This window comes from Bufo gargarizans, chromosome 9 (assembly GCF_014858855.1).
Source record: "Bufo gargarizans isolate SCDJY-AF-19 chromosome 9, ASM1485885v1, whole genome shotgun sequence".
Classification (NCBI taxonomy): domain Eukaryota; kingdom Metazoa; phylum Chordata; class Amphibia; order Anura; family Bufonidae; genus Bufo; species Bufo gargarizans.
Window position 1 is genome coordinate 81,030,522 of NC_058088.1, and position 66,338 is coordinate 81,096,859.

Consider the following 66,338-nt stretch of genomic DNA (forward strand, 5'->3'; position numbering starts at 1 on the left):
GCGTTTAGATATTTAGTTTAGCAAAAAAGTTTAATGACCTAGATGCTGCGTAGGGATTAGATCCATTTTTTACATTACCTGTGCTTTACGGTTTATCCTACGTGTTAAAGGGGTTGCACCACCATTAAATGTTACTTTAAAGGGGTTAGGTCATCATTATCATTTGTGTTGAGCGAATCGACCTTCGGGTCCAAGATCTGAAGACGATTCACTCAAAACTTTGTTTGAATGCTGTATGGAGAGTCGTCTTCAAACAGCATGTAATTACTGTATACGGCATAACGGAACGGAAAAACGGAAAGGAAACACAATGGAAACAAAAATCAGAACAAAGGATCCGTGAAAAACGGACCGCAAAAAACTATAAAAGCCATACGTTCGTGTGAACTAGGCCTTACAGGGAGAGAGCGTCAGCTTACAATAATCTAGCAGCGCAATTAGAGCAATGAACGGGAAGATCTCTGGATCCATGTGAGGTACAAGGCTGGTTCTAGCTTTGTTAGAGATTGTCATGTACTATATGATGTCTGATTAATGAAATCATGGCATAACCCCTTTAAGGGAATAGATACAAGTATAAATATTATCAAAATAAAATCTAAAAATATTGTAAATACATTGCTTCAGGCTCTGTTCACATCTGCATTATAGGAGCAGAACAACAGATTCATTGCATCAGTGTCTCTGCAGAGTGGTGGTGAATGCATTCTGGGAGATCTAGACTTGCTGCGTTACCTATTACGCCTATGCACCCTGCGTATTACAGTGCCAGTAAAATTGCAAGCGATCGGACAATTACAGGTTCAAGTCCCCTAATAGACTTAAAAATAAATTTTATTTCATTTATCATATTAAAAAACAAAACAAAAATAAGTGCATGGTAAAAGCCATTAAAAAATTCCAATGCCAGAATTGCAGTTTTTTTTTTGTTAACTCACCTTCTCCAAAATGTAATTTAAAAAAATCTGTGTGTTCCCTAAAATGATACCAATAAAACCTAGAGCTCACATCACAAAAATGAGCCCTCACACATCCCAGTTGGCAGAAATATATATTATTATATATATATACTCCCCATGAAATCTCTTTGTGTACATCTTATGAAATGTCTAACACTGCATACTACTTATATTGCTATAGTATAATTGTCCCTAATTATGTTATTGAACGATCACTTTAATTGGAAGTGTAGTCCCATTACTAAGAACCCAACGCAGAAGCATCAGGAGACCATGAACCATGGACTGATGTCTGAAGTCTGTGAAGAGTCCCAAATACAGTAGCATGATCACTGGCCATGTGGAGGGTTTGGGACACTCCGGCAGGTGAAGTAACTGAACGGTGACTGGTATGATACAGTTACAGGCTTAGGCCTCATACACACGACTGTTCCGTTTTTTGCGGTCCGCAAACCGCGGATCTGCAAAAAACGGAAGCAACCCGTGTGCCTTCCGCAATTTCCGGAACGGAACGGGCGGCACATTGTAGAAATGCCTATTGTTGTCCGCAAAACGGACAAGAATAGGACATGCTATATTTTTTTAGCGGGGCCACGGAACGGAGCAAACGATGCAGACAGCACACGGAGTGCTGTCCACTTCTTTTTCGGCCCCATTGAAGTGAATGGGAGCCGCAACTTCAGTTATTTGGTCAGTTATTTCCTTCAATCAGGTAGTGGTCAGCTGGCACTCTGTTCAAGATGCGTGGTGCACGTGTCCGAGATCACAATCCCACATATATTAGAAGAAGAGACCGGCACTCACTTAATCTTCTGCAAATTAAATCCTTTTATTCGTCACATATAAGGTGCAATTTTCTGTGATGCGCGTTTCGGCTCCAATACGAGCCTTTCTCAAACAGATATGGCCATGGCCATATCTGTTTGAGAAAGGCTCGTATTGAAGCCGAAACGCTCGTCACAGAAAATTGCACCTTATATGTGACGAATAAAAGGATTTAATTTGCAGAAGATTAAGTGAGTGCCGGTCTCTTCTTCTAAGTTATTTCCATCAGTGATTGAGCCAAAACCAGATGCGGGGCAAAAACACAGAATAGGTGCATATCTTTAAGGCCTCTTTGACAAGGGCGTCGCGGATTTGCTCCGGATGCGCCGCGTTTGCATTGTTGGAAAGCCGTGCGAGTGGGCACGCAATTGCAGTCAGTTTTTCCGATGTTCAGTTTTTTCCACGCGAGTGCAATGCGTTTTGCACGTGCGTGAAAAAAAAACTGAATGTGGTACCCAGACCCGAACCCGGACTTCTTCACTGAAGTTCATGTTTGGGTTAGGTGTTCTATTAATTTTGTTATTTTCCCTTATAACATGGTTATACAAGAAAATAATAGCATTCTTAATACAGAATGCTTACTAAAATGTGGCTTGAGGGGTTAAAAAATAAATAAATATTAACTCACCTCATCCTCTTGTTCGCGCAGCCAGCATCATCTTCTTTCTTCTTCTTTCATGACCTTTGATGACGTAATTGAGCTCACCACGTGGTGAGTGCGGTGACATCAGCGCAGGCCCTGCTGAGATTACGTCATCAAAGGTCCTTTTGCAGGTCCCCAAAGAAGAAGAAGAAAGAAGACGATGCCGGCTGCGCGAACAAGAGGATGAAGTGAGTTCATTTATTTATTTATTTTAACCCCTAAAGCCACATTTTAGTAAGCATTCTGTATTAAGAATGCTATTATTTTCCCTTATAACCATGTTATAAGGGAAAATAATACAGTAAGTTGACTTTTATCAATTTACTTACATCATCTCCTAGCAACCGTGCGTGAAAATTGCACCACATCCGCACTTGCTTGCGGATGCTTGCAATTTTCACGCAGTCCTATTCATTTCTATGGGGCCTGCGTTGCGTGAAAAACGCAGAATATAGAACATGCTGCGATTTTCACGCAACGCACAAGCGATGCGTCAAAATCACCGCTCATCTGAACAGTCCCATTGAAGTGAATAGGTCTGGATTCAGTGCGGGTGCAATGTGTTCACCTCACGCATTGCACCCGCGCGGAATTCTCGCCCGTGTGAAAAGGGCCTAAATTATACCTTTTTGCTGAGAAGGCTTCACTTCTGTAGAGCTGTACTAGATCGCCCTCTTGTGGACACCCAGTTTTACTCTAAAAGGATTTTCTCACTAATTTAATAAAAAGTTTAAAATATCTGGCACAATGCACACAGTTATTTTAACTATATCAGTCCAGGGTAATTTCCACCTTTTTTCTCTTATTACTCACGTTATCTGGACTGAAGGACTTGTCTTCCCTTTCTGAAGGCAGCAACTGCAGCTCCTAACATTAGATAATCAAGCACCTATATCTCCCAAGATGCATTGCAATCAGCTTTTGTTAACCCTTTCCACACGTGGCAATTTTCCATTTTTACATATTCTTTTATCGCTTCCTGCCTTCCCAGAACCATAACTTTTAAAATGTTCTGTTCACATAGCCTTACGAGTAGTGTTGAGCAAACTTGTGTTTTAAGTTCGGCGTCTAAAGTTCGGGTTGGGGTTATCGAAAAGAATCGCGTTATGGATTCTAAATTCCGTTATGGTCTGTGGTAGCAGAATCCATAACGGGATACTTCGATAACCCCAACCCCAAACACAAGTTTGCTCAACACTACTTACAAGGGCTTATTTTTTTGTGGGACAAGTTGTACTTATTAATGCCACTATTTAATATTACATAGGATGTAGTGGGAAGTGGAAAAAAAAATCCAAATGGGGTTGAATTGGATAAAAAAAAAGTGCAATTCTGCAACAGTTTTACGGGGGGTTTACGGCCTTCATTATGCGGTAAAACAGACTTGTGCTCTTCATTCTCCAGGTCAGTACGAATCCAGCAATACCACATATGTATAGTTTTTCTTGCGTTTTAATACTGAGAAAAAAAATCTGTGCCTTACAACTATTGGGTGTCCAAGCTGGACACGTGGTACGAACTGGCGCTCTATGCCTTGGAGGTGCTGGCCTGCCCTGACGCCAGCGTTTTCTCAGAGCGGGTATTTAGTGCTGCTGGGGGCATAATAACTGATAAGCGTATCCGCCTGTCAACTGAAAATGGTTGACTCTTATCAAAATGAACAAGGCCGGGATTGCCCCTGAATTCTCTACTCCACCAGAGGAAAGCGGCTGAACATAAAGGCACTTTAAATGTGGCTTTTATGGTGTATTGAATACACTGCATTCCCATGCACCCCTTCCACCACAAAAAAGGGTATATGGTTCAACCTTCCTTTTCTCGTCCTCCTCCTCCATCATATCAACATGCTTATTAGGCTGCCCTCACTCCTAATGTTTTAGATCAGCGGTTCCGGGGGTCGCCTGAGGCTTCCTATTATGCCCCCGTTCCCGCCCCCCAAGTGAGCCACCGCCGCCGCAGTCAAGCACAGGGAGATGGGCGCTTCCATTGCGCTCATCTCCCTTGTAATCTGCCTGTGCTGCGGCGGTGCAGGGGAGGGAGAGGTGTGTCCCCTCCCCTTCCTCTGATAGGCTGCCGGAGCACTAGGCCGGCAGCCTATCAGAGGCCAGCGCAGGCGGCGCGATGACGTCATCACGCCGCCTGAGCCTTACAGCGCGGGACACAGGCCAGAAGAGGCCTGCATCGCATCGCTGACACTGAGGTAAGTATAAGTGTTTTTTTTTTATTTTATTACAATACTGGCACATGATGATGATGATGATGATGGGGGGGACTTAATACTGGCTGGCACATGATGATAATTGGGGGGCACTTAATACTGGCTGGCACATGATGATGATGATGGGGGGGGACTTAATACTGGCACATGATGATGATGGGGGGACTTAGTACTGGCACATGATGATGATGGGGGGACGGGGACTTAATACTGGCACATGATGATGATGGGGGGACTTAATACTGGCACATGATGATGATGGGGGGGACGACTTTATACTGGCACATGATGATGATGGGCGGGGGGGCTTTATACTGGCACATGATGATGATTGGGGGACGATGACTTTATACTGGCACATGATGATTGGGGGGACATATCAGATATTTACATTACAATTCATAACAGTAGCAAAATTTGTTATGACGTAGCAAGGAAAAAAATGTAATGGTTGGGGGTCACCACAACATGAGGAACTGTATTAAGGGGTCACGGCTTTAGAAAGGATGAGAACCACTGTTTTAGATGGTCAGCTCACCAGCAGACCCTCAACCATAATTTTTTCGATGGTCAGCTCAGCAGCAAGCACTCACTGCTGTTTTCGATGGTCAGCTTAGCAGCAGGCCCTCGCTCCTAATGTTTTTGAGGGTCACCAGCAGGCCATCAATCATAATTTTTCAAGGGTGTGTATGAGGACCTCCTTTATGTGTAATAAAGGGTGTATTGGAGTGTCGGTTCCTTGAAATTTTTGGCAGCCCTTTCACTTAGTGCATAGGCTTTATGAGTGTAGGGGTCCCACTACCTGAACAATCGTACCACAATGTGAATGATGCCCTCCTTTATGTGATATACAGGTTGTATTGGAGTGCCTCTTCCTTGTAATTTTTGGCAGCACTTGCACTTTATATACAAGTAAATATACAGGAAAGAATTGCAGTAAGCCGGATTGGGACTAATGCACACTGGCGCTAAATTTTTAGTTTTTAGTTTGTGACGCCAATTGCAATGTGCGCAGGTTATAGTCTCAGGGCCCTTTAAGGTGTTATTGCTCACGTACCAGGTGAGGAATGCCAGAGGGGGATAATGTCTCTATGTAGTGTCAACTGTGTCTCCTACCTGGGTACGGCTGGACTCCTGGATCCTGGCTCACTTGCAATAAATTTAGTGTTGTTAATAGGAGTAATTGAGGAACTTTGATAGCAGTAAATGAGATCCAAACAGGTAATATGATCCAACTTGTCTTTACTTAATAGCAGCAGAAATCCGTACAAGTTACAGCAATAGTCTTGGGTCCCAGCAGGCATAGGCAATGTATGGCAGGGATCAGTATCTCTTCTGCTTCTATACTATGTGCCTGGAGAATCTGGCAGGTATCTATCTTCTGCTCTGTCTGTCTTCTGCTTAGTATGGGCCTGACTAGCTGAGGAGGAATTTGGCTTCTCCTGGACTCTGGGTATGTACTCACAGCTTGGGTAACAGGGGATGCTTCTTCCTGGAGGCTGGAGGTGGCTGCTTTTCTTGTCAACCAGCTGAGGCTGATGACTCAGGCTAGGAAGAGTGATCTTTGCCTCAGCCGAGGCTCGATCCTGTCTTGGGATCCCTGTTTCTGGGAGCTCCTACTAACACAGCCTTCCCCTAGCCGGGGTGGCTGGTACACTAACTAGAACTTTCTTTCCTCCCCATGAGGCAGGAAGTGGGAACATTCCATACCTCCTCAAAGAGGGGGGAAAGCTAGATTGGAATGTACTATTCCAATCCAGCTATGCTAAACACATTGCTGCCACCTGCTAGTGTAAATGGAGATCACAGCAATTATATGAAACAGGCATAGAAAATGCACATAAAGGAGAATGCAGTGTTAGATTACACAAGATGATAATACATACACACCTAACATATGGTAGCAGGGAGACAGAGTTCAGTGACATACTCTGGGTCGTTACAGAATGTTTCCTAACAATTTGTCCTCTAAAATCTATTTTATCATCGGTTTTGTGCGGATTTTTGTCAGTCTGTAAAAGTGGCGTACTACTCGGACAAGATCGTTCCCAGCAGTGACCTGGGAGTCCAAGATGCATCCAGACATCCTCCCCATGCTATTCCCGAACCAGTTCAGTGGTGTTTCCATCAATTTCTGACCTTTTCCTGTGAAACAGACACCCTTCCCCACTTCAGAGCTGGGGGGTTTCTGGTTTAATGCTCGGGTTTTCCCATTGACTTCCATTGTGCATCCCGGGGTGTTCTACTCGAGCACCCGAGCACTCTGGTGCTCGATCAACACTATTTATATCCCTTTGAACTTCCACCAATAAGGTTTCCACATCCTCACCCACAATTGCCTCTTTCACACTTGTCTTCAGATCACTTCTCACATACAGGCACACATCACAGCCTTTTCTATTGACTAGCTACACTTCGGGCATTTGTGAAAATACATTTTAAATTTCTATTACCTGTAAAGTGAATATCTGGGATTTTTGGGTTACCTTGGTTTATGTTTGTATGTAACAGGTTCTTCTTACCAGCAGTTCTATTTTTTTATCGGTGTATAGTTCTGCCCAGTCTTCTCCCTACTTTCCTCACTAACCCCAGCCCCCACTAAATCCCCACTGTCCACTCCTATATCCCACTCTTTATCTACATTATCCACCCCCTTATTAGTATGACTCCCCCCCCCCCACCCTCCGCCCAGATCCTAGTTTAAAAGCTCCTCGAGCCATCTAACCATTTTTTCCCCCAGGGCAGTTGAACCTGTAACGCCCCCGAGTGGCATTACCATTCTTACGCCCTGCTTCTATCTGCGTATGCTTGTACAATGTCATCCTGTGTATTTATTGCCATGTCCTGCATAATGTGAATCTATATTTCTGATTTTGCAATTGTTAAAGTGTAAGGTGCCTGGTTCACCAGCAGATGGCGGCAATCTTGGCAGAGCTAGTTTGCCTAGGATGGAACCTTCTGTCGATTCTAGCCCCCTCACTAGAGAGGGAGGAGTTCAGCTAGTTAGAGTTTAGTTTAGAGTACCTCCTGCAAAGGGAAGAGTGTGTGCAAGCCAAGAGAGCACACTTTCAGCTCTGCTGGGCATAGAGGCCCAAGCTGCAAGCTTCAGAAGCCAGGAGGAGAAGTTCCCTGGATATTGATAAAGATACAGATCAAGATAAAGACAGAGTCAGACTATCAAGCTAAATACACAGAAAGGAACAGTTTCTATTTAATCTGACAGCACAGCAGAGCTAAAGAGGTTCCGATGTAGCAGAGACATATGTGTTTGCCTGCAAAAACTTATGCCAAAGCTTGCTGGTGACCAAGATAAAGTTGGAAAATTGTTCTCTGATGCAAGTTTATTCAAGTAAAGCTGTTTTCAACGTTAATACAAAATCTGGACTCAATAATTTCTTCAAATCCCTCAACTATTCCCCCTGTTTGCACTGCTTCGGAACGACAATGCCTGGGATTCCAGGATATCCAGGTAGGAGCACTGTGACACGTGAACAGCCACAACACCTAAAGGGACATTATAGGCTACCCTTGCCCCACTCTGGCATTCCTACGCCTGGGTACCACCTATCACCAACAACATCTACTTAGGGGGACTCCGTTCCCCGTTGCTGAAATGCAACTGCATCACGACAAAACTCTTTCACTTTAAGGGACCCCTGGTAGCACCCCGTCTGTTGCACACCCTCCTCATTAGGGTGCAGCCCATCCCTACTGTAGAGCCTGTAACCGACCGAGAAGTCGGCCCAGTTCTCCATGAACCCAAACGCTTCCTTCCTGCACCAGCTTTTGAGCCACTTATTTAACTCTCTAAGTTCCCGTTGTCTCTTTGGTGACGCTTGTGGCACCGGTAGCATTTCTGAAAACACTATCTTGGAGGTCCTGGACTTGAGCTTCTCTCCTAGTTCCCTAAAATTATTTTTAAGGACCTTCCATCTCCCATTGGCTTTGTCATTGGTGCCAATGTGTACCATGACCGCCGGTCTTCCCCAGCCCCACCCAGCAATTTGTCAATCCGATCCGCAATATGCCGAACCCGAGCATCCGGCAGACAACACACCGTTCGGCATTCACGGTCTCGGCGACAGGTGACCCTGTCTGTCCTCCTAATAGAGTCCCCTAGCACCAGCATCTGTCTAACCTTTGCTGCACTCCTTTTCCCATCCTTCCTGCAGCGGTCATCCTCCTGGTTGCTAGGAAAAACACCCTGCTGCAGTGTTGCTGGCCCTGGGATTTCATCCCTAATATCAGTCAAACAGGCATATTTACTAGGGCATTACTAGTATGGGTGTTTTCGTATTCAGCTATGTCCATTATGTCATTTATTTTTATTGTTTATTTTTTATTTTGGGGAAAGAGGGGTATACAGTACAGACCAAAAGTTTGGACACACCTTCTCATTCAAAGAGTTTTCTTTATTTTTATGACTATGAAAATTGTAGATTCACACTGAAGGCATCAAAACTACGAATTAACACATGTGGAATTATATACATAGCAAAAAAGTGTGAAACAACTGAAATATGTCATATTCTAGGTTCTTCAAAGTAGCCAAAGTTCTTCAAAGTAGCTTTGATTACTGCTTTGCACACTCTTGGCATTCTCTTGAGTGTGCAAATATTTAAATTTTTTTACTTTTTGTTAGGTCCCCAAATGGACCACCACTTGCAATCATGAGATTGCGCCATGTACAGAATATTGCAAAATGGTCCATTATTCTATAATGAAATCACTATATCACAGTTCAGTGCTGGCACTTGGGAGCCTCAACTGGGATTAACTAAATGCTCATGCACACGACTGTATGTATTTTGCAGTCCAAAAAAAACACGGATCCGCATAAATATAACGCATGACATCAATGTCATGTCCGTGTTGCATCTATTTGTGTATTTCAAAATCTGCATTATGTCAATTATGTTTGCGGTTTTAGCTGTGGATTTCACCCTTTTCAATGGTAGGCGAGATCTGCGGCAAAACCGCATCAAATTTGCACCAAAAAACGCTGTTAGACATTGCGGATATGCTGGAGAAACACAAATAAATCCACACAATTTCATGAGCATCTTATGTGCATTCACCCGCAGTCATGTGCAGGTGGCTTAAAGGTACCTGCATAAGGTGCAGGTGTGTGCACAGAAAATCTGCCCCAAATCCGCACTATTTATCATGTTTTTGGTGTGGATTTTCCACAGATCTCCCCCTTCCATTGAAAACAGTAAAATCCACACAAGAAACCCACAATTAACATGCTGCAGTATTCTGAAATGACTGTAGTTCTGATCCGCATCAGAGCCACAGTTTTGGCGGCTCGGATGCGGACCCATTCACTTCAATGGGGCCGCAAAAGATCTGGTCCGCAAATTGCAGAACACACACGCGCGGCTTCTGTTTTTTTGCAGATCCGCGGACCGCAAAAAAAACGGAATGGTCGTGTGCATGAGGCCTAAGAAAAAAAAAAAGCTAAGCATCCACAAGATTTGTCTAATCTCATACACTTTGCTGGTGGCGTATTAGGCCTCACGCACACGTACTGCTGGCCATGTGTATCACGCAGCCGTTTTTAGATTTTGCACCCTTGTTCCATTCCAGTGAGTGAACAAGGGTGCAACACCCAGACCGTAGACCTTTTCTTACATTCATTCTCGGCAATTACCGCCATTGCTTGGAAATGAGTAAATCGTGACAATAATTGTCCAAAATGTATGAACCTTCTCGTCAGCACACAAATGGACCGATCCCACATTCATTTGTAGCAAACCTTAAAAGAGTTAACCTACAACCAGCATTTATAACACATCCACCAGATATGTGATTAATGTCGAAGTGCTGCGGGTCCAGACTGTTGGAACTGTTTGAATGGAGCGGTCGTGAATGTCGGGTCAGTGCTCCATTCACTTCTATGGGACTGATGCAGACAACACTCCACCTGTACCATAGAACTGAATGGAGCACTGGACCAGCATGAACACTACAGCTCTATTCAAACGGGGGGAAACCAAGGAGGTCACAGCGGTCGGACCCCCAACGATCCAACATGTATTGCTTATCCTGTGGATAGATGATAAATGCCATTTGAGGGATAACTTGCATCATGCAGATAAGGAAAAAACACAGATTCAATGAATGATTTTTGAAAAACAGTATTTATTAAGCTGCAATTTTATTCTTCTACTGAAAGATCGCCGTAAACTAAATGATCAGAAACCATAACCTACTGAAACAATATCAATGGAAGTGCATTCAGATTGTGTACACAGAAAAATTCCAGAAAGATACAGAATTGCGGCTACAACATATATTGTATTTTCATGACCACAGACAAAATGGATGCACAATTGTTTCCAAGCAAAAAATAAAATAAAATCTATATCTGTCTGAGCGATACCCACAGTCTGAACAGGATATCCAGCGTCTGTACATATAAACATCCTTTATCTATCATTTTAAATTAATTTATTATAAGAATTGCAAAGTGAATGATTATCAATTACAGCAGCCACGAGCCCCAGGAATATTTACAGGCAGCCATTTTTCTTCCCCATATCAACTGGAGTCATATTTAGCCGACAGGTCATTAGCACTGCCAGAACGTAAAGCCGTATAAATACACAGACATGTATCCTGTCCACTAGGAACGGGGGCCATAGATCTAGAGCCGGAGAAGTGTGTCTTAGGCCTTATTCACACAGTGTTTGATCGGTGATTGCGAGCCAGAACCAGGTGTGGGTCTAAACACAGAACAGGTGCAGATCTTTACCTTAGGCCTCATGCACACGACCGTATGTGTCCGCTAAAAAATAAATAAAAATGATGACGTTCCGTATGGCATCCGTTTTTTTTTGTGGATCCATTGTAATAATGCCTATCCTTGTCCACAATCTAGAAAAAAAATAAAAATAGGACATGCACTATTTTTTGGGCGGAGCAACGGAATGGACATACTGATGCGGACAGCACACGGTGTGCTGTCCTTCGTTTTTTTGCAGACCCATTGAAATGAGTCCACATCCTATCTGGAAACAAAAATTGAATGGACACTGAAAAAAATGCGGTCGTGTGCCTGAGGCCTTATAACTTATGTCTGTGGAGGCCCCAATCCTGGTTTTGGCTAACATCACTGATTGAAATCACTGACCGAACACTGATGTGTGAACTAGGCCTCAGGATTTTTGGTGTGGATTTCACACAAAAGACCCACACAGAAGTTCCCCAGTGATTTCAATAGCAGGGAATCCGCATGTTAAAAAAATAAATAAAATTGTGTTTTCTACTTGCGGTTTTTAAGTGTTCTGTCCATTTTTGACACACATTCCGCCTCCCGAATTTCCATTAAAAAAAAATAGGCAAGAATGATGATAAAAAAAAATAAAAAATCTGATGCAGATTCCGTACCCTTAGGGTACATGCACACGGTGCAGATTTGTATGCAGAAAATCCAGACCAAAACCACATATAAATACACAATATTTATTGAAATTTTGGAGCATTTTTTAAATCTTTATGTATTTTTGGTTGCTGATCTTGGTGGAGATTTTCTGTTTATGTTGACAACCCAATTGAAGAAGTTTTTGGGGAAAACCACTATACCTAAAAGGTGCGGAATCACACAAACAATTGGTATGCTGCGGATTTCAAAATTCACATGGCAGGTCAATTTACAATTAAAAAGCAAAGTGTACATGAGATTTATCAAATCTCATCCACTTTGCTGGTCCTGTATTACGATGCGTTTTTTCCGCCACATGTGCAGGTAGCCTAAGTTAGGCTAGTTTCACATTTGCGGCACAGTTCTGCAGCAGAGAACAGCCTACTAGAGTTCTCTGGACCGGCATTGCCGGAATGCCCGCCAGCCCCATTGACTAATGGGTTCCGGAGAAGATCCGGTTGCTACCCGGAAACTATGCCAGGATTCAGCCAGACAACAACTGCTGCTGCATGCAACGGTTTGTCCGGCTGATTGCCGGCATTCTATGCCGATACAGTCTGACGGAGAGTTGTGCCGCAAATGTGAAAGTAGCCTTATCCTTGTCAGAACTGTCTTTGTGAAAAAAAAGGTCATTGATGCCGTTAAAGTACATTGTCGACATTTCATTTTTCCAATTAAATTAAATTAATGGTTGCCCCGGGCAATATGGATCTCAGACTATTTGGATATGATACCGTAGTTGCCCATAGTAAGCTATGAAAATAACGGTTTTCATTTTCTAGCCAGGACTCTCTCATCATAAAGTTTTCCCCATAAAGGCAGAGTCACTTTCTAATGCTGTAAAACCTGTCACTTAATGAAAAGAGAAAAAAAAATAAAAAATGCTGGTGCCATTTGTCATACATGTATGTTTTATATATGTGCACAGTAGCTCATGCCAAGGTACGGTTTACGATGACAGTCTCATTTTTAAGCAAGAGAAAAAAAATATATACTTATTTTTGATGGACACAATTTAGTAGAAAACCCACCAAAACGACTTCTGACAATCTATGCAATTTTAAGCAAAGCCAAGTTCTGACAACCTAGCACTGTAGCAAGAAAAAGTGCTTAAATGGGGGTTTCAGGATTTTAATATTGATGACCTATCCTCAGGATAGGTTATGAATATGACATTAGCGGGGGGTCCGAAACTCGGCACCCCTGCCAATCAGCTGTTTGAAGAGAAGGCTGCACTAGTTGCACTCGTGCCAGTGCTGCTTTACCTGCTCGCCATCGACATCACAGCAGGGAGCAGTGTAATTACAAGACATCCCATTCACTTCTGTGGGACAGCTCGCTCCTATACACTTGAGTGGGACGGCTAGATGGGCCAAATGGTTCTTATCCGTCGACACATTCTATGTTTTCTATGGCTTGTAATAACACCTGTGCACCGCTGCGACGGCGAACAGGTAAACAATGAAGGGAAAGCAGCGCCAGCACAAAGTGCAGCCATCTCACCAGACCGCCACTGATCTGATATTACCTATGCTCAGGATAGGTTATCAATATTAAAATCCTGGAAAACCCTTTAATGCTTATGATAACAGCGAATTCCACATATTTCTTAAGTAGCAGAATATACACAGTAATGATACAGTAACAGTGCCACAGGCCCTTTTAATCACCAGCAGGTTGTACAAAGATGGAGTGCAGAAATATTGGCATATACACATGTACAAGTACAAGCAGGTTGGTAGAAGCTTTCATCTCATCACCGGGTGCGGTTAGCCGCGGAGAGAGTTACAGTGTTCTTCTCAGGTCTGAAGTAGACACGTAGCCATCAGAGTGGTTGAAGGGGGAAAAATAAATAAATAAAAATCACAAAGAATTGAGAAGTTAGGAAAAAAATGGTTAGGGTGGCAATTCTAGTGGAGACTACAAAGTTGTAGTCTGAATAACAGAGAACATGGGAGTAGATTTCAATGTTGGTTGTCCTCTGTCTAGGTGAACCCCATAGTGTTTACCATGATGTACTGAAAATAAACATAATATGGTCACTAACTTTTTACACGACTTTGCATATATCAATAGTACAAGCAACCATAAGAAACTTTGTAATATATCTCATCAGAGAGAAAGGTCTAGTTCTCCTGTTATCAGCTGTTTACCTCACTTCCCCCCTGCTGAATGCTTTTCTCATTGAAATTGACATCAGTCCATACAAGTCTATGGTGAAGTGAGGGGAAAGGAGTGAGCAGGAGCTCAGAGAGACGGAACCAAATCAACATTTCTGTCTTAGCCCAAGTGCTTCATTCGCATACATACAGCTCAGTACTTCTCTGTAATGTCCTTCACAGTCTTGGGGTTGCTTTTGAACCAGAGAAAGTTAGGAAGCAGATTCCACTGCATTTTCTGTGTGCAGTGGGTGGAAGCTAGTCTCTGCTACCATATCTGGGAGAACCGCAAACTAATAATCTAACATACAGGGGAGAAATCTGCTAAAAATGCCAGATACAAGCCATATAATGACCATATTACTCCTTATGTACAGATGCTGTACTACTGATTAATGCAAAATGCGTTGAAAGGTTAGGTACGTGTCCATATTATGGTCCTCAAACAACAAATCCGCAAAATACGGATAGTTTGTGTGCATTTCATATTTTTCTCACTCCAATCAACAGACGGACAAAAATAGGACATTTTCTATCATTTGTGGAATGGAAAAATGGATCTGCAAAAACAAAAACCACTGATGTGTGCATGGCCCCGCTGAGCCTATCCGCAAAAATGCAGATGAAAGATACAGTTGTGTGCATGAAGACTTGCACAGCAATTCCCCCAAAGCCATCAGGGGCTCCCAGCAGTGGGATCTATAGATATACAAGATTGCCATTTTCACTTGCCAGTTTCTGCATAAATACTATGTAGTATAAGGTTATAGTATTGAGTCATATTCCAGATTTTTCTATACAATTGCTAGGGTATCATGCAGGTTCACCATAATAAATTGACAGGCAAAATTGTAATGGCACTTTCAGCTATAATACAATTTTCAGAATATATATATATTTATATAAAAATTGTTTTTTTTTTGTTTTGTTTTTTAACCATGGCCTACTTTCTAGCAATAGATTCAAGTAAGGCCTTTGGCACACGACCATATGTATTTTGCGGTCCGTTTTTCACAGATCAGTTTTTTTCCCGTTCCGTATTTCTGCAAAAACATGCGTATGGCTTCCGTACGCGATACTTTTTTGCGGATCGCAAACGGAAACATATGTTTGTAATTATTACTGTAATGTATGTAAACACATGGGCAAAGTGGGCATGGATCTGCAAAATACGAATGACATACATATGTGTTCCGTATGCATTCCGTATTTTTTTTGCGGACCCATTAACTTGAATAGAGCGATGGAACGTTATTTGCGGACAATAATAGGACAAGTTCTATCATTTAGCGGAACGGATATACGGAATGAATGTGGTCCGTATGCGGAACCAAACGGAAACCGCAAAAACGGAACGAAAAAAATATATATATACGCTCGTGTGCAAGAGACCTAAGAAACAGGAGACAATGCTGCACGGTCGCCTGCAAAAATACATACTGAAGACCCATAACTAGCACTTTGTAATCAAGTATTCAGGACTACAGTCAGGAATAGGATGCACGTTTGGAAATGTGAATGACATATGCATAACTAGTGTTCTAACAAATACACAGAACCACAGGCTCTGCTACTGACAGGTTAGAGAAACCTTGTTGGCTTCTCCGTGTAGAACTGGTTTCAAACCAAAATTTGTCTTTATGTACTTGAAGAATTTACTTTAACTTCAATGTGGCGGTATCACCAAATAAGGGACCAGTGATTGCTGAAATATGATATTTTGTCCACCAAAGACACAAAAATGTCAAATTTTCATAAGGATAACCTCCTAGTGGTTAGTGGTGCTACAAGAGGGCGGGAGATCTACGTTCTGAGATGGTCTCCGATAACGTAGCCTTGTTAAGGCTTATGAAGAACACTGCAAGTTTCACCCTCGTCATATCAATACATCCACGTCGGCTTCGTGCTCTTCTTCGTTCACTTTTAAAGATAGGACTTCTTCGTTTAGAAATAAGCCACTGAGTCTTTCCTTCCGCGCTTGCCTCTGTTCCTTCAGCTGTCTCTTCCGCAAGGCTTTCTGCTGCAGTTTCCTTTGCTTTGACCTTTTCTAAATTGAATAAACCACATTACATTTAGGTAAGGAAAACCACACGTTCTACAAGCTACAAGCACAACGCTTTTTATTCTTCTATCGTCTTAAACATGTACTAAAGGGAAATTCAACCCCAAAAATGTTTAGAAGCACATGTATTGCCTAGTGGTTACACTAAAAGGGGTTGTCCACTTTCCCAACAAATTTCAGAAAGCCCATACACTATTGCCGGGATGGCTAACCTGTGGCCCTCCAGCTGTTGCAAAACTACAACTCCCAGCATGCCTAGACTGCCTACAGTTATCATCCTACAGCAGGGCATGGTCAGAATTGTAGTTTTACAACAGCTGGAGAGCCGCAGGTTGGCCATCCCTGCACTATTATATAATGGCATGGCAAATGATTCATGACTTAGTATTGCCTGTGAAGGTCCCCAGTGTCCATAGGCATCACCTCTAAACAAGACATGGGTGGGATTTATCATAAGGAGAATATTTGACGTCAGTATGCTTGGGTCTGTGTTGGCATACTTTATGCAACATCAATCAAATATCTCATGTTGTTTGATAAATGTGTCCTTTCCTTAAAGGGGTTTCCTGAGATTTTTATACCAATGACCTATGCTCTGGAAAGGTCATCAGTATCTGATCGGTGAGGGTCCAACACCCGCCAATCAGCTGTTCGAGAAGGCAGCAGTTGCGCCACGGCCTTCTCTCTGCTTTTCCTAGGCCGAGTGACAACACGTTCATTGTTCACGCCGCCTAGGAGCAGCTCAGCCCCATTGAAGTGAATGGGGCTGCGCTGCGATACCATGCACAGCCGCTATAAAATGTACGGTGCTGTGCTTGGTGAGCAAGGAGAAGGCCTTCTTAAAACAGCTGATCAGAGGGCGTCCCGCATCTCGTACCCCCACAGGTCATCAGTAGTAAACTCCTGGATAACCCTTTTAAACTTAACACTATTGTCTAGAACAGCTCCTCCAGTTTTCCTACTCCACCCTCCTACTGGAGCGAGATTGAGACTTTAAAAAAAAAAAATAAGTCTCAATGATAAATCTGGAGTGAAACTCATTAACATAGCAAACCACGACCACTTTCCCACCAACATTTGAAAACTGTAGCCTGTGGTGTAAAAATGCAAAGAGACACAAAATTCTTCCACATGTAAGTGCAAAAAGTCATAAAAGCCCTATTTTCCAACTTTTTGAAGCCAGAATTCTGGAGTGAGGGCATAATAAATCTGCCCCGTGGTGACCAAAGGTTCCCAAGGTGGCAGCTGCATCCTCTACGGCATAGGAGCAGATACAGATAACAGAATCTCCTGGATCTGCGCCTGCACTGAATACTTTCAGCGCCTGCAATAGTAGAGGTGGAGACTCTGCCATGTTGAGAACCGATGGACACCACAGAGGACTTGCCTGGGAAAAGGCGAAAAATACTGAAAATCGAGTAAGAGCGTACTTCTAGCAGTGGAGGTGGTTAGGCTCACTGTAAGCTAAAAGGGGACCACCTGCCTCATTTGCTTCCCATAGTTCATTTTTTGCATCCGACTCACTGCTTGGATATAACGTATTACTAAGGCCTCATGAACACAGCGAATCGCGGATCCCAGCTGTGAGAAAGCTGCCAAAAACACCCCATCTACAGAAAAGTCCTATTCTTGCAAAACGGATAATAGGAAATGTTCTAATTTTTGCGGGGGCAGCGGAATGAACTTACATATGTGGACAGCACACAGGTGTGCTGTCCGCATCTTTTGAGATGAACGGCCTTGTGCATGCGGCTACACATTTATTACTTGATGGGTCTGTTATCTCAACGTATAGGCAGGCTTGAGGAGTAAGAAGACTGTCTCAAGACGTCTTACAGAGGTCCCATCACTTCTCTGTCTCTCCATTTATCTGATTCCGAGGCAGACACCGGCAGGGAGGAAGCCAAGGGCTGCAGCAGAATTTGGTTCCTCTGCTTTCCCCAAACTCAAAGAATGGAAAGTGTAGCCTAGTGTATGAAGCCATCAAACTGCATACAGCACTTATGTTTAATGAGATTAGATACTAGATTACCAGAGGCGTTTTAAAAAATTACCATAAGAGTAATGTCTATAACTTACTGTATACCTTTCAAGAGAACATACACTTTACACGTGTACATTTAATGTACAGCCACACATTTACCTTTGAATCCCTAATCCTTTCTGCTGCGCTTGCAGACAGATTGCTGTCACTGTGAGTTCGACTCATGTTTGCACTCGAGTTGGAGGCAGAGTTGCCCCCACTAGAGCCGCTGCTGCTGGCTGTGCTGACCATACTGGCGCTGCTGCTGCTCACGCTGGCTCCGCTCACTCCACTTGTACTAGCCGTGCTGTAACTGGTCCTTTTCCAGTTCTCGCGTGTGGATCGCTGACGTGGACTATGCTCCTTGATATAGCTTCTGACCTGAGAGTTAGAGAAAAAGGAGGCAGGCGTTATTGAAAAGAGAAAATGGACTCCTTGCACACAGAGGAGCATTGTAAGTTGTATGGAAAACGTACAGTCTGGTAACTGGAATGTAATACTGGCATGTAGTGTCTATTCCGCATAACACTGCATGTCCCTGCATAGTAGGCATGACCATTTCAGTGATTCTGGGCCTGCTTCTGTCAGTACTAGGCCCATGCTAAGTTTAGCAGCAACTCCTCCTCCGCCTCTTCAATCCCGCCTAGGTGATCTGCACCCAGACAAACCTGTTTGAGCTTTTCATCAGTTAGGCAGTTCAGTTCAATGATAAACTCGCTGTCCGTAGGGGAAATCTGCGCCGTCGGATCAATGATTTTTATGATGTCAAGCTGTTCCCGAAGTCCCATTTCTGTGCTGACCTTTCGACTTAGGTACTCTATGTATTCCACCTAAAAGGTAAAAGAAAATCATGTAAAATGATTTGTCCAAGTATAAAGCACAACATACAATACCTATCAAGGTATAAAGACTGGTGAACACGTCCACTAAATGGGGTGGCCACTTTGGTCAAGTACAATCAGTTGAGGTGGCATCCTTGTTCCTTGCCAGTTGCTGCTGGATTCCCTAGCATTCAACTGTTGTGGGAGGCAGTCAACATTACTGTCAATGAGGGACATACATACAGGAGGCGCCCCCGCCCGATCCACAACAGGGGTCTGGCAGTCACTGATAGCCAGACCCCTGCTGCATGTGCCGCGGTCAGCGCTGACCGTAGCATGTGCGGGGGATCAAAGCTTCCATCAGATCCCCCTTGCTGCTGTGACGGGGACCCGATGGCAGGGAAGGCAGCCCGATGCCTTCCTTAGGCATCGTGTCTGCCTTCTGGGAGAGCCTGCGAGATCCAGCCCCCTGGATCTCACAGGCAAGCAGGCTGTAAGCGTATTACACTTACAGCCAATGTATCACAATACAGAAGTATTGTGATGCATTGTAAAGGGGATCACACCCCCAAAAGTTGAAGTGTAAAAAAAGTTAAAAATATTGACCAGCTCTATAAAAAAAATATCACATGATCTAACCCCTCAGGTGAACAGTCAAATTTTTTATAAAAACTGTGCTAAACAAAAACTTTTTGTCACCTTACATCAAAGTGCAACACCAAGTGATCAAAAAGGTGTATACTGTATATTGCTTCTAAACTTCTAGTGTGCCCAAAAAATAAAGTGACATTCACAAAATGATCCAAACATGAAGTAGACATATAGGGAATGTAAAGCAATAACTATAATTAGAGGTATTACTATTATACAAGAGAAATTGAAATGTGCTAATTTTTCACAATTTTTGGCAAATTTGGTCTTTTTATAAATAAAAATAAAATATTTTGACTCAAATTTACCACTGTCATGAAGTACAATATGTGACGAGAAAAGAATCTCAGAATAGCTTGGAAAAGTAAAAGTTTGAAAGTTATCAACACAAAGTGACATGTCAGATTTGCAAAAAATGGCCTGGGCAGGAAGGTGAAAAATGGCAGGGTCCTGAAGGGGTTAATACAACCATCTGTTTAGTTCTATGCAACACCAGATAACTGAGTGTCCTCCAATTTACTCGCACTTTTTAATTATTCACACAATCGACATCAGGTGTGCCGAGGAGAGTGCACATATACCATAGATCTAGGCTAGTTCAGCCACCAGTATCCTAAAAGTGTGGATCTAGCCCAAATCAACTGTGATGAAGTCTACTAACATATGCTCTGCGTTCCAGAATGGCACAGATTTACCATTAAAAAGGTCTGGATGGACCGAAATGTTTGTCATCTGTGAAACAAGTTACGTAACATATTTTTGGGACTATAAGATGAGGTTTGGACAGGAGAAAAACCATTTCTTCTTATTAAACCTTCCCTGGTGGTTTACTGAACTGGAGGGGTCAAGATCACTAACTTTGGGGTCTTGCATAGAGGGGGTTAATAGCTTTGGTTAGTTCCCAGTAAGCTTAGTGTATCATCTGCTGACCATTGGAATAAACTGCAGTGGTGCATGTGGCCACCTCATTACATGCACCTATCCAGGTAAATGTGTCTCCTGTCACTGTCCCACCATTATTAGAAATAGATGAATAGTCCAGAGTATGGCCACCTTCACAGACTACTCATCCAGTCCATCAGCACAGCAACATTACCTGCTCATCGTTGGTCATGGCACTCCAAGGGAGCTCATCCAGATTCCTGTTTTTGTTCTTTTTCTTGGAGGGAAGGCAAGGAGAGCTAGGGATGCTGGGAATGACGTCTGATAGCACATCACTGCCGCTTGCAATATCACTTCCGGGCAACTAGAGAGGCATTAAACACATGAGGCAAGTCCATTACAAATGTGATATATCATTTATAACAGATGATGTACAGATATACACCCAAATGGTTCAAGGGGGTACAAGCAGGCAATAAATATCAGATCTCAGTGAGAGGGTCCCCTGACTGACTGGAGCATTGGTGCGCACGTCGTTCCATTGATCCATTCCATAGACTGCAGTGAATCGGATTGTGCACTGCTGCTGCACTCAGCGACCTTCAGGGTGGGTGAGAGTCCCAGCAGTCAGACACCAAGCAATCTGATATTTATCACCTATCCTCAGAATAGGCTGTCAATATCTGATCATAGGGGGTTCTGGCACCCCACATCCCTACCCATCAGCTGTCTCAGAACTACATAGCTCTGTTCATTGTGTAGTGGACGGCGCTGGTTTAACTGCATCGCTGCTCCCATTGAAGTGGATGGGAGGCGAACTGCAATTAGTAGCTCCATCACCTAAACAATGAACGGAGCTGTGTAGTTCCGGCAGAGTCCACAGCTGTTTAGCAGGTGGTGCGGGGTGTCAGTACCCCACCGATCAGATATTGATGACCTATCCTGAGGAAAGGCCATCAATATTAAATAGGTTTTTTAGAAATTTTTATCAGTATATGATTGATGGGGGTCCAACACCCAAGATCCCGGCGGCCTTCTCTCAGCTCACCAAGCGCCGTACATTGTACGATGGCCGTGCTTGGCAGCTCGGCCTCATTCACCTCCATGCGACCGATGAACTTGACATCATATGGCCTAGGCAAAGCTGCGAGAAAGCGGCAGTGTCAAGAGCGCCGGTGCCTTCTCAAAAAACAGATCGGCGGGGATCCCAGGTGTCAGACCCCACCAAAGAGATACTAATGACCTATGCAAAGGATAGATCATCAAATCTCATAAAACACCTTTAAATCTGTAAATTCTGTACTATATTTCTTTTCATAGTATAGTTACAAGTCACACATGAGAAGCACATGAAACCTATATAAAATATTCTATAGTGAATAGACACAAAAAAAATAAATATATATATATATATATATATATATATATTTTTTTTTTTTTTTTTTTTAAAGGGATGGTTTAACAAAATGTCACACTAGCCAGAAAGATCTATTGTTATTATCAAGCTTATTAATTGTATAATGAAAAGTGATGAGTATTGTACAAGGATCCCTGTAAATCTGCTTGTACAAGATGCATTTGACATCACTATACAACCGGCATTAGAAGAAAATTTTAATCTGTCCAAACTCTAACCCTTACCTGCCACTCAAACTCGCTGTCAGACCAGTCCCAGTAAGTGCTGATAGATGAGGAAACATCACTGCAGACGCTTCCCTCCGGAAACAGGTCAAAGGAGGTGAAGTCCTGGTCGTCCAGGAGGGAATAGCAGTCGTCCTGGTCTCCGACAGAGACAGAAGAGAACAATTCCTCACTGCATTCAGAGCTTGCAACGCTGGTGCCACAGGACGTTAGATTCCACCTAGAATTACATTAGAACAAAGGGAATTACCCATTTTTATAGATGTTATTTGGCGTATATATTTCCCAGATTCTGATTAATCCCACTGAAGTCTTAGGAGGCTGAATATGGATCAGTCCCCCGGGCGGTAGGCTTGGAAAACTGTGATTTCTTCAGCTATGTGTGCGCACAAGAGCCGAGTACACCATGGCAAAGTGGGAATGAGTTCAAGAATCTGTACAACTATAAGAAAGATATTAGTAGAGGTCCAGACATGGGGTTAAAGGGCTTTTCACACTAACCAAACCTATCATTATCTACTAGGTGAATGTATGAACACTGGGGTCCAACTGCTGGGACACTGGAGCTCCCGTGTGACCACCACTCCATTCATTTCTATGGGACAGACCGAGACAGTCAAGCCCTGCACACAACAGTCCCACAGAGATGAACAGAGCAGTGATCATAATCACAAGGGTACTTAGGTACCCCCAGTCTGATGGTTGGTGGGGGACCCAGTGGTGGCACACATTTCTCACTTATCTTAATAGGTGATATATGTTAAAGGGGTTATCCAAGACTATAAAAATGTCTCCCATATGCCGGGCCCCTCACAGTGAATATACTTACCTGGCTCCCTGCTCCTGGTTCACCGCCACTGCTTCTCCCCGTGCGTTGAAGACATCCGGTGACAGGGGGATATTTGTGTCGGGGAGCAGCCAATGGCAGGCAGTGACGAGCCTCCGTAGTGTCACCTGCAATGCTAGGGAGGCTCGTCCCCATCCCTGCCTGCTCCCCCCAACACCGGATGTTTTTTCACCCGCTCACGGGGAGAAGCTTCAGCAGCGGTGCGGGGAGCCAGGAAAGTATATCATCGTGAGGGGCCCGGCATATGGGGAACATTTTTATAGTCTTGGATAACCCCTTTAATTGGGAAAACTTTTAAAGTGGACCTGTCACCTCTCCTCACATATGTCTATTAGTAACTACTTCCGTTCACCATGAAATAATTGTGGGTCATCACTTCTTATATATCCATTACGGATGAGCGAATCGACTTCGGATGAAACATCCGAAGTCGATTCACATAAACGCTCTGCATTGCACAAATCACTCCCTGATGAACCATCTAATCATGGTGAAACACATCAGATGGTGCTTGTGGGGAGGAGAGGGAATACTAGACCAGGCCCGAGGGTCCAGCGGCTGGGGTCACTCTTTTAAGGGCGAGTACTCCGACTACAGCCTGTCAGTTTATCCCCACTCTAGTCCAGATGGTGAGGGACAGAAAAACCTGACGAATTGAAGCCGAGATCAGAGAGCACTCCAAGCAAGTTACACCCTACCAAGCTACCCCCACCGCAACCTAACTACCAGATAAATAGGGTCACTTGTCAAGGATCCCCCCTCCCCTGATAAAAGAAATGCGTACAGAAGTTTATTATTATTTGTCTCACTTATTTTAACCAAAAAAAAAAAAAGTATTATTTTTCATTAAAGGGGTTGTCCGGGATCAAGCTTTTTATTTAAAACCAGTTAAATCACTATTAATAGCGGTTTGAAGGTCCCCCCAGATGTTTTTAGGTATTTTTACAGTCCCCCACTGATTGTTTACCTTTCTGTTTATGTGTGCGGTAACTTCCTGCCTCAATGCTTTCTGGGTCCCAGCGCAGCTAAACGCCTCCTTCCTTACTAAGAATGCGCCCAGCTAGACGATGGGAGTGGCTTCGCGCCATGAGGGGGCGTGGCTTAGCGCTTCTGTTGCCGCATAGTTACTGCCCCTCCATGCGCTTGGAATAATTAGAGGCTGATGGTGACGTCACCGGGCTCCTTGTGAAGCGGAAGGAGAGGCTTCGCTATGCAGAAAGGGACCCGATACGTCACTGACTGTGATAGAAACTGCACTTCCGGCTGAAAATTTGTGAAGTGAAAAAGGGCCATCAGAAAATGTCTGGTAAGGGAAGGACAGGCATGAATGTAATATTTAGGGGACCATTGTACATGTAGACCCATGTCCCCCAATCCCGGACAACCCCTTTAAGGCTCACTCAGTTTAGTATAGTTCGCATAAAACTTTGAATACTGTACGGAGCGGGGGGGGGGTCATCTCATTTACACTACATTTTTTGTGGTTTTTGTGTAGAGCGTTAGCCCCCTAGAATAAGGCTACTTTCACATCTACGTTGGCTCTCAAAACCCAGCGCACAACGCCTCCGTTTTGCCCCCATTTATTGTCAATGGGGACAAAACTGAACAGACCGGGACGGAGTGCGCCAGAATGCATTCCGTTCTGGTTTGTTGCGTTCCCATGCCGGACACAAAACCGATGTAAGCACCGTTTTCGTGTTTAACATGGGAAACTGAAGAATCCGGCACCAAAAACCACGCAAGTCATTGGTGCCGGGTCCGGTCTCTTCATTTTAGATATAATACAACAGGATCCGTTCTGAACGGATGCAGCCGATTGTATTATTATTATTATTATTATTATTATAAGTGTTTTGCTGCGGCGCTGAGACCCCATGCCGGATCTAAAAACCAGCGAGCAAAAGCGCAGATGTGAAAGCAGCCTAATGGATACAAGACGTCCCCTTCCGATTTCTGTCCGGTGAGAATTATCATTAAGAAATTTGGATACAAATCAGCAAATACAGCATCTACGTCCTGCCCGGTGTGGATACTGGCAGTTATGTATATGGTTATTAAAGAGGGTTTTCCGAGATTTTGATACTGATGACTTATCCTCCAGACAGATCATCAGTATCTGATCGGTGCAGGTCTGAGTGCGATACTCTGAGTGCGATACCAAGCACAGCCGCTATACAATGTACGGCTCTGTGCTTGGTGAGCTGCGTGAAGGCCGCGGTGCTCATTGTCAAACAGCTGACCATCGGGGTCCTGGGTGTCGGACACCCACCGATCAGACACTGATGACCTATCCTGAGGAAACCAGCTTTAATCACCATATACATAAGTGTCACTATGTATGCCAGTAATCACAACCGCAAATACGCTTTTAGCCCATAATACGGCCAAGACAATAAAAAAAATAAAAAAGGATTGCCCTAAAGGGCTCCACAGCCTTTCCAGTTACCAGTGAGGCCAAGACAAGACATGGATCATATATCTGGAGTGTGGGACCCCACCGGCCTGTCCTTGCTGGATCTGGAGCCGTGACCCGCAGCCTCAGGGACCAGGCTGCAGGTGACCGCAGATTAGATGGACATTAACAACTGCCCACTATGAAGACACTTTCTAATGGCATCTGAGTATCAGATCGGTAACTCGGCAATCGCTTATGTGTCCTGGGGAAACAGCCCACCGCAGCCATGGACAGGTAAGTCCATCCACGTTAAGTGCTGTACTATGAGGGCGCGGCCACCTACCTGTTGGAGTGGAATCGGTGGAGGGGATCGGTGCGGTGGCAGGAGGAAAGCTGACAGCCGAAGTCACTGACGTCTAGGCAGCCCTCCTCACTGATGCTGCCCCGCTGGGAGAGGAGCGGGAAGGGCTCGTCCGGGGCCAGGAACTTCTCGTACAGGCCTTCGGACATGATGCAGGTCGCTAGGTTCAGGCGGCGGAGCCCTATGTGTCACCGCTCCCCCATACCACAAGCGCCACCGCGAACGACCGAGCAGAACCGAAGCCGCCAGCTGTCGCAGCCTGTTCCCGGAATTAGGCCCTTCTTCTTCTACTACTACAGGATGTGCTCTCCAAAAGTCCAGCGCCACCTACAGGGAAGGAGAGCAATAACAGCGATACTTCCCATTCGTACACGTGACGCGGTGTGCAGAGCGCCGCAGCGCCTCACCGTGCAGCCTGCTCAGCTGAGCGCCCTCTACAGCAGTGGAGGATAATGGCAGGGAGACTGCCAGCTGTATACGGACATCCGGAGAAATAATGGCGGTGATTGTACCTTGCTGATCACTGCAAATCATATTATGTTTGTATTCTATGAGAACTTATTAAAGGGGATGTTTGGTTTAAATAAGGCATATTTAAGTACTATACGGAGGGGGGTGGGGTTGGCAAGGGCATAGGCGCCAACAAGCCGCTAGCCTTTGCCAGGGTATTTAGATCTAGGGCTAGAGCAGTCAACTGAATCTGTCCGGGGTGAAGGAAAACTTGGCTACACCTCTGGGCCATTCTGCCCTTCCCAGCCGCCCTGCAAATTTTTCTGCATCTTAGACAACCCCTTTAATATTTCATTTACCATATGCCCTGGCATATCCATTAAACGGACCCACCTCCGTCCCCCCAAAAAATATTGTGCAGTATGCATTTTTTACACACTGCGGGTCAATTACTATGACTCCCCACACCAATTATTGGTGTAAAAAAGTCACCTGGCCCAATTTTGCAACTTTTTGAATGCTTGTGTGCCTAAACTTAAACCCATATGGCGTATTTACACTGCCCCCGACACTCGGCAGTGGTGGGGGCATTAGCCCCAGCAAATCAACTAACATCTATTCCAGATTCCTGACATAAATGACTAGTAGATGTGAGCAGAGGATGCGCCTAATTTATGACGAGAGCTGCATCTTCCAGTAGCACAGGGAATATCAGAGTAAACTAAAAACCAACCAAGTGGAATATTGTATCAAAAAATATCATTTATTATAAATATAAAAATGGAGAACAACGGGATGTTGTAATACAGTACACGGAGAAGCACAGGGTAAGTACATTCAAAAGGAGCACCATGGAACTGTACAGGATAATGTGCAGTAAGATACGGTCAAAAAGTAGGGCAAAAGCTAAGGCTCTGGGAACCCAAAGGGATATCACATATATAGTAGTCACCCCAATAGGGGTATGGTACACACGGCACCACAGACAATAGGTGAACCCAAATTCGTAGCTGACATACCCTGATAGTATAGGCGTCACTGTCAGTCTAATATAATAGTTGGATAATAACTAGGCTAGAGAAATACAATTAGTTGGCGCCTGAGTGTATGGGATCTGGTAAGAACACATACAGGGGAACCCCACATTAAGTCTAACACATGCTAATGCGGACCGTACCTGAAGACATGGTGGCAATTGGAATGACAGACCCTGGGCGCGGGACCTCGACGCGCGTTTCACCTCACGGCTTCGTCAGAGCCTGGTGTAAAATGCCGCCCTTTGATATATGTCCCCCATTGCCTCTACATGAAATAGAGCAGTCTGCAGCGCTACACCATACAGCTAACAGAACAGAAACCCTACTGGATGACTGCGAACAGAGGCCAAAAGGGTGCTCTTTGGGTGTCCATTGGTGAATGGTTTCTATAGGTCCAGTTATCAGATGTACCGAGACCTTTTCTGGTGTATACAATAAATGGACTATTAAAGGCTATGTACACCTTTGGTGACAATTTTTTTAATTACTGTATTGTACTCATTTTGAGCTAAAATCATGTTTTTCATTGGTCTTTATTAAAAATGATGAGCCATTTTCCCTGTATTGCTTTGAGTTTATCTACTAGCAGGATCTGTATTTTCTCTCTGTTCAGTCAGGCAGGGAGCTGACGGGCTCCTGATCTCTGATCTTATAAACACTCATTAAAGCTCAATCCTTATCTTACTGATGAGAATGTGGCTTAAATAAGTGTTTATGATCTCTTAGTAGTTTAGAGATAAGGTTTATTAGATCAGCGGTCCCCAACTGCCGGGCCGCGGCCCAGGACCGGGCCGTGAAAGATTGTTGGCCAAGCCACGGCGATCAGGGCCGTCTTTATCGCGGTACTAATGAAGCGCTTCCATTATGGAAGCACTTCATTAGTACAGGAGGACCAGGAAGCAGTGAAGGATCTGCACTCACCGCTTCCTTGTTCTCGGCTATCGACTGTGCAGGGCTGCGCACAGCGTGAGGTCACACTGTGCACCGCGATACACAGCAGGAAGAAGAGGATCGCAATGGTGACCAGGAACAGGAAAGGTAAGTGTTTTTTTTTTTTGCGCTGACATGGGGGGCTGACACATATTGCTGACATGGGGGCTCATGGCTGACATAAGGGCTGGGGGCTGGCATGGGAGGCATAAGGGCTGGGGGCTAACATATGGCTGATGGCTGACATAAGGGGCTGATGGTTGACACAAGGGCTGGGGGCTGACATGGGGGCTTATGGCTGACATAAGGGCTGGGGGCTGACATGGTAGCTTATGGCTGACATGGGGGCTTGAGGCTTACATGGGGGGCTGGGGGCTAACATAAGGGGCTGACGACTGACATGGGGGCTTGAGGCTGACATAAGGGGCTGATGGCTGACACAAGGGCTCGGGGCTGACATGTGGGGGCTTATGGCTGACATAAGGGCTGGGGGCTGACATAAGGGGCTGATGGCTGATATAAGGGCTGATGGCTGACATGGGGGCTGATAAATGGCTAAAGGTTGGAGGTCTGATCTGAGGTCTGATTAACATTGGGGGTCTGATTGCTGGTCTGACCTGAGGTGTAATGAAAAATATTTTTTTCTTATTGTTCTACTCTAAAACCTAGGTGCATCTTATAGGGCGAAAAATACGGTACAGTGCAGCAGAGACCATAGTCAGTTTATATAGTGTTATATATTTTAATATGCACCTTGTGCTTTGTTATGCGCGAGTCAGTCAGCGCCAACTAGCACCCCTAAGCCCCGCCCCAGACACCCCCCCACCCCCACCCGGTCCCTGGGAAAATTGTCTTGCATGAAACTGGTCCTTGGTGCAAAAAAGATTGGGGACCACTGTAGATGACCGACACAAAGTAAAAAGTACCAGCCACACAGTTAGAATCTGTCATCACAAAATTCTTTATGTAGCTGGCTGACATTAGCGATGTGCTAATGTCAGCAGTACATAACTGTGTAACTTTATCTGCCTACATGCCGCCGTTCACCCCAAAAAAAATAACTTTTAAAATATGCAAATGAGCCTCTAGGTGCTATTGTGGCGTTGCTGCAGCACCTAGAGGCTCCGTCTCCTCACCGTTCGGCACGCCCATTTTGCTTTGATGGACATCTCTGCTCTGTGCCCTGAAAGTAAAATCCCGCGCCTGCGCCGTCCCGTTTAGTATTCAGCGCAGGCGCAGTGAGTGAAGGACGCTCACCTGCTGCCGGCTTCTTCACTGCGCCTGCTTCGAATACGTCACAGAGCTCCCCGGAAGTGAAGACAGCAGGCGAGCGTCCTTCACAAATGGGAGACAGGCCTGACTTGTCAGAAGACAGCTGTGACAGCCATGAGTATTTTACGGGCACATTTTTGCGTCTTTATTACGTCCTAAAGTTTTGCAAGAACCACTGGTCTGACTAAACTGCCACACTTTTTTAGGATGGAAGGTAAAGGGGTTGTGTCACTTCAGCAAATGGCATTTGTTGTGCAGACCAAGGGTCAGTCACGTGTTCAGGTAAATGACAGCGGTCAGCGCACAGTTCAAAACTCTACCAGGATCCCAAAAACGGAGTGTCCTAGGCCCTTTATTTATACCCCTTCCGAGGGTGTAACCTCTTAAAGCACGGGTGTCAAACACAAGGCCCGCGGGCCGAATCCGGCCCGCCAGACCTCGTCATGTGGCCCGCGTAGCCGCCGCCGGCCTTCACCTTTTATTATAACATTTCCTGCAGGCAGCCCCCGCTCCTCCCGGCTCCTGTATCGGGTGTATCAGCTGTGAGGGAGGAGGGGCTGGGGGCCGGCATCTGCTTTTATAATGACAGCGGGGCCCGTGCAGTGACTATTCTACTACACGGGCCCCGCTCACTGTATAATCGTATCTCTAATAGTTAATGGTCACCGTATGTATATAATCGCATAAGGAGCGCTGTGTATTACCGGTACTTACAACTACAAGCACTCGCCGAGAGGAGGGAGGAGGCAGGAGGCAGGCCGGGAGGACAGGCGCTGGCAGTGTGAGTCATACGTCACGCGCCTGCGCCGCCCACTTTATGAATGAAGCAGGCGGCGTGGGCGCATAACGTATGACTCACGCTGCCAGCGCCTGTCCTCCCGGCCTGCCTCCTCCCTCCTCTCGGCGAGCGCTTGTAGTTGTAAGTACCGGTAATACACCGCGCTCCTTATGCGATTATAGACATACGGTGACAATTAACTATTAGAGATACGATTATACAGTGAGCGGGGCCCGTGTAGTAGAATAGTCACTGCACGGGCCCCGCTGTCATTATAAAAGCAGATGCCGGCCCCTAGCCCGTGTATTGAGGGTCATTCACTACTACAGGGACACTTATGGAGGGGATCTGTGGATGACACATTGCATAAGATGCTATATACAGTATGTGTCATCCACAGATCCCCCCCATAACTGTCATACACAGATCCCCCATAAGTGTCACCCACAGATCCCCCATAAGTGTCACCCACAGATCCCCCATAAGTGTCACCCACAGATCCCCCATAAGTGTCACCCACAGATCCCCCATAACAGTGCGTCACTCACAGATCCCCCATAACAGTGCGTCACCCACAGATCCCCCATAACAGTGCCATCCACAGATCCCCCATAACAGTGCCATCCACAGACCACAATTAGTTCAAAACCCACCAAAAGCACACCTTTTGGTTAAAAATATTTTTTTTCTTATTTTCCTCCTCAAAAACCTAGGTGCGTCTTATGGGCCGGTGCGTCTTATAGGGCGAAAAATACGGTAACCCTTACAGTTCTGGAATGTGTTGGATAACACTGACAGCATTATGTCAGTGTTATCCAACACATTCCAGAACTGTAAGGCCTCTTTCACACGGGCGTCAGTTTTTTTGCCCGGATAAGAGCCGGGTGCAGTGCGGGAAAATGCGCGATTTTCCCGCGCGAGTGCAAAACATTGTCATGCGTTGCACTCGCGTGAGAAAAATCGCGCATGTTTGGTACCCAAACCCGAACTTCTTCATAGAAGTTCGGGCTTGGGATTGATGTTCTGAAGATTGTATTATTTTCCCTTATAACATGGTTATAAGGGAAAATAATAGCATTCTGACTACAGAATGCATAGTAAAACAGCGCTAGAGGGGTTAAAAAAATAAAAAAAAATAATTAAACTCACCTGAGGCTACTTTCACACTAGCGTTCGTCGGTCCGCTCGTGAGCTCCGTTTGAAGGAGCTCACGAGCGGACCCAAACGCCTCCGTCCAGCCCTGACGCAGTCTGAATGGAGCGGATCCGCTCAGACTGCATCAGTCTGGCGGCGTTCAGCCTCCGCTCCGCTCGCCTCCGCACGGACAGGCGGACAGCTGAACGCTGCTTGCAGCGTTCGGGTGTCCGCCTGGCCGTGCGGAGGCGTGCGGATCCGTTCAGACTTACAATGTAAGTCAATGGGAACGGATCCGCTTGAAGATGTCACCATATGGCTCAATCTTCAAGCGGATCCGTCCCCCATTGACTTTACATTGAAAGTTTGAACGGATCCTCGCAGGCTACTTGCGCACTTGCGAATTTTTTTTAAGTTATTAATGCAGACGGATCCGTACTGAACGGAGCCTCCGTCTGCATTAATATGATCGGATCCGTTCAGAACGGATCCGATCAAGCGCAAGTGTGAAAGTAGCCTTAGTCCACTTGCTCGCGAAGCTGGCATCTCCTTGTGTCTCCGCTGCTGATGAACAGGACCTGGGGTGAGCTGCTCCATTAAATACAGGTTAAGGACCTTCGATGACGTCAATCCGGTCATCACATGGTACGTCACATGATCTTTTACCATGGTGATTCACCATGGTAAAAGACCATGTGATGACCGGAGTGACGTCATCGAAGGTCCTTAAGCTCTATTTAATGGAGCAGCTCACCCCAAGTCCTGTTCATCAGCAGCGGAGACACAAGGAGATGCCAGCTTCGCGAGCAAGTAGACTAAGGTGAGTTAAATTATTTTTTTATTTTTTTAACCCCTCTAGCGCTGTTTTACTATGCATTCTGTATTCAGAATGCTATTATTTTCCCTTATAACCATGTTATAAGGGAAAATAATAATGATCCGGGTCTCCATCCCGATGGTCTCCTAGCAACCATGCGTGCAAATCGCACGGCATCCGTACTTGCTTGCGGATGCCATCCGATTTTCACACACCCCATTCACTTCTATGGGGCCTGCGTCACGTCAAAATCGGACAATATAGAGCATGCTGCGATTTCAACTGAACGCACAAGTGATGCGTTAAAAACATCGCTCATGTGCACAGCCCCATAGAAATGAATGGGTCAGGATTTAGTGCGGGTGCCATACGTTCGCCGCACGGATTGCACCCGCACGGAAAACTCGCCCGTGTGAAAGGGGCCTGAGGGTTACATAGCATCATAAATCAGTATAATGCTATGTGACCCCAGTCAGCGCTTGCAGGTCAAGCTTTCAGAGCTAGTTATTACTTCCATTATTACAAAAAAACAGTAATAATTGAATGCAGTGACAATAATTTATGATAATAAAGAGTGGACACATAGTCCTACAGATACAACCGGCCCTTTGAGGGTAACCAAACTGCTGATGCGGCCCCCGATGAATTTGAGTTTGACACCCCTGTCTTAAAGTATTGACATGATTGGTTTACAAATATTTCAACAATAACTTCTGATTGGTCAGAACTGAGTCCATCTATTGATTGTATCTGTAAAGAATAAATCAAGGCAACTGGACGTACTGTAGATTTCTTGAAAACGTTTCACTCGTTCTTCCAACGAGCTTTCTCAATTCTGAAACGAGTGAAACGTTTTCAAGAAATCTACAGTAAGTCCAGTTGCCTTGATTTATTCTTTACAGATATATACCATGACCTGGATAAAGGAGAACCTTCACAGACATCTATTGATTGGTTACTATTTTATGAGCTTTCTATATTCTACTAACGGGTTAATTGCTAAGACTGTGGTTTTTTTTCTTACAAAATGCATACTTGGTTATTAGCACGTACACACGGCTGATCTTATCTTAACACACAGATGCCAACATTGCTACTATCCATCGCCGTTTTCTCGTTGCGCACACAGAAATTAAAACACTAAAAGTCTCTTTATGATATTAAAGTCCCAGGAAACGGATTACTTCTTTAACACATTTATTATGTAAAGAAAGTTAATACAAGGCACTTACTAATGTATTGTAATTGTCCATATTGTCTCCTTTGCTTCATTTTTCCATCACATTATACACTGCTTACAGGGGTTATTATGGCCATCTATAATCCTGGCACGATAGCATTGAAAAAATGAATCCAGCCTGGAAATAGGGTGGCCACTGGCATCACCCAAGAAAGCCGGACCTCACCGGCCACGCCCCCAAATCGATAAACCACGCCTGCCTCCATGAAGCCACACCCTAATCGCCGCTGGGAAAAAAAACGGGGGGAGGGGAGGGAAGAAGTTTCCGAGGGGAAAGTGAGCTGGGGGTAGTCGGGGTGTTTCTCTCCCCCTCAGTCAGCCACAGGGAGCCATGTCTGCGGCTCTAGTGACTGACTGGGGGTGAGATTGGGGGTCAGTTGCTGCAGCTCACACTCAGACAGCGCAGTGCTGCTGTCTGAGCGTGAGCTTCTGAAAGGGTGGACATCCCTGTGTCAGACGGAGGACATGGAGCCTGAAAACCGGACTGGAAAGGAGGCAATATGGACAATCACAATACATTAGTAAGTGCCTTGTAGTAACTTTCTCTACATGACAAATGCCATTTGCTGACGTGACACAACCCCTTCAATCCTGTATATCCTTCTAGTATTTACCAGTTGCTACAATTAAAATAATTTTCCTGTGAGCTGTGTGCTCCATGGAAGCCTCATTATGATTTAATGAAGACCCTGCCCAGCGTAATGAATTATATTCACAAAGCTCAGTATAACAATCCCACTGCTATGTCCCCAGATAGGAATTCTACCTGCCATAATCCCGTTGGCCTCCAGATGGCGCTGACATCGACAAACGTCTCTGTCAGCGCCGTCAGCGGTCACGTGAATACTTCTTTAACACGTGACAGGGAACAGGGAGGCTGCCAGCTGGAGGATGACTTCTGTCAGGACCGTCCACCCGTATCCGTCCTCCTCCGTCCTCAGTAATGACCGGACCGGCTACCTGGGGGCCCGGACTCCCCCGGAGGTGGAGGGCATGGCGAAACATCTCAAGGACTTGGACAAGGATGTCTTTAGGAAGATTCTGAAGGGTGAGTGATGCCTCCTGCCAGTCCCAGCACGCTGATGCCTCCTGCCAGTCCCAGCACGCTGATGCCCCCTGCCAGTCCCAGCACGCTGATGCCCCTGCCAGTCCCAGCACGCTGATGCCCCCTGCCAGTCCCAGCACGCTGATGCCCCTGCCAGTCCCAGCACGCTGGTGCCCCCTGCCAGTCCCAGCACGCTGGTGCCCCCTGCCAGTCCCAGCACGCTGGTGCCCCCTGCCAGTCCCAGCACGCTGGTGCCCCCTGCCAGTCCCAGGAAGCTGGTGCCCCCTGCCAGTCCCAGGAAGCTGGTGCCCCCTGCCAGTCCCAGGAAGCTGGTGCCCCCTGCCAGTCCCAGGACGCTGGTGCCCCCTGCCAGTCCCAGGACGCTGGTGCCCCCTGCCAGTCCCAGGACGCTGGTGCCCCCTGCCAGTCCCAGGACGCTGGTGCCCCCTGCCAGTCCCAGGACGCTGGTGCCCCCTGCCAGTCCCAGGACGCTGGTGCCCCCTGCCAGTCCCAGGACGCTGGTGCCCCCTGCCAGTCCCAGGACGCTGGTGCCCCCTGCCAGTCCCAGGACGCTGGTGCCCCCTGCCAGTCCCAGGACGCTGGTGCCCCCTGCCAGTCCCAGGACGCTGGTGCCCCCTGCCAGTCCCAGGACGCTGGTGCCCCCTGCCAGTCCCAGGACGCTGGTGCCCCCTGCCAGTCCCAGGACGCTGGTGCCCCCTGCCAGTCCCAGCACGCTGGTGGAATTTTCCAAGGCATGTAGCGCCACTTTGACCCAACAAGCGATTCATAGAATTTAGCAATATTTGGCTGTGAAAATGAAAAATAGTCAATGGGGACGGAGCGGCGGCACGGCGAAATAGCCGCAGGACGGATCCGACATGGTGAACAGCCTGTCGGATCCGTCCTGCCGCAAGTGTGAAAGTAGCCTTACTCTCCATTCAGAATGCATGGGGATAAAACTGCGGTATAGAGCCCCTGTGACGGAACTCTATGCCGGAAAAGAAAAACGCTAGTGTGAAAGTACCCTAATAGAGTAAATTAGCCCCACAATTTGTTATCCGTTTTCTCCTGAATATGGCAACAGTTCACATGTGGTTGTGAACTGCTGTATGCTCACACTGTAAAGTGCAGTGTACAAATCAGAAGAAGAGCTATACATAAGAAAAGGTTCTTCTTCTCCACTGTCAGTCAGACTCTGAGGCTAGTATGGCATAAGCCTCCTCGGCACTGTGTAACTTTAACAACTAATACGAACTTGGAAAGTACATTACTTTTTTTTTTTATTAATTTTTTTTAAATTTTTACTAATAGATTAGATAGACTAACATTTATCTTAAAAATAGAGCGCTAACCCTCATGAATTCCTAATACTAAGATAAGGACCCGAACACGCTTTCTCCCCAATATGCTAAATAAGCCCCAATTTTTATTTTATTTTTTATTCAGAAAAAAAAAAGTGCTCCAAAAGCAGTGGAGAAATTTGTCACTGCTGGCAAAATCTGTGACAATGACTGGTCACAGATAGAAGATAGAGGTTCGAAGGTATGGGGGGGTTTGAAACGCAGAGTATTTATAATCGGAGACGAGTACTGAGGTCCCCCAATAATAGCTTTTTTCCTTCTAAAACTAGAGCTCTAACCCTGATCAATTACTAACTAACCCTAATAAATTCCCCATAAGCTTTCTGACAGGTTACTGACTGGAACAAGTCATTGATATGGATGACAGGGACTGGGGGGTTTATTGAAGGCTAATTGGGGGTGCTGATGTACTATCACTATTGGTAAATCCCTGACAGAACACAGTGACTGGTCATATACTGTAGTAGGGACAAATGAAAGGTGATGGGCAGTGTTCCCTCTAAGCTGCGCGGGTGGGCGGCCGCGCAGCAATTATTGTGGCCCCGCTCACAATTTTATAATGCCCGCTCACTCAGCCTAGTTCGCTAACGCTGCTGGCAAAATGCCAGCTCTTGTCGTCACTCGTCAGACTTATGTGCGTGACAGCGCCGACGTCCTCCTTGTAGTCTTGTGCGGCTCAGCACAGCGGGGCGCCGCCTACATAACGTCAGTCGTCACTGTGTTCTTTAACGTCAGACGTCACACACACACCGCTGTTCGCGCACTTATTGGCGCTGCAGGATTCGTGGGAGAAGGAAGGGAACTCTGAGGAGCGTGGGCACAGAGTTCGCTGAGGTAGTGGCCGTGTCTGGTCTGAAAGAAATTGAAAGACTGTGCTGGGCTGGCGGCGCTGCTGTTGCTGTGTGCTGTGGCAGGGCCGGGGGTGAAAAGGGGAGAAAAATACCTTATAAAAAAGTCTGATAAATACCAGTGTGAATGAAGGACTGTTAAAAGGGGTTAATAACTACTGAAGGCCCTTCACAGTAGTTATTAACCCCTTTAAGCAGTCCCCCAGTCACAGTATTTATTAACCACTTCAGCAGTCCCCCATTCACAGTATTTATTAACCACTTCAGCAGTCCCCCATTCACAGTATTTATTAACCACTTCAGCAGTCCCCCATTCACAGTATTTATTAACCCCTTTCACTAGTCCCCTCTTCAGTGAAGGGGGGACTGCTGAAGGGGTTAATAAATACTGTGAATACGGGACTGCTGAAGTGGTTAATAAATACTGTGAATGGGGGACTGCTGAAGTGGTTAATAAATACTGTGACTGGGGGACTGCTTAAAGGGGTTAATAACTACTTTGAAGGGCCTTCAGTAGTTATTAACCCCTTTTAACAGTCCTTCATTCACACTGGTATTTATCAGACTTTTTTTATAATGTATTTTTCTCCCCTTTTCACCCCGGCCCTGCCACAGCCCACAGCAACAGCAGCGCCGCCAGCCCAGCACAGTCTTTCTTTTTCCCCCCTTTAGGTGTTTAGGTGTTAGAGCAATCTAATTAAAGTTCTATTTTAACACCTAAAGAGAAAGGAAAAAAATAAAACCTACTGTTTCTCTAGATGACCTTATGTTGATAGTAGTGTTAATAGAGTCTCAATGATTTGTAAAAATAGTGTAGATGCTTTTATAGACCCTTGGGACTCTATTACCACTACTATCAACATAAGGTCATCTAGAGAAACAGCAGCTTTTTAAAATTATTTTTTTCCTTTAGGTGTTTAGGTATTAGAGCAATAAAATGAAAGTTATGTTTTAACATAAGGGTCAGAAACTGGGTTTTGTTTAGCCTCTTGGTTATTAGTTTTTCTATGTAAGTTCTCTGGATCAAAGATTTTTTTTGAGTGACGTTATTAAATGTATTCCTTCTGAAAATAAGAGGGGTATGGATGAAGCAATGACACACGGCCTAGTGTAATAGCTGTGTAGTTGATGGCAGGCTCCCTTTTAAAGGGTTTTCCGGGAGTTCAGTATTGTCCCATCTTCAGGATGTGATTGTGGGGTCCGACACCCAGCACCCCTCGCCAAACAGCTGTTTGAAGAGGCAGAGGCGTTTCTATATACGCTCCAGCTTCCTCACAGCTTATCCAGCACAGCTCCATACCTTGTATAGCAGTTCAGGTCCATTCACTGGAATGGGAAAGAGCTGCAAATAGTCCATGTGACCAATGAGTGTGACATCACTGGCCAAGGAAGAGTTCATAGTGCAGGCTGGAGCGCCATGGCCTCTTCAAACAGCTGATCATTGGGGGTGTTGGGAATCGGACCCCCACAATCAATATTGATAACCCATCTTGTGGATAGGCAGTTAGTATTAAACTCCCGGAAAACCCCTTTAATAACATATTATGTACTCACATAGATATTGTTCCTCTCCGGCTCCTTTTCTGGAGGGGGCAGCCTGGCACTGGCGAATTAGGTCACCAGCTGTGCCCACCTCCTCCATTTGTTTTCAGGCCACTGGAGGGAAGTGCCAGTCTGACATCACCATGGCTGCCTCAGGAATACATGTCAGTGCTCTATAAACCTGCTGATCATCAGTCTGGTCAGCGTCTTGGAAGAGGTCTCCATGACCGCTCCTCGTTCCTTTATGCATCTCGGTGGCTCTTGATTTGGGTAATGGAGTGGCATAGTGGCAGGACATAAAATTGATGCTCTGCTTCTTTCTTCTAGCTGTGGTGGGTGCTCTTGAGGGCAAAGACAGCTCCGAATCTGTGAAGGCCATACAGGAAACGACCTTGGTATCCGAAGAGCTGCTCAGTTTTGTCATCTCTGGCTCATATACACTCCTACGTGTGGCCTTCAGACTCTCGGCTCTTAAACAGGAGGTGAGGACAGATTACTTATGTACTGTGTTCCCTATCCACAGGACAGAGGAGACTTTTCTGATGGTGGTCTGAGCACTGGGACCTATGTTGTGCCGTGTGAATGGAGCGGCAGTCAAGCATGCATGCTGCACAGTACAGCGTGCCTATCTTCGGCATGTGTATGTGCGCCTCTCCATTTAAACAAGGGCACACAAGCCCCCATTGTACTGATCGGCAGGCGTCCAGCCGGCGCAATCCCTTTGAGCAGACACTTATCCCTTATCCTAATAGGGGATAAGTAGTTGTAATGGGACAACCCCTTTAATGACTGAATCTACATTGGAACTTGCAATCCCCAATGCACTTTTTAAAGGGGTTTTCCGAGATTTAAATATTGATGACCTATCCTCTGGATAGTAGAAACAATTGTGCAGGAGCAGCACTCAACAGCCCCGCACCAGACCACAACAGCCCCGCACCAGATCCAATCAGCCAGAGAATAGGTGAAAATCAAACAGCGGTGGCAGCATCTCCCATCATTCCATCTTTATTAGGACTTCACAGCATACAAAAAATCTGCAAAATCGACAACGTTTCGGCTGTACAACAGCCTTTGTCAAGCATGCTTGACAAAGGCTGTTGTACAGCCGAAACGTTGCTGATTTTGCTGATTTTTTTTTGTATGCTGTGAGGTCCTAATAAAGATGGAATGATGGGAGATGCTGCCTCTGCTGTTTGATTTTCACCTATTCTCTCGATAGGTCATCAGTATCTGATCAGTGGGGGTCCGATATCCTGGACCCACGCCCATCAGCTGTTTCAGAAGGCACTGGCGCTCCCGTAAGTGCCACGGCCTTCTCTCAGCTTACCAAGCACAGTGCCATACATTGTACGAGAAGGCCCCTGCGCTGCTGCAAGCGCCTCTGCATTCTTGAACAGCTGATCGTCAGGTGTCCCATGTGTCGAACTCCCACCGATCAGATACTCTGTTATTAATCTCTGTCTTGTCTCATTTATAGGTTTTTAAAGAAGATTTGAAGGAGCTCAGGTACGTCTCTCTGTGTGATCTGTCATGGGTGCAGTTCCCATTCACGGGTGCTAGAGATTGAGCTCTTCTTGGCTGACCAGTCAGGATCGGATGGCTGTAACTGTAGTAGATCCTCTTTATAGTTGAAAAGTTGCTGCCTTCTGGCTCCTACTCCAAAACTGGTCTGGAAGGGTGTATTTATAATTGCCACTCGATGCAGTGAACATACAGATTGTGCATAGCCCAGATTTTGTCTACTACATAGTGAATGGCAGATCCGAAGGATTACTTGAAGGGAATCTTTCGACTAGGGCATCTGTTAAAGAGGTCTGTTGTGGTGACCAATTAGCTCAGTCTGTATTATTCACTGTTTGCTCATTCGGATCCTAAGTAAGGGTAGGTTCACATTTGCATTTGATAGATCTGACAGGCAGTTCCAGCAGTAACCCTGGGTTCACACCAGAGCGTTTTATAGCGCGTTCCTACGCGCTGTAAAACGCTTAACAAGGAGAAACCAATGATTCCCTATGTGCATGGTCCTCACCTGGGCGTTTTACAGCGCGTACGATCGCGCTGTAAAACGCCCGACGCCCCAAGAAGTACATGAGCTTCTTTGGGGCGTCTTGTCGCGCGTTCCCGTACATAGACTTTTGGGAACGCGCGACAATGGGCGTTCGCTTGTCTCTGTATGCGTGATTGCAAACGCCGGTACAATCGCGCATACAGAGCGCTCCATCGCGAACGCTCAGGTGTGAACCCAGGGTTACAGCTTGCCAGAGTTTACCAGATCCAGGCTAGCCAGATACTGCTGTTCAACACCGGACCCTATTGACTATAGTGGGATCTGGCAGCTTTCCGGCAAAATGCTGGGTTTCAGCCGCACAAAAACAAATGGATTCCATTAAAGCCAATGGCGTCCAGAGGTAAACGGCAGTATCCAGTGAAAATCCGGTAGGCTGTTCTCTGCCGTAACAGCCTGCGGCATCCGTTAAATGGAAATGTGAACCTACCCTTACACATATAGTGTATGTATATATTGAACTATTGGGGAAATTTATGAAAGGGGTTCTGCAGTATTTAACATTTCTCTAGAATAGGACATTAATATCAGATCAGTTGTGGTCTGACACCCCATACCACCACTAATCAGCTGTTCAAGAATAGATTTGGCTCCAGGAACAGGTTCTGAAACTACAGACCTCTGCCCATTGTGTAGATGGATCATGTTAATACAGTGCTTCTCCCAATCAGCGCTACAGCTCTGTCCACTACACAATGAATGGAGCTGTGTAGTTCTGGACCTACTCCTGAAAGCTGACCGGCTGGGGTGCGGGCTGTCCGAATCCTGCTGATCTGATATATCGATGACCTATCCTGAGGATAATCTATTGTTAAATCTTAGAGAACTTCCTTCAAGACTAACGTATTTTCTTTGTGTTGTAGAATTCCAGATGATTTTATAGAGGACTATGCTAATATCGTATATGGAAACAGGTCAGTGTCCTCCTATGTGAGTATGTACATATCATATCACTATATATTAGAATTATTGAAAATGAATCTTCATTTCATTCATTTCTACAAATGACCACACAGCTGCATTATACAGTACCGGAAAATGTAGAAATAATATGTGGAAAACTTAAAGGGGTTGTCCGGGCTTTTACGATTGGTGACCTATCCTCAGGATAGGTCTTCTATATCAAATCGGCAGTGGTCCGACTCCCAGCACCTGTATTAGGAGACGGCGTGCGCAGTGCGCACCGAACGTCTCCCTTCTCTTTTCCTGCTCTGCTGCTGCTTTGCCATAGACATAGAAGCAGGAAGAGAGAGACTGGAGACGGCACGTGCACACAGCGCGTGCCGTCTCCTCATACACCTGATTGGCACCCCCGCCGATCAGAAATTGCTGACCTATCCTGAGTGTAGATTATCAATATTAAAAGCCCGGACAACCTCTTTAATGTGAATTTGCTGAGATTGACGAAAGTATAAACCACTAGTGGTGCTTGGTCAATGATCACAAAACCAGGGTGGTGCACCCTTTATTTGGGGTTCAGTGGAGTATAGATTGAGGCAGGGTCACATTAATATTGAGTGGTATCTCCCCTTGCTGCGATATAGGCTGACACTCGGGCATGATAACGTCGTACAGATGCTGAATATCCTCCTGTGGTATGTCAGTCCAAGCTTTTATACAATGGACCTGCAGTTCAGCCAAGGCGGTTGTTGGCTGCAATGCATGGGAGATCCATCGCCACATCCAGCCCCAGACATTCTCAATGGGGCAGAGATCTGGCTATCAGGGTGGCCAGTCACTCTTTTATGTGACTGTGGGCAGAAAGGGGAGTTGGAGCCCAAATTTTATGTGTAATCTTATTTTATTCATTTTTTGATTTCATAAGCAAATGACTCATTACATCGCAGACATTGATATAAGTAATATGGACATAGTCCAACACAGGGACACGCAGGACCCTCGAAAAACAGTTGAAATATCACAGACATATTAACCTTTAGTGGGACTCGAACATCCCAGTCATAACAGGGAACCCCAATCAAGGAGGGCTATCATTATGGAGGCGAGTAAGCTTTATTATGAACCCTCGAATGCCCAAGTGAGCACGCTGAGTGAGTAATCCTAAACAGAGGATCCTACATCACAGTAAACATAAAAGACACAAAAGGAAAGAGGAATAGGAAGAGGGGAGGGATACTAAGGAGAGGGTACATATGTCAAGAACCCTGCTGAGGAAAAATTCGGGAACACACCAGATCTCCAAATCTCTGAGAGTCTCGAAAGAGAGTTAGAGAGTTGTATCTGTTCTGGTAAATACCGCTTCTCTCCTGACTGTCGGCTATCAACTCTTCCATCCTAAGAATATGTTTCAATTCCTTGGCCCTCTCAGACAATGTAGGGGGGGCAGTGGTTTTCCAGTGCCTTGGAATCGCCATGCGCGCCGCTGCTAAGAAGAGACGTAGTGCCCCTTTCTTAACTTGTGAGATAGAGCCCGGAATGAGAGACAGCAGTGTAACCTGAGTATTAGATATTGACTGGTTCGAATAGCTGGTATAAATATCCAAAACCTTCTCCCAGAAAGGCTTTATCAGCTGGCAGTCCCACCAGATATGCAACATAGAACCTTGCTCTCGTTCACACCGCCAGCAATATGATCGGGAACATCTGGTGTAGAGTAGTAGGACAATAGTACCACCTAGAGACAATTTTATCATTCTCTTCTTTAATTTGAGATGCCATGGACATCCCATGGGAGAGTGTACAAATCTTCTCTACTTCATCCGCTGAGAAGGTAATTTGCAGGTCCCTTTCCCATTTTGCGAAGAAGGGGGCTCTGTCTTCATTCTGAATTTGTAGCAAAACCTGATACATGGATGATATTGTACCGCGACCATCAGTGAAGGCCAGGTAAAGTTTGTCAAAGTCTGTCAACTGACCTATCGCTCCACCAAGGGAACGTGTGACCCATGAAAGACCTGACTTGAGCGTACCCCAACTATGAAACTTGTGAGAAAGCTACGTTCTGTCTGAGGCTCTCGATGGAGGATAAAAGCCCCGAGGTGACTAAATCCTTAACCCTCAGGATACCATCCCCTACGGTTTTATTAAGAAAAGCGGCGGGTCGAAGGCCCGGTGAAAATGCCGGATTGCCATGCAATGGGGTCATGGGACCCGGCCTAGCTGACACTTGTGACATGGAGATCCACTTATCCCAAATAGATAGAGCATGCCTTACCAGGTATGGCCATTCTTCAGAGGCCGGCCGTTTATCCAATTCAAGCCAGGGCAGCGCTTGAAGAGGCAGGGGAGACAAAGACTGCTCCAAACTTACCCACAACTTCTGAGCACCCTTATGAAGCCAGTCCCGAATTCTGGTTAGCACCGAAGCGCTATGATAGATTAACATGTCTGGGAGGCCAAAACCGCCCAAGAATTTCTGTTTAGTCAGGACTTGTCTCCGTAGTCTGGGTTTACTAGCTTGCCATATGAACTTGTTCAGCCCTTTCTGAAGCTCTTGGAAGTACGACCGCGGGGAGCCCAAATTTTAAACACAGAATTAGTAAGTAACTTGTTTTTTGCCAACATAAGCATATCTGTATAGTTTTATGTGAATGCACCAACCTTATGGTTTGCTCTCCCTGTAGACGACCACTACTTGAAGAAGCCGCTTTGAAACAAAGCATTAGATTGCCAACAGTGGAGGATATGAGATGGAGAGTTGATGTTGCGATTTCCACCAGGTAATAATGTATTTAGACTATGCATTATATTATAGCATTATTTAGAAGTCGTGGCCAAAAGTTTTGAGAATTACATAAATATTGGAAATTGGAAAAGTTGCTGATTTAAGTTTTTATAATAGCAATTTGCATATACTCCAGAATGTTATGAAGAGATGAAGAGTGATCAGATGAATTGCATAGTCCTTCTTTGCCATGAAAATTAACTTAATCCCCAAAAAAACTTTCCACTGCATTTCATTGCTGTCATTAACCGCCTCCGGACCGCCTAACGCAGATGTGCGGTCCGGAGGCGGCAGCCCTGCGCACGACGACGCATATACGCGTCATCTCGCGAGGGCCGGGATTTCCTGTGAACGCGCGCACACAGGCGCGCGCGCTCACAGGAACGGAAGGTAAGCGAGTGGATCTCCAGCCCGCCAGCGGCGATCGCTCGCTGGCAGGCTGGAGATCCGAATTTTTTAACCCCTAACAGGTATATTAGACGCTGTTTTGATAACAGCGTCTAATATACCTCCTACCTGGTCCTCTGGTGGTCCCTTTTGTTAGGATCGACCACCAGAGGACTCAGGTAGCTCAGTACAGTCGCACCAAACACCACACTACACTACACCCCCCCCCCCCCGTCACTTAATAACCCCTTATAAACCCATGATCACCCCATATAAACTCCCTGATCACCCCCTGTCATTGATCACCCCCCTGTAAGGCTCCATTCAGACGTCCGCATGATTTTTACGGATCCATGGATACATGGATCGGATCCGCAAAACACATGCGGACGTCTGAATGGAGCCTTACAGGGGGTGATCAATGACAGGCGGGTGATCACCCATATACACTCCCTGATCACCCCCTGTCATTGATAACCCCCCTGTAAGGCTCCATTCAGACGTCCGCATGTGTTTTGTGGATCCGATCCATGTATCCATGGATCCGTAAAAATCATGCGGACGTCTGAATGGAGCCTTACAGGGGGGGTGATCAGTGACAGGGGGGTGATCACCCTGATCACCCCCTGTCATTGATAACCCCCCTGTAAGGCTCCATTCAGACGTCCGCATGTGTTTTGTGGATCCGATCCATGGATCCGTAAAAATCATGCGGACGTCTGAATGGAGCCTTACAGGGGGGGTGATCAGTGACAGGGGGTGATCACCCTGATCACCCCCTGTCATTGATAACCCCCCTGTAAGGCTCCATTCAGACGTCCGTCCGCATGTGTTTTGCGGATCCGATCCATGTATCCATGGATCCGTAAAAATCATGCGGACGTCTGAATGGAGCCTTACAGGGGGGGTGATCAGTGACAGGGGGGTGATCACTCTGATCACCCCCTGTCATTGATAACCCCCCTGTAAGGCTCCATTCAGACGTCCGCATGTGTTTTGCATGTGTTTTGCGGATCCGTCTGAATGGAGCCTTACCAGGGGGGTGATCAATGACAGGGGGGTGATCAGGGAGTCTATATGGGTGATCACCCCCCTGTCATTGATCACCCCCCTGTAAGGCTCCATTCAGACATTTTTTTTTGGTACAAGTTAGCGGAAATTTTTTGTTTGTTTTTGTTTTTTCTTACTAAGTGTCATATTCTACTAACTTGTGTCAAAAAATAAAATCTCACATGGACGCACCATACCCCTCACGGAATCCAAATGCGTAAACATTTTTAGACATTTATATTCCAGACTTCTTCTCACGCTTTAGGGCCCCTAAAAAGCCAGGGCAGTATAAATACCCCACATGTGACCCCATTTCGGAAAGAAGACACCCCAAGGTATTCCGTGAGGGGCATATTGAGTCCATGAAAGATTGAAATTTTTGTCCTAATTTAGCGGAAAGTGAGACTTTGTGAGAAAAAAACAAAAAAAAATCAATATCCGCTAACTTATGCAAAAAAAATAAAAATTCTAGGAACTCGCCATGCCCCTCATTGAATACCTTGGGGTGTCTTCTTTCCAAAGTGGGGTCACATGTGGGGTATTTATACTGCCCTGGCTTTTTAGGGGCCCGAAAGTGTGAGAAGAAGTCTGGGATCCAAATGTCTAAAAATGCCCTCCTAAAAGGAATTTGGGCCCCTTTGCGCATCTAGGCTGCAAAAAAGTGTCACACATCTGGTATCGCCGTACTCAGGAGAAGTTGGGGAATGTGTTTTGGGGTGTCATTTTACATATACCCATGCTGGGTGAGAAAAATATCTTGGTCAAATGCCAACTTTGTATAAATAAAATGGGAAAAGTTATCTTTTGCCAAGATATTTTTCTCACCCAGCATGGGTATATGTAAAATGACACCCCAAAACACATTCCCCAACTTCTCCTGAGTACGGCGATACCAGATGTGTGACACTTTTTTGCAGCCAAGGTGGGCAAAGGGGCACATATTCCAAAGTGCACCTTTCGGATTTCGCAGGCCATTTTTTACACATTTTGATTGCAAGGTACTTCTTACACATTTGGGCCCCTAAATTGCCAGGGCAGTATAACTACGCCACAAGTGACCCCATTTTGGAAAGAAGACACCCCAAGGTATTCCGTGAGGAGCACGGCGAGTTCCTAGAATTTTTTATTTTTTGTCACAAGTTAGCGGAAAATGATGATTTTTCTTTTTTTTTCTTTTTTCCTTACAAAGTCTCATATTCCACTAACTTGCGACAAAAAATAAAAAATTCTAGGAACTCGCCATGCCCCTCACGGAATACCTTGGGGTGTCTTCTTTCCAAAATGGGGTCACTTGTGGGGTAGTTATACTGCCCTGGCAATTTAGGGGCCCAAATGTGTAAGAAGTACCTTGCAATCAAAATGTGTAAAAAATGGCCTGCGAAATCCGAAAGGTGCACTTTGGAATATGTGCCCCTTTGCCCACCTTGGCTACAAAAAAGTGTCACACATGTGGTATCGCCGTACTCAGGAGAAGTTGGGCAATGTGTTTTGGGGTGTCATTTTACATATACCCATGCTGGGTGAGAAAAATATCTTGGTCAAATGCCAACTTTGTATAAAAAAATTGGAAAAGTTGTCTTTTGCCAAGATATTTATCTCACCCAGCATGGGTATATGTAAAATGACACCCCAAAACACATTCCCCAACTTCTCCTGAGTACGGCGATACCAGATGTGTGATACTTTTTTGCAGCCAAGGTGGGCAAAGGGGCACATATTCCAAAGTGCACCTTTCGGATTTCGCAGGCCATTTTTTACACATTTCGATTGCAAAGTTCTTCTCACACATTTGGGCCCCTAAATTGCCAGGGCAGTATAACTACCCCACAAGTGACCCCATTTTGGAAAGAAGACACCCCAAGGTATTCCGTGAGGGGCATGGTGAGTTCCTAGAATTTTTTGTCGCAAGTTAGTGGAATATGAGACTTTGTAAGAAAAAAAGAAAAATAAAAAATCATCATCATTTTCCGCTAACTTGTGACAAAAAATAAAAAGTTCTATGAACTCACTATGCCCATCAGCGAATACCTTAGGGTGTCTACTTTCCGAAATGGGGTCATTTGTGGGGTTTTTCTACTGTCTGGACATTGTAGAACCTCAGGAATCATGACAAATGCTCAGAAAGTCAGAGCTGCTTCAAAAAGCGGAAATTCACATTTTTGTACCATAGTTTGTAAACGCTATAACTTTTACCCAAACCATTTTTTTTTTTTTGCCCAAACATTTTTTTTTTATCAAAGACATGTAGAACTATAAATTTAGCGAAAAATTTATATATGGATGTCGTTTTTTTTGCAAAATTTTACAGCTGAAAGTGAAAAATGTCATTTTTTTGCAAAAAAATCGTTACATTTCAATTAATAACAAAAAAAGTAAAAATGTCAGCAGCAATAAAATACCACCAAATGAAAGCTCCATTAGTGAGAAGAAAAGGAGGTAAAATTCATTTGGGTGGTAAGTTGCATGACCGAGCGATAAACGGTGAAAGGAGTGTAGTGCCGAAGTGTAAAAAGTGCTCTGGTCATGAAGGGGGTTTCAGCTAGCGGGGCTGAAGTGGTTAAAGGACCTGCTGAGATCATTTCAGTAATCGTCTTGTTAACTCAGGTGAGAATGTTGACGAGCACAAGGCTGGAGATCATTATGTCAGCCTGATTGGGTTAAAATGGCAGACTTGACCTGTTAAAAGGAGGGTGATGCTTTAAATCATTGTTCTTCCATTGTTAACCATGGTGACCTGCAAAGAAACGCGTGCAGCCATCATTGCGTTGCATAAAAATGGCTTCACAGGCAAGGATATTGTGGCTACTAAGATTGCACCTCAATCAACAATTTATAGGATCATCAAGAACTTCAAGGAAAGAGGTTCAATTCTTGTTAAGAAGGCTTCAGGACATCCAAGAAAGTCCAGCAAGCACTAGGATCGTCTCCTAAAGAGGATTCAGCTGCGGGATCGGAGTGCCACCAGTGCAAAGCTTGCTCAGGAATGGCAGCACGCAGGTGTGAGCGCATCTGCACGCACAGTGAGGCGAAGACTTTTGGAAGATGGCCTGGTGTCAAGAAGGGCAGCAAAGAAGCCACTTCTCTCCTAAAAAAAACATCAGGGACAGATTGATCTTCTGCAGAAAAAATGGTGAATGGACTACTGAGGACTGGGGCAAAGTCATATTCTCCGATGAAGCCTCTTTCCGATTGTTTGGGGCATCAGGAAAAAGACTTGTCCGGAAAAGAAAAGGTGAGCGCTACCATTAGTCCTGTGTCATGCCAACAGTAAAGCATCCTGAGACCATTCATGTGTGGGGTTGCTTCTCATCCAAGGGAGTGGGCTCACTCACAATTCTGCCCAAAACACAGCCATGAAAACAATGCATTTTCCAGCACGATGGAGCACCGTGCCATAAGGCAAAAGTGATAACTAAGTGGCTCGGGGACCAAAACGTTGACATTTTGGGTCTATGGCCTGGAAACTCCCCAGATCTTAATCCCATTGAGAACTTTGTGGTCAATCCTCAAGAGGCGGGTGGATAAACAAAAACCCACTAATTCTGACAAACTCCAAGAAGTGATTATGAAAGAATGGGTTGCTATCAGTTAGGAATTGGCCCTGAAGTTGATTGAGAGCATGCCCAGTCGAATTGCAGAGGTCTTGAAAAAGAAGGGCCAACACTGCAAATACTGACTCTTTGCATAAATGTCCTGTAATTGTCGATAAAAGCCTTTGAAACGTATGAAGTGCGTGTAATTATATTTCACTACATCACAGAAACAACTGAAACAAAGATCTAAAAGCAGTTTAGCAGCAAACTTTGTGAAAACTAATATTTGTGTTATTCTCAAAACGTTTGACCACGACTGTACATACTGAAGAACGTCATTGCTGGTATAGAGTAGATGCCGTACCTGGTGCTGACAGAACTTAAAGAGGTAATCCCATCTTGGACATTAGGGACATATCGCTAGGATACGCCCCCCAATGTTTGATAGGTGCAGGTCCCACTTCTGGGGCCTGCACCGTTACTTTGAACGGACCCAACAGCCAGTTATTGGCAATATATTTAACGTCCGCCTGAAGTTTATTTCAATCCAGTCGTCGTCCGAAGCTTTACTACCAGCGCACAGGCAGTTGACTTCCTCCTATGTGTCATTGTGAAATTGGTTTGTGTGACTGTATTATAAATTATTAAAATGTTGTCTTCTTTAAAATAAATAAAAATATATATATATGTTTTTGTTGTTTTTGCATCAAGTGTTTAAACAGTTTTTAAAATTATGTTAAAAATGTCCAATATTCTCAGCTCTCTTTCTCGGGCGCTGCAGCCGTCCATTCTAATGCAGATGAAGCTTTCTAATGGAGAGTCCCATCGTTTTGAAGTAAGTTTTTTGTTTTTTAATAAAATTCCTCTATGTGATTTTTGGATTATGGGTATGGAAACTTCCTGCCGGTTATATTTGTTATTTTGTTTTATAGAATTATTTTTATTAGCTAGGTCATGGTGACGACCTGGTCATGAAAAGAAACTGAAGAAATAATTTACTTTGTCACTACAGTCGCAAAAATGTTAATAAGAATTAATTACCCCCCCCCCCCCCCCCCATAAAAAGAGCATCCCCTCATGCAGAATTGTTTCCAAAACCCACAAAAAGTAATATCCCAACTTTAATATGTGCAGCCCTGCTCTTATCCATTCTTATACTTCACAGAAAAACTTTAGTGCAAGGATTCTTTGAGTGCAAGATTAGGGAGAGAGACCAGATCAACCCATATATATGCCTTTGGGGCATTTTGCTTGGTTGGTTTGTGTTTATTATTATTATTATTATACTTTTTTTTTTTTTTTTTTTTTTTTTTTTACTGAATCGGTTGTATTATGGGATAAAAATAAATTTGCCATTGCAAGTTTGCTCAGTTTTTTTTACAGCATTTTTTTTGTGGTACGTGGACAGATCTTATATGCTGGCCGTAAGAAATTATAACCTAACAGTTTTTTTAAATTGCAGCATATTCTGGGATTAACAGTTTTCAGACATATTCCAATAGACTTCTGTATATGAAAAAAATGCATGAAAAACAAGTGATTAACCCTTTCATGACCAAGGGTCATTGATGCACCAGTGTCCAGGTCAAAATTTACAAATCTGAAATGCGTCACTTTATGTGGTAATAGCTTTGGAACACTTTTACTTATCCACGCCATTCTGAGATTGTTTTCTCGTGACACATTGTACTTCATGATAGTCATATATTTAAGTCAATATATTTCACCTTTATTTATGAAAAAATCCAAAATGTACCCAAAATTTTGAAAAATTCAGTTTCCAAATTTCTATTTCTCTGCTTCTAAAACAGAAAGTTATACCTAATAAAATATTTACTACTTAACATTCCTCATATGTATACTTTATGTTGGCATCATTTTGGAAATGTCATTTTATTTTTTTAGGACGTTAGAAGGCTTAGAAGTTTAGAAGCAATTCTTAAAATTTTTAAGAAAATTGCCAAAACCCACTTTTTAAGGACCAGTTCAGGTCTGAAGTCACTTTGTGGGGCCTACATAGTGGATACCCCCATAAATGACCCCACTGTAGAAACTACACCCTCAAGTTACTCAAAACTGATTTTACAAATTTTGTTAACCCATTAGGTGTTCCACAAGAATTAAAGGAAAATGGAGATGAAATTTCTACATTTCACTTTTTGGGCAGATTTTCCATGTTATAGCATTTTATTTCTTTTACACATTGAGGGTTAACAGCCAAACAAAACTCTATTTATTACCCTGATTCCACGGTTTACAGAAACACCCCACATGTGGTCGTAAACTGCTGTACGGGCACATGGCAGGGCGCAGAAGGAAAGGAATGCCATACGGTTTTTGGAAGGCAGATTTTGCTGGATTGGTTTTCTGAACGCCATATGTTTTTTATTTTTCTGCCGATCGTCTTGTGCAGGGGCTAGTTTTTTATTGGTACCATTTTGGGGTACATAGGATTTTTTGATCATTCATTATTACACTTTACAGGGCAAGGTGACCAAAAAATTGGCTGTTTTGGAACAGTTTTCATTTATTTATTTTTACAGCGTTCATCTGAGGAGTTAAGTCATGTGATAGTTTTATAGAGCAGATCGTTACGGACGTGGCAATACCTAATATGTTGATACTGCAATGGTCAATGAGACCTAGAATCCCTTTAGGGGTCTCTAACTGATATTAAAATTATATCTTTATTAGTTAATTTTAAAACAGTTGAAAAATCACACAAAATAAAGAGGGAAAAAACTTTAAAATTATCAGTATATAGTGACGTGTGGGATGGTTCCTGTTGCGGTTACTACCACAACCACTTTTTATTCCTAAATGTCTGTGAAAGGCATAGGGAATATTTATTCCAATTGGAGTTGTGTTTTTCAATTCACAGTTGCTCTGTGAGGGTCCCTTGGTTGATTTGTCTCATCCACCTTTATTCCCTTGGGGTGGTATTCACACTAATGTTGTGATCCTATTGATGCGTTATGGTGTTCTCTCATACTGAGCTACACCATCTAAATAGTGTGAGCGTCAACCTGCAGGAAGCCTCCACTGTCTGTCCCCTGTACAGAGGGTTACAATTCTGGTGACAGTGTTGCTGCCCCTTAGAGGTTGCCACTATTTGTATCAACTGCAGGTCGGCCCTCAACTCACTAAACTTGATCCCTAATCTGGCTATGCTGGATCCTCTATTACTATTGATAGAGGTCTGGATGGCTCTGTCAATACCTAATGCCTCACTCTGTCACACTCCAAATCCTATGCTGCTATTAAAGCGTACACTAGACTATTCCTCACTGCCACTGAGACTGTCTAAAATATAACGGCAATATAGTGTAAAAGATATAATTGTAATATCAGTTAGAGACCCCCTAAAGAGATTCTAGGTCTCATTGACCATTGCAGTATCAATATATTAATATCCCGAGGGTCTCTAAAAGAGACTTTGTATATTACAATACCTTATATGTATACTTTTTCTTATTTTAGTTTTACACAATAATAGCATTTCTGAAACCAAAAAAATGATGTTTTAGTGTCTCCATAGTCTGAAAGCCATAGCTTTTTTATTTTTTGGGCGATTGTCTTAAATAGGGTATCATTTTTTTTGTGGGATGAGGTGACGGTTTGATTGGTACTATGTTGGGGGTCATAAGCCTTTTTGATCGCTTGGTGTTGCACTTTTTGTGATGTAAGGTGACAAAAATAGGTTTTTGGAACAGTGTTTTTATGTTTTGTTTTTATGGTGTTTATCGGACGGGGTCTATCATGTGATATATTTAACCACCTCCGGACCGCCTAACGCAGATGTGCGGTCCGGAGGTGGCGGCCCTGCGCAGAGTCACGCATATATGCGTCATCTCGCGAGGGCCGGGATTTCCTGTGAACGCGCGCACACAGGCGCGCGCGCTCACAGGAACGGAAGGTAAGCGAGTGGATCTCCAGCCTGCCAGCGGCGATCCGAATTTTTTAACCCCTAACAGGTATATTAGATGCTGTTTTCATAACAGCGTCTAATATACCTCCTACCTGGTCCTCTGGTGGTCCCTTTTGTTAGGATCGACCACCAGAGGACTCAGGTAGGTCAGTACAGTCGCACCAAACACCACACTACACTACACCCCCCCACCCCCCGTCACTTATTAACCCCTTATAAACCCCTGATCACCCATGATCACCCCATATAAACTCCCTGATCACCGCCCTGTCATTGATCACCGCCCTGTCAGGCTCCGTTCAGACGTCCGTATGATTTTTACGGATCCACGGATACATGGATCGGATCCACAAAACGCATACGGACGTCTAAATGGAGCCTTACAGGGGGGTGATCAACGACAGGCGGGTGATCACCCATATACACTCCCTGATCACCCCCTGTCATTGATCACCCCCCTGTCATTGATCACCCCCCTGTAAGGCTCCATTCACACGTCCGCATGATTTTTACAGATCCATGGATCGGATCCGCAAAACACATGCGGACGTCTGAATGGAGCCTTACAGGGGGTGATCAATGACAGGCGGGTGATCACCCATATACACTCCCTGATCACCCCCCTGTCATTGATCACCCCCCTGTAAGGCTCCATTCAGACGTCCGCATGTGTTTTGTGGATCCGATCCATGGATCCGTAAAAAATCATGCGGATGTCTGAATGGAGCCTTACAGGGGGGTGATCACCCTGATCACCCCCTGTCATTGATAACCACCCTGTAAGGCTCCATTCAGACGTCCGCATGTGTTTTGTGGATCCGATCCATGTATCCATGGATCCGTAAAAATCATGCGGATGTCTGAATGGAGCCTTACAGGGGGGGGTGATCAGTGACAGGGGGGTGATCACCCTTATCACCCCCTGTCATTGATAACCCCCCTGTAAGGCTCCATTCAGACGTCCGCATGTGTTTTGCGGATCCGATCCATGGATCCGTAAAAATTATACGGACGTCTGAATGAAGCCTTACCAGGGGGGTGATCAATGACAGGGGGGTGATCCGGGAGTCTATATGGGTGATTACCCCCCTGTCATTGATCACCCCCCCTGTAAGGCTCCATTCAGACATTTTTTTGGCACAAGTTAGCGGAAATTTTTTGTTTGTTTTTGTTTTTTCTTACTAACTCTCATATTCTACTAACTTGTGTCAAAAAATAAAATCTCACATGAACTCACCATACCCCTCACGGAATCCAAATGCGTAAACATTTTTAGACATTTATATTCCAGACTTCTTCTCACGCTTTAGGGCCCCTAAAAAGCCAGGGCAGTATAAATACCCCACATGTGACCCCATTTCGGAAAGAAGACACCGCAAGGTATTCGCTGAGGGGCATATTGAGTCCATGAAAGATTGAAATTTTTGTCCTAAGTTAGCGGAAAGTGAGACTTTGTGAGAAAAAAACAAAAAAAATCAATTTCCGCTAACTTATGCAAAAAATTTAAAATTTCTAGGAACTCGCCAGGCCCCTCATTGAATACCTTGGGGTGTCTTCTTTCCAAAGTGGGGTCACATGTGGGGTATTTATACTGCCCTGGCTTTTTAGGGGCCCGAAAGTGTGAGAAGAAGTCTGGGATCCAAATGTCTAAAAATGCCCTCCTAAAAGGAATTTGGGCCCCTTTGCGCATCTACGCTGCAAAAAAGTGTCACACATCTGGTATCGCCGTACTCAGGAGAAGTTGGGGAATGTGTTTTGGGGTGTCATTTTACATATACCCATGCTGGGTGAGAAAAATATCTTGGTCAAATGCCAACTTTGTATAAAAAAATGGGAAAAGTTGTCTTTTGCCAAGATATTTCTCTCACCCAGCATGGGTATATGTAAAATGACACCCCAAAACACATTCCCCAACTTCTCCTGAGTACGGCGATACCAGATGTGTCACACTTTTTTGCTGCCAAGGTGGGCAAAGGGGCACATATTCCAAAGTGCACCTTTTGGATTTCACCGGTCATTTTTTACACATTTTGATTGCAAAGTTCTTCTCACACATTTGGGCCCCTAAATTGCCTGGGCACATTTTGATTAATAACAAAAAAAGTAAAAATGTCAGCAGCAATAAAATACCACCAAATGAAAGCTCCATTAGTGAGAAGAAAAGGAGGTAAAATTCATTTGGGTGGTAAGTTGCATGACCGAGCGATAAACGGTGAAAGGAGTGTAGTGCCGAAGTGTAAAAAGTGCTCTGGTCATGAAGGGGGTTTCACCTAGCGGGGCTGAAGTGGTTAAAGAGACGGTTGTTACGGACGCGGTACAAAGTATAATACTATTAGATGCCCTGTAGGTGGCAACAGCGGACGCTTTTGAGGGAGGCTGGGGCAGGAGGGGCGGGGAGAATGAATGGGGCGGACCGTATCAGGGGCAGCCCGGGCAGACTACATGAATATGGATGGGACGGGGGAACTGCACTGCATCAGGGGCAGGCACGGACAGGGGGGTGTTGGAGGCGCACAGATCGGGGAGGCACAGAGATACTACCTGATTTCAGGCTCTGATCTGCAGAGCGCAGATCAGAGCCTGAAACCGGCATTTTTTTCACTGCCGCGATCCGATTGGTTAGTCTGCACAGACTAACCAATCGGATCCATTGCCGGCAAGGGACCACTCTGGACCCTTGCCGGCATTACTGCACTGTATGCTGTCCGTGACAGCACCAGGGCAGGGGCAGAAGCTTTAATCCAAGCGCTTTGCAGCGCTTGGATTAAAGAGCTGGTTTTACGTTTATAGACGTGATAGCTGCACGGGGTATGTAGAGGAAGAAAACTATTTTATAACTACTGAACGGTAAATATGTGAAATTTACATTTTATTAGGTAATTATTGATGATGAATTGGTCTAAAATATAAGTTATATTTATGGTAACCGGAATACCCCTTTAAATCCCAGGCCTATTTTTGCTAATCTGACGTGTCACTTTACGTGGTAATAACTGGAACGCTTTTACTCATCCAAGCCATTCTGAGAATGTTTTCTCGTGACACATTGTACTTCATGTTAGTGGTAAATTTGAGTCAATATATTTTACCTTTTTATTTATAAAAAAATAAATCCTAAATGTACCAAATTTAAATTTTTCTGCTTTTTAACCACCTCAGCTCCCCTAGCTTAAACCCCCTTAATGACCAGACCACTTTTTTCAATTCTGCACTACACTACTTTCACGGTTTATTGTTTGGTCATACAACTTACCACCCAAATTAATTTTACCTCCTTTTCTTCTCACTAATAGAGCTTTCATTTGGTGGTATTTCATTGCTGCTGACATTTTTACTTTTTTTGATATTAATCGAAATTTACCGAAATGTTTGCAAAATAATGACATTTTTCACTTTTGGTTGTAATTTTTATTTTTTTTAAACTACATTTCTATATACATTTTTCTCAAAATTTATTGTTCTACATGTCTTTGATAAAAAAAATGCAATAAGTGTATATTTATTGGTTTGCGCAAAAGTTATAGGGTTTACAAACTATGGTACAAAAATTTGAATTTCCGCATTTTGAAGCAGCTCTGACTTTCTGAGCACCTGTCATGTTTCCTGAGGTTCTACAATGCCCAGACAGTAGAAACACCCCACAAATGACCCCATTTAGGAAAGTAGACACCCTAAGGTATTCGCTGATGGGCATAGTGAGTTCATAGAACTTTTTATTTTTTGTCACAAGTTAACCGGAAAATGATGATTTTTTTTATTTATTTTTTTCTTACAAAGTCTCATATTCCACTAACTTGTGACAAAAAATAAAAACTTCCATGAACTCACTATGCCTATCACAAAATACCTTGGGGTGTCTTCTTTCCAAAATGGGGTCACTTGTGGGGTATTTATACTGCCCTGGCATTTTAGGGGCCCTAATGCGTGAGAAGTAGTTTGAAATCCAAATGTGTCAAAAATTCCCTGTGAAATCCTAAAGGTGCTCTTTAGAATTTTGGCCCCTTTGCCCACCTTGGCTGCAAAAAAGTGTCACACATGTGGTATCGCCGTACTCAGAAGAAGTAGGGCAATTTGTTTTGGGGTGTATTTTTACATATACCCATGCTGGGTGAGAGAAATGGCTCTCTAAAAGTCAACTTTTCCAATTTTTTTATACAAAGTTGTCATTTTATAGAGATATTTCTCTCACCCAGCATGGGTATATGTAAAAAGACACCCCAAAACACATTGCACAACTTCTCCTGAGTCCGGCGATACCACATGTGTGACAGTTTTTTGCAGACTAGGTGCGCAAAGGAGCCCAAATTCCATTGCCAGGGCAGTATAAATACCCCACATGTGACCCCATTTTGGAAAGAAGACACCCCAAGGTATTCCGTGAGGGGCATGGCGAGTTCCTAGAATATTTTTTATTTATTTTTTGGCACAAGTTAGCGGAAAATGATTTTGTAAGAATCATAAATTATAAGAAAAAATAATAATAATCATTTTCCGCTAACTTGTGCCCAAAAAAAATAATATTCTAGGAGCTCGCCATGCCCCTCACGGAATACCTTGGGGTGTCTTCTTTCCAAAATCGGGTCACATGTGGGATATACTGCCCTGGCATTTTAGAAGTCTGGAATATAAATGTCTAAAAATTTTTACGCATTTGGATTCCGTGAGGGTATGGTGAGTTCATGTGAGATTTTATTTTTTGTCACAAGTTAGTGGAATATGAGACTTTGTAAGAAAAAAATAATAAAAAATCTATTTCCGCAAACTTGTGCCCCAAAAAAAAATTATTCTATGAACTCCCCATGCCCCTCAAAAGTGATCTTTTTATAGCGTCGCAGCGATTTTTACGGTGTTTTTGCAGTGATCAGAAAAAAAAATTATGTCACTGCGGTGTGGCGGACTGAACGCAAGTGTGCGCACAAGATCAGGCCTGATCGGGCGAACACTGCGTTTTTTGTAGAGCCTATAGAACATGCCCTATTCTTGTCCGCAATTGCGGACAAGAAAAGGCATTTTCTATATAGTTCTGGCAATATGCGGATCCACAAAATGCGGAAAGCACATTGCCGCTGTCCGTGTTTTTCAGATCCGCACTGTCCGTGTTTTGCGGATCCGTGGATCCACAAAACACATACGGACGTCTGAATGGAGCCTTACAGGGGGGTGATCAATGACAAGGGGGTGATCAGGGAGTCTATATGGGTGATCACCCCCCTGTAAGGCTCCATTCAGACGTCCGTATGTGTTTTGCAGATCCGTGGATCCACGGATCCGCAAAACACATACGGACGTCTGAATGGAGCCTGACAGGGGGGTGATCAGGGAGTCTATATGGGGTGATCAGGGGTTAATAAGGGGTTAATAAGTGACAAGGGGGGGTGTAGTGTAGTGGTTTTCCGTGCTACTTACAGAGCTGCCTGTTTCCTCTGGTGGTCGATCCAAGCAAAAGAGACCACCAGAGGACCAGGTAGCAGGTATATCAGACGCTGTTATCAAAACAGCGTCTGATATACCTTTCAAGGGTTAAAAAAATCGCATCTACAACCTGCCAGCGAACGATCGCTGCTGGCAGGCTATAGATGCACTTGTTTACCTTCCAATCCTGTGAACGCGCGCGCCTGTGTGCGCGCGTTCAAAGGAAATCTCGCGTCCGCGAGATGACTCGTATATGCGTCCAGGAGGAATGAATTGACCACCTCCGGAACGCAATCCTGCGTTAGGCGGTCAAGGCAGGTAGTGATACCTCACAAAATACTTATTACTTTCCATTTGCCATATGTCTACTTTATGTTGGCATCATTTTGAAAATGACCTTTTATTTTTTTAGGACATTAGAAGGATTAGAATTTTTGAAGCAATTATTAAGATTTTTTTTAAAATTTCCAAAACCCATTGGTGACGAGAAAATGGTTTTGGCAGTTTATATTTTTTTTATGGCCTTCACCTGACTGGGTGGTTCATGTGATATTTTTTTAGAGCCGGTTGTTACGGACACAGCGATACCCAATATGTCTGGTTTTTGGGTTTTTTTTCCTATTTTTTACACTTTTATACATCTTTATTATGGGAAAGGTTTTTTTTTTCTACTTGATACTTTTTCAAAAAGTGTTTTTCATAATAAAAACTTTTTTTTTTTTGTTCCACTGTGGGACTTCAACTTTTGGGGGTCTGATCCCCTCTACAATGCATTACAATACATAGTGTATTGGGGTCTGGGTCTCACAGGCTTTCATAGAACCTGTGTTAGGCATCGGGCTGCCGTTCCTGGGACCCAATGTAGAGGGAGCCCCTACCCTCCGCAATCCCTGTGTATACTGTAGTCAGTGCTGTGTCAGTGTTAATAGGACAGCCAGACCCCTGCTGCTGATCGAGCGGGCGTCGCTCCTGCATCCTCCCGATTAGAGCACTGCACATGTATGGCGCTGGGATCCTATGGGTTAAAGCTCTTTTTTTTTTTTTAAGACAAAAACAGCAGCATCAAAAATATAGGAGGCTGGTGTAAAGGGAAAATTGGCTTAGTTGCCCATAGTAACCAATCAGATTCCGCTTTTTATTTTCCAGAGCTCCTTTTGAGCTAGTTTTCTAAGGCACCAGTTTTGATAAACCTTCCCCGTAGTGTGGCAGCACCCAAATGTGCATTTCAGATCCATCAGATATTGAAGTGCACACATCAAGTACACAAAAGAAAGATTTATTTTCTGGTGTAAATTTGGATTGGTCCAACCAACTAAAACATGAATCCACCAAGACAAGCCATATTTTATCACTTTCTAGGGAAATTCTGGGGGTGGAGGGATGTTTAATATGCAGAGCAGGATAAAACAATCCCTTCACCCTACTGAGATGTTGAATATTTATCACAAATTTCTTTATCTAAGATTTCTTCTATTGTACAGCATTTTTGATTTCATGTTTTCTATGCTGCTTGTTATCACACAGACTTGGGTATTAGTATTTTCTTTATATTCATAATGTGTGTACCTTTGTCATTTTCCAGGTTCCCGTTGCTAAATTCCAAGAGCTGCGGTATAATGTTGCTCTGCTGTTGAAGGAAATGAATGACCTTGAGAAGAAGAACATCCTAAAAATCCAGGACTGACCACATGTGAATTAAGGCCTCATGCACACAACTTTGTGTATTTTGCTGTCCTCAAAAACGGATCTGCAAAAAATACGGATGACGTCCGTGTGCATTCCGTATTTTGCGTAACGGAACAGCTGGCCCCTAATAGAACAGTACTATCTTTGTCCGTATTGCGAACAATAATAGGATATGTTCTATTTTTTTGAGGAACGGAAATACAGAAACGGAATGCACGCGGTGTAACTTCAGTTTTTTTTTTTTTTTGTCGACCCCCTTGAAATGAATGGTTTCGTATACGGTCCACAAAAAAACCGGAATGGACATGGAATGAAAATACGTTTGTGTGCATGAGGCCTAACATAAGATCTTGTCTGTGCCATTTCAGTCTCTCTGTGCCCACACAGGTCTCTGGCTGATTCTCTAACCAGTACAACAAAAAAGATTTATAGCATGATCCAAATCATTCCATGTCTCTGGGCACCTGGTGGAGCATCATGCGTCTGTAATATGGAACTGCAGGGAAGACCTGGTGCAACCTTACAACAGGGCCTAGTGTGAGGATTCTCCTCATTCACTTCGCTCCAATAATATCTTTGCATACGAGGCCGCCCTCTGATGTCTCCTTTGGGCGCACATAAGGGTCAGACAGGTTGGAACTTGTCGATGGTTAGTTTTGACAGATAATCTTCATCGGAGACATCTGGCAGCTGCTTTTCCTCATAGACATTACATGCTTGTTTAGCTGAGCTGAACAGTCCTCTTTATGGAGTAGTTGAGGGATGATAGCTGTCAGCCGAACAATCATTTGGCCTACAGGTATCTTATCTGGGAGGGTTTACACACAACTAGAAGTCATTTCTGTATTTTATTGATCTGTAATGATTGTTTCCAGTTGACAATTCGATGTAATCTAACGTTAAAGTATGTTGCCAGTTACACGCTGGATAATTACAGAATCGCAGCATGTAAACCCAGACGTTAAAGGGCATCTGTCAGAAGATTTGTACCTATGACACTGGCTGACCTGTTGCATGTGCGCTTGGCAGCTGAAAGGCATCTGTGTTGGCCCCGTGTTTATATGTGCCCGTATAGGTGAGAATTTTTTTATTTTAATATATGCAAATGAGCCTCTAGGAGCAACGGGGGCGCTGCCATTACACTTAGGCTCTGCTCTCTCTGCAACTGCCGCACCCTCTGTACTTTGACAGGGCCAGGTGTGATGATGTTTACACCGTCTGGACCTGCCGATCAAAGGGGAGAGGTTACGACAGTTGCAGAGAGTGTAATGGGAACGCCCACATTTCTAGAGGCTCATTTGCATATATTAAAACTTCATTTATCACAGCAATGTGGGCACATATGAACATTCGACCAACACGAATGCCTTCAGCTGACAAGGGCAAATGTAACAGGTCAGCCAGTTTTATAGGAACAAATCTGCTGACAAACACCCTTTAAGATGTATTATGTCTTTATAGTTGTGGTCCTGATGATTAATAAGGAAGGTTTGTTTTAAACCTTAAAGGGGTTGCCCAACTCTATATTGACTTTTAAAATTCCCCATCCGGTACAGACAGAAGTTACACGACCAGTGCTGTGCCGCTTTGGTAGACGCACCACAGCTGCAGCGGCCCATCTTCTCCCCTGCCCCTCCATACCGGATGTTGACACGTGACGCTAGAAGTCCAGAGAATACAACATTGGATCCCAGGAGCCAATGTACATTACTAGTCAGGAGGATATGATGTGCTTGTTTCAATTGACCATTTCTTATAGGCTGAGGACCCCTTTAAGCTCTCAATCTGTAAATATATTTTTGTTGCTATTGTTATCTTTATATAAAAAAAATTTTAGATGCCGTTTTCATTCATTCCTCATTTTTACAAGATATTTTGTGTAGTATGAAATGCTGTTTGAAGATCTTTTAGTTAGCATCCTTGTATTTCACATGTAATATAGCCTGTCTATCTAATCTGCAAAAACATATAAGATGAAAGAAAACACAATCATCTGATAAAATGATGACCAGCAAAGCCTAGCTTTAGCCCACATCCTAATAAACACCAACATCTCACTAGTAAATAGAGAATTTAGAAATCTATCAGGCTGGACAGGAAGTTTTCATGTGATTTATTTCTCCTTTGTTCTTAATTTCTTGAAAAAATGTGGCTTATGGATTTACACGAAGTATAAAATGTCAGTACTGGGTCAACGCGACATCACCTGTGCCCTACGAAGAAAACCACACTATTCCACATTAGCCTTCAAAACCCAAAACGGAGCCTACACCCCCACCCCTTTTTTTTTTATGTTGTTATACTGAGCAGAGTTAAAGGAGTTTACAAATTTTTTCTTATACTGATCTATCCTCAGGCTAGGTCGTCAGTATGTAGTCCAACATTTGGGAACCCCACCAATTAGCTGTTTAAGGCCTCTTTTAAACCGGTGCGTTCAGGGTGCATTGCGGGAAACCAGCGCGAGTAGGCACCCAATTTCAATTAGTTTTGTCTGCGATTGCATTCCGTTGTTCAGTTTTTTGCTGCGCGAGTGCAATGCATACCCAGACCCTGAACCCGGACTTCTTTACTGAAGTTTGGGTTTGGTGTCCCTTAGATTTTATTTTCCATTATAACATGGTTTAATGGAAAATAGTAGGATTCTTTAATACAACATGCAAAGCCCAATGTCAATTGAGGGTTAAAAAATAATAAAAACATTACTCGCCTCATCCACTTGATCGCGCAGCCCGGATCCTCTTCTTTGTTCTTCTTGAAGGACCTGCAAAAGGACCTTCGCTGACTTCATCGTGCTAACCACGTGGTGAGCGCGGTAAAGTCAGCGCAGGTCCTGCTGAATGAAGATAGAAGGTCCTTCTATCTTCATTCAGCAGGACCTGCACTGACGTAATGTTTTAATATATGCAAATGAGCCTCTAGGAGAAATGGGGGCGTTGCCATCCCTCCTAGAGGATCAGTAATTTGCAACTGCCACACTTTGATTGACTGGGCCAGACAATGGAAAGGTCATTACACTTGCCTCTGATTTCTCCTAAAGTCAATCAAAGTACAGAGGGTGCGGCAGTTCCAGAGAGCAGATCCTCTAAGTGTAATGACAAAGCCCCCGTTGCTCCTAGAGGCTCATTTGCATATATTAAAGCATCATTTTTCTCAGCAATGTGAACACATATGAACATAAGACAAAAACAGATGTCTTCAGCTGCCAAGCGCACATGTAACAGGTCAGCCAGTGTCATAGGTACAAACCTGCTGACAGATGCCCTTTTAAGTCAAACCAGTTGGTTGACGCAGTGGTTCCACACCCACTGATCATGATTAATGGAATGGATTTTTCAGTGCAGAAATTCTTTGCAACAAATCTGCTACATGTGAACATAGCTTTATGGCTATAGTTGGCTGTCAGTTGTGGTTGTGAACTGAGACTCAATATGCTCAATACCTGGCAGGTTTTCTGGGGCTCGATATGCTCAATACTTGGCTGTGTGTGTGTGTGTGTGTGTGTGTGTATATATATATATATATATATATATATATATATATATATATATAGATACACAGTACAGACCAAAAGTTTGGACACACCTTCTCATTCAAAGAGTTTTTTTTTATTTTCATGACTATGAAAATTGTAGATTCACACTGAAGGCATCAAAACTATGAATTAACACATGTGGAATTATATACATAACAAAAAAGTGTGAAACAACTGAAAATATGTCATATTCTAGGTTCTTCAAAGTAGCCACCTTTTGCTTTGATTACTGCTTTGCACACTCTTGGCATTCTCTTGATGAGCTTTAAGAGGTAGTCACCTGAAATGGTCTTCCAACAGTCTTGAAGGATTTCCCAGAGATGCTTAGCACTTGTTGGCCCTTTTGCCTTCACTCTGTGGTCCAGCTCACCCCAAACCATCTCGATTGGGTTCAGGTCCGGTGACTGTGGAGGCCAGGTCATCTGTCGCAGCACCCCATAACTCTCGTTCATGGTCAAATAGCCCTTACACAGCCTGGAGGTGTGTTTGGGGTCATTGACCTGTTGAAAAATAAATGATGGTCCAACTAAACGCAAACCGGATGGAATAGCATGCCGCTGCAAGATGCTGTGGTAGCCATGCTGGTTCAGTATGCCTTCAATTTTGAATAAATCCCCAACAGTGTCACCAGCAAAGCACCCCCACACCATCACACCTCCTCCTCCATGCTTCACGGTGGGAACCAGGCATGTAGAGTCCATCCGTTCACCTTTTCTGCGTCGCACAAAGACACGGTGGTTGGAACCAAAGATCTCAAATTTGGACTCCTCAGACCAAAGCACAGATTTCCACTGGTCTAATGTCCATTCCTTGTGTTCTTTTTTTTTTTTTTCCATACTTCATGTGTATTTTATATTCTGTTGTTAGTTGCATCTTTATTTCAGAGCAGTTATGGGAACGTTTCCATTATCATGAAAACTCACTATTCTGCACTATAATCCACATGCAGTATTACCTTTTTCTTAAAATGCTTGGTTTTAATACATATACAGGTGAAACTCGAAAAATTACAATATCGTGCAAAGGTATATTTATTTTAGTAATGCAAATTAAAAGGAATTGCATTAATGCAGCTTAACGGGATTCGGTCACCAAGTTTTGGGCTATAGAGCTGCGGACATGCACGGCTAGCTCGCCGTTAGCATGTCCGCAGTATATCTGTCCTATAGGGCTGTGTGCTTTTAATTTAGTTAAAGGGAGTCTGTCACCAGCATTTCACTTTTTTAACCCTTCCCACAGCTCCCTAGCATGCTTACAGTTAATAAAAAGGTTACCTCTGGCATCAATCCTGGACTTATAGAACCAGCAAAAACGATCTTTATAAGATATGCAAATGAGGGCTTGCAAGTGCCATGGGGCGGGGTTACCCTCGTAGGTGCCCTGCTTGCTCAGCCTTTTCATTGCGTCCCCCCGCCCATCCTTTTTTTCTGACCGCCTTTCTACTAATTTGTAATTCTGCCGATATCCTACGCCTGTGCACTCATTCCTTTGGCCAGCGCATGCGCACTGCGATGCCCATTCCTTGTACGGCATAAATCACAGTAATTTATGCGCATGCGCCGATGGACCGCCTCAATTGTTGTTTTTTCGCGTCGTTAGCCGGCGCATGTGCAATAGTTACTGTGATAACGTACAAGGAATGGGTGCGCGGGATATTGGCAGAATTACAAGTTAGTAGAAAGGCAGTCAGAGGGAAAGGATGGGCGGGCGGAGGATAGGAAGGGGCAGGGGGACGCAATGAAAAGGCTGAGCAAGCAGGGTACCTAAGAGAGTAACGCCGCCTCATGGCACTTGCGAGCCCTCATTTGCATATCCTATAAAGATCGTTTTTGATGGTTCTAGAAGTCCAGGATTGATGCCAGAGGTAATGTTTGTATTAACTGTAAGCATGCTAGTGAGTTGTGGGAAGGGTTAAAAAAGTGAAATGCTGGTGACGGACTCCCTTTAAAGGATTTTATAGCTATGTAAATTAGTCTTGTATGTGTCCAAGGGGCTGTACTAACCTTCCTGGAGCCCAGCAGTGCCCAGCCACGCCCGCCTGTGAAGGAGACCAGCACCGCCTATGTCCTCCAAATCTCCTCCTTTCATCAACTATAGATTGCCGTAATCTCGAGATGCACAAGCTCGCGCATGCGCAGTTCTTTCCCTGAGGCTGATGCCAGCATAGGGAAGGAACACTATACCCGCACTGCGCATGCGCGGGCTCGCGTATCGTGAGATTATGGCAATCTATAGTTGATGAAAGGAGGAGATTCGGAGGACATAGGCGGTGCTGGGCTCCTTCACAGGCAGGCGTGACTGGGCACGGTTGGGCTCCAGGAAGGTTAGTACAGCCCCTTGGACACATACAAGACTAATTTACATATCTATCAAATAATTTTTTAACTAAATTAAAAGCACACAGCCCTATAGGACAGATATATTTCGGACATGCTAGCGGCGATCTAGCTGTACATGTCCGCAGCTCTATAGCCCAAAATTTGGTGACAGAATCCCTTTAAAATTAGAATTTAGTGAAAAGGTTTAATATTCTAGGCTCAAAGTGTCACACTCTAGTCAGCTAATTAATCCATACTCCTTGAGCAAAGGGTACCTCAAAATTGTGACTTTGGGGTTTCATAAACTGTAAGGGCTCTTTCACACCTGCGTTATTGTCTTCCGGCATAGAGTTCCGTCATCGGGCCTCTATG

At 44.4% G+C, this 66,338-nt stretch overlaps 2 protein-coding genes across 2 annotated transcripts; one reads left to right on the plus strand and one right to left on the minus strand.

Annotated features, from left to right (window-relative positions):
• Nucleotides 1–15,498: 15,498 nt before the first annotated feature.
• LOC122946412 (protein FAM199X) lies at nt 15,499–26,217 on the minus strand. The gene is made up of 6 exons (XM_044306022.1): nt 25,896–26,217; nt 22,311–22,530; nt 20,884–21,033; nt 18,984–19,145; nt 18,436–18,696; nt 15,499–16,277 (listed from the first exon to the last, which is right to left on the minus strand). Exons 1-6 carry the CDS (start codon nt 26,060–26,062, stop codon nt 16,107–16,109), a joined length of 1,131 nt encoding a protein of 376 aa, XP_044161957.1. The 5' UTR covers nt 26,063–26,217; the 3' UTR covers nt 15,499–16,106.
• An 8,222-nt stretch (nt 26,218–34,439) lies between these two features.
• LOC122946413 (COMM domain-containing protein 5-like) lies at nt 34,440–60,248 on the plus strand. The gene is made up of 7 exons (XM_044306023.1): nt 34,440–34,619; nt 38,695–38,849; nt 39,848–39,876; nt 41,299–41,349; nt 44,020–44,115; nt 49,850–49,925; nt 60,013–60,248. The coding sequence occupies exons 1-7, from the start codon at nt 34,463–34,465 to the stop codon at nt 60,112–60,114; spliced, it is 666 nt and encodes a 221-aa protein (XP_044161958.1). The 5' UTR covers nt 34,440–34,462; the 3' UTR covers nt 60,115–60,248.
• The last annotated feature ends 6,090 nt before the right edge of the window (nt 60,249–66,338 follow it).

Excerpts from the sequence above, each read along its gene's own strand:
- LOC122946412 (XM_044306022.1), bottom strand. The coding sequence starts at position 26,062 with ATGTCCGAAGGCCTGTACGAGAAGTTCCTGGCCCCGGACGAGCCCTTC. Across the intron at positions 19,146-20,883 it reads CCATGACCAACGATGAGCAG|GTGGAATACATAGAGTACCT; the intron begins GTAATGTTGCTG and ends TTTACCTTTTAG. Across the intron at positions 18,697-18,983 it reads CTGATGAAAAGCTCAAACAG|GTCAGAAGCTATATCAAGGA; the intron begins GTTTGTCTGGGT and ends TCTAACTCTCAG.
- LOC122946413 (XM_044306023.1), top strand. The coding sequence starts at position 34,463 with ATGACTTCTGTCAGGACCGTCCACCCGTATCCGTCCTCCTCCGTCCTC. Across the intron at positions 34,620-38,694 it reads CTTTAGGAAGATTCTGAAGG|CTGTGGTGGGTGCTCTTGAG; the intron begins GTGAGTGATGCC and ends TCTTTCTTCTAG. Across the intron at positions 41,350-44,019 it reads AATATCGTATATGGAAACAG|ACGACCACTACTTGAAGAAG; the intron begins GTCAGTGTCCTC and ends CTCTCCCTGTAG.